Source organism: Fukomys damarensis, unplaced genomic scaffold (assembly GCF_012274545.1).
Source record: "Fukomys damarensis isolate Sample0158 unplaced genomic scaffold, DMR_v1.0_HiC HiC_scaffold_31, whole genome shotgun sequence".
Classification (NCBI taxonomy): Eukaryota; Metazoa; Chordata; class Mammalia; order Rodentia; family Bathyergidae; genus Fukomys; species Fukomys damarensis.
In genome coordinates this window covers 21,310,874-21,382,962 of record NW_022900943.1, presented here as the reverse complement: position 1 = coordinate 21,382,962, position 72,089 = coordinate 21,310,874, and the positions used below count along the sequence as shown (strand labels likewise).

General features: G+C 36.2%; 1 protein-coding gene and 1 long non-coding RNA gene across 2 annotated transcripts; both read right to left on the bottom strand.

The window, feature by feature from the left end:
- Window positions 1-12,235: 12,235 nt before the first annotated feature.
- Anxa1 (annexin A1) lies at window positions 12,236-29,472 on the bottom strand. Its single transcript, XM_033757711.1, has 13 exons — window positions 29,357-29,472; window positions 23,447-23,526; window positions 23,240-23,348; window positions 22,596-22,690; window positions 21,563-21,676; window positions 21,055-21,145; window positions 19,119-19,198; window positions 18,405-18,461; window positions 16,811-16,904; window positions 15,949-16,044; window positions 15,135-15,193; window positions 13,439-13,561; window positions 12,236-12,479 (listed from the first exon to the last, which is right to left on the bottom strand). Exons 2-13 carry the CDS (start codon window positions 23,510-23,512, stop codon window positions 12,423-12,425), a joined length of 1,041 nt encoding a protein of 346 aa, XP_033613602.1. The 5' UTR covers window positions 23,513-23,526; window positions 29,357-29,472; the 3' UTR covers window positions 12,236-12,422.
- Window positions 29,473-41,552: 12,080 nt separating this feature from the next.
- Window positions 41,553-45,355, bottom strand: LOC104863174. Its single transcript, XR_780503.1, has 3 exons — window positions 45,304-45,355; window positions 42,170-42,396; window positions 41,553-41,687 (listed from the first exon to the last, which is right to left on the bottom strand). It is a non-coding gene; the product is annotated as an uncharacterized LOC104863174 (long non-coding RNA).
- Between the last annotated feature and the right edge of the window lie 26,734 nt (window positions 45,356-72,089).

Genomic DNA, 72,089 nt, shown 5'->3' with positions numbered 1-72,089 from the left:
AAAGGAAATCTTTGAGACGTTTTCTAGGTCCACAAAAGGAGTGTGGCACTACAAAGCCAAAAGACTGTGTGCAGGTTTCTGGCTTGTTAGAAAGCTGAAAATAATTAACCCAGATGATTTTTGTGCACCAGAAGTACTTGTTACATTTTGAATCTTGAATCTGAATTCATGGTCAACACAAATATTTTTCTCCTCGGTCAGTAGCACTGAGCACATGCTCAAAATATGAAGCTTTGCCTGTGTAAACGCCTGTGAAGGTGTAACACGCATCTTCATTCAATTAAAAAAATGAGCTTTCGTCCATTTCAGACTATGTGTTTGCAAAAGTCTATTTTATTTCCTGATTAATTTTTCTGCCTCTATTAACAAAGTAAAATAGCATTTCATAAAACTCAGAGGTCTACAACTTAGGCACCAGGCAAGAGGCTTCCTTTGAAATCCCTTTTCTCCTCCCTGCCCCCACTAATGGATTTAAGATGATTAAATTGCAGAAGGCAAGACAGAAAGGTGATGTTTTGACAAAATGAGCTTGGTTGTTTGGAAGCAGCTCTGGAGTCAGGGCCCTGAATTGGGGGCCTTGTGGGCTTCTCTCTAATGCAGATAGAACTTCATGATATATTTAAATCCTTTTCCGCAAACATTTCCCTGATTTGTTGCCAAGCCATCACTGAATTTAGTAATCCAGACAGATTACCAGAGAGGGCCTATTTTTAGGGTCCTTCTGTTGCTGTGGCAGTTGCGGCTGATCGGATTACAGCTCTATTCTACCCATGTAAAATGCATTGATGCTTCAAGAGAAACCTGCACTCCACTCCTGTAATTACAATGTCAGCCTCATAGCTGGATATTTCTCTCTGAATTTATTTTGCAGCTCCGTTGTGGCCAATCCATTATTAACTCATGAGATCGTGCGTTGTCTTTTAGTCTTGCTCTGTGCCTTTCAGACTAGCTCACGTGTGTGTGTGTGTGTGTGTGTGTGTGTGTGCGCGCGCGAGCGCGTGTGTTAGGTGAAGGGTGGGTAGCAAATGCACACCGTGGGTCACAGAGGACAAACATTATTTCTCTGATTCTGAGGGGGGGAAATGTAACCTAGACATTCTCTCGCCTATAAATGACAATATCGCCATCTAGTGGTGAAGAAGGCCTTCAGCATGTCATTACCATCAGGTGAGGAAAAGCAGGATTTATAAATTTGTCTCAGCGGGTATTTTACATTTAGCCTTTACAGGGTCAGTGTTTTCCTAAGAAGAATAGACGTTTACTCAATCACATTGGACCCCACCCTGCCATCTTTGCCAGGAACAAAACATTGCGATTGACTTCAAAGGAAGTTTATCCTCCACTGTTGTCTGATGTCTAGATGCAGTTTGTCTTTCAGAATTATATGTGTATGTATGTGTATATATAGGAACCGGGGATCGAACTCGGGACCTTGCCTTTGCAAAGCAGGCGGTGGAACCACTAGGCTAAATCTCCCCCAACAGAATAATATTTTTAATGATTTTTTTACAAAGCATTAGGAAGGAGGCTCATAGAAAGTGTAGTAAAATCATGAATTAATTTCACATGAAGTTATTTTTTTCTGAGAAGTAAATTACCCAACAAATTATGCGTCTTCCTTAAAATGATCTTCCATCAATTTCATGCCTTTTACAAAGTATTTATTATAAACAGATAAGCAAATAAATAACATTTTCCCTCAAAGAAATAAAGTCTAACGCAGAATGTGGAGAATTTGGTTTTTGTTTTTTTTCTTTTCGTACCTTGTTGCAACCTTAGTTGAACAGCTCTTACAGTATGAAGCCAGTAAGATAAGGCTACTTTTACAAATGTACTTGATTACATTGTTCTTATTTTTAATACAAATGTGAGAACGTTTTAACTAATATTGGACTCATATCCAATTACATAGCTTGTAGTAACAAATTCATTCACTTAAATTAAGTACATAGAAAACCAAGACATGAAGTTGGCCCTAGGCACACAGCACAGCCGCCAGGGGGCAGCACGTGCCGGGCCCTTGCTTTTGTAGTTGGAGCATGGAAATTGTGACAGTCAGGGTGTCAGGAAATGTGTTCTCTGCTGAGGGACTCTGGGATGCCGACTTATCCAGATAAAATTGAAAATATATATGAAGTATTTTCGAAGATTATGGTACCAGAATGTGCTGCCCAGAGAACCCCATGTCAGGGAATCAAAATGTGTCTATAGCCTTGGAAAAATTCTTACCCAGTGCATGACTCAATCCACTGACATTTACCCGTACATTGCTTTTCCCTCCCTCTTTTTCCAGCTCTCCCCCTTTCTCTTTCCTTTCCTTTTCTTCTCTCCCTTTATTCTCCCTCCTCTTCTTTTTCTCTTTTCCTCCCACGCTGCTCTTTCTGTCGTAGGAGGTGGGGTGTGGCAGTCTGGCTGGAGAAATGGGCAAGACTTGGAAACTGCGAGATCCCGGGACAGCCAGGAGGGCACGACTTAGCTCGCTCTTCATCTCCTAGATGCACGGTGCACTTTTAATTTTTGCTCTCACCTTTTTTGTTGTTGTTGTTTTTCTCTTCTACCTTCAGCCCTCATCTTTGAAATAAACCTTTCTGACCTGTCCAGTTCTCTCTTTCAGGCAAGAAGGACCTGCAATACTTGTTTGGCTATTATATGACACTTCTGATTTGCTTCCTTGGCTTCTACCATTTAAAAATAACACTAGTAATATGGTGTTGACACCAACATCAGGAGTGACAGCAAGGAAGGCCAAAGCTTTTGTGTATCTGTGCAGTGCTGAGATGATCTTGTTTAATCATTTTAACCTCACTATTGTTACCTATGTATGCAGAGGTGTGAACTACAGGGAGACACTTACATAAAATCAATTTAGAAAATATTTTCTCCACACGTTATGTAATCAAAATGCAAGAGGGATAAGATTGGATATATGTTCTTGTGGAGTGTGAATTCTAGAACGAAGGGAATGGAATTAATATACAAAACTGAAAACAAAGTATTTGTAGATAGGGAGGCAGGGAAGGAGGGGGTGGAAGGGAGCGCGGGGGGGGGGGGGGAAAAATAGATGGATTACGTAAAGGGGCAAATTTCCAACAATGAATGTCACTATATGGTACACCTTAAATGTACCAATAAAATACATTTTAAAAAAGAAAGAGAACCCGAGCAGGTGAACAAAAGAATCACAAATTGTGAGAAAGGTTTTGCGATGAATGAAATGCACTCTAGTTAGATAAAGATTAGGGTTAGTAGTCAACACAAGTTGGACCCTTGCTACACACAGTGGGGCGTTGCTCAAGGACAGGGACCCTTCTGAGAAGCGCTGTGAGACGGTGATTCTGCTGTTGTCCTCCTACGGAGGAGTGGACGGCGAGGCTTCCCGTGCAGGCGCCACGGTGTGTGGAGTGATGTGTGCTGGCGCTCTCCCCTCCTGCTTCCTGGGCTGCGGTGGAGTCCGCTCTCGCAGACTTCGTGGGCAGCACAGCCCTGGTCACACACTACCTTCTTTGTGTTTGCGCTGCCCTTAGTCTGTCTTCACATTCTGCAGAGAATGGGTTTTGGTCACCTTAAGTAAAACACATGAAATCCCACTCCCCTGAAATAAACCCGACAAGGTCTTCCGTGCCATATTGGAGACGATGCCCTACTCATGAGGTCGAATCTCACCCATAACACATTCGTTCCTATTGTGATTTGAAGTGGTGGGGATTTCTGCTACATCCCTTTAATATCTAATTATCTAATATTTATATCTTGAGCACAGGTTAATAGGTTGATAAAAAAGGTTTGTGTGTTTTGAAAATATATTTCTAGCCATTTTAGAAAATATACAGGGTTCAACATACTCAGTTTGCTAATTTTAAGTAATCTAAAATGTTCATAATATTATTCTTGCATAAAATTTTAACCCCTTGGTGCCCAGGTTCACTATTGATATGATGCAACAAACAATAAACATGACAAATACAGGGATATTTGAAATAATGGTGGAGAAACATATACTGAATCCAAGTTATGAACAACACTTACACTGACTGAAATAATTTCATTTTCTCTCTTGAAGTTAAAGCTGTAAAGATTTTTTTTAAGAGTCACAGCTTTAGAATAATCAGTTTTCATTTATTTTCTGTATCTCTAGTATTTATGAAAGATAGATATTAAAATGCATATTTTAATTTTATATTTTATAAACATTCCTTGGTGAAGTAAACCATGTTTTCCGGCCCGGGGATTTAGCTCAGCGGTTCGGTGACCTGCCTTGCAAGTTCAAGGACCCGAGTTCAATCCCCGGTACCAAAAAAAAAAAAAAAAAAAAGACAAACATATTTTCCAAATCATCGCCCTACTTCCATTGGACAGTCAGGTTGTGTAATGTAGACTTTCCAAACTTGACATGCTCTATAAAAAAATGATACGATGACATTATTTAAGGAATATGTGGATTTTCTCACTCCCAAGACACAGTATGTGGTACATAATTGTTAAATAAATATTCATCGAATGTGTTAATAAACGAGTGAAGATCAATATTTCTTAGGTAGACAAAGCTACAACAGTCCCGGGAGCAGGAATGTTCGTGTTCGGTGCCTTCCATTCAATCATATTTTCAGAGCCCTTTGTACCTTCGAGCAACTACGTCAGATTCTGAAAGTTCAATTTTAAGAAATAGCGCCAGCACTTGAATAGATAAGACATAGTGATAAGCTATCTTTAATTTCAGTTATTGCCAAGATCTGAGAAGAATTTTAAGAAACAGACACGCGCAGGATGCTTCATTGTTGGGAACCAGGGGTCTAAAGTAATGAGAAGCTCATGAGCGACTGCAGGGCTAAAATGCCTTTAACGTGAGTCTAAGAAGAAATTTAAGCCCCAGTAAGGCTCAGCTCTTTCAAATGTGTTCATTCATATCTTACATTGGTACAAAAACAAAACAAAACACTCAAACTGGTAATCTTTATAAAGGTACAGGGAATAAAAGGACACTGACGGTGGCCTCTCACCTGGGCAGTGACAAAATTAAGCACGTAGAAGTCGACCATAAAATAGGTGTATACATTAGATTGCATTGTGTTAGTTTCTTTTTAAATTAATTTTATAGGTACATTTAAGTTTTACAATATAATGACATTCACCTTGGAAATTTGCACCTTTACCTAGTACACCTTGGTTCTGACTTTTTCCCATTCCCTCACCCTCCCTTCGACCCCTCTATCCCTCCCTATGGATAGAGACTTTGTTTCCATTTTTCTATTGCCTCGTATTAATTTCATTCCCTGCTCTCCTTTCCCCAACCCCTCCCACTTCCCCCTCTCCTTTGCCCATTTTCTTCCTATCCCACAGTATCTATTATACCTTTTAGTCCTTATTTACACTTTCAGTTTCTAACACTAGAGAAACTTCAGTATTTACACACGTGTCCTATTTATTTCATGTAAGAAATAAGTGCCCTCAACGTGCATCCATTTAGCTGTACTTAATGGGCAATTGGACTGCTTCAAAGTTTTAGCTATTGCAAATTGTGCTGCTATAAACATGGGTGCACATATATCACTGTGGTAGGATTCCTTTAATTCTTTGGGGAAGATACCCAGCAGGGGAATAGCTGGGTCAGATGGGACCCCCCATCCTAGTTCTTTGAGGTATCTCCGTACTGATTTCCACAGTGGTCGCACCAGTCCACACAACATCAATTATACATTTTGATCCTTATTTATACTTTTAGTTTTTCACACCAGAGAATCTATTCGGTATTTACACGTGTGTGAATTAATAATTTCATTTAAGAGTATGACCTCAATGTGCATCCATTTAGCTATAAATATCTTTAGTTTCTCATTCTTTATGGCTGAGTAGTACTCCATAAAAAAGACCACATCTTCTTTATCTATTCTCCAGTTGATGGGCAATTGGGTTGTTCCCAAATGTAGCTCTTACAATTACATGGTTGAGCATATATCACTGTGGTCTGATTCTTTTAATTTTGGGGGAATTATTCCTCTCTGTAGAGGAATAGCTGGATCAAATGGCCTCACGCAGCTCCTATCCTCATCGGTCCGCTGGTGTCAGGGAGGTGCTCTACCTTCGTTGGGGCGACTCTTTACTCACCCAGTGGTCTTCAGCTCTCGTCCAGTGGCCTTTTCACTGCTACTCTCCTGAACACCAATTCCTAGGTTCTGAATGGTGGCCTTCCGGATCCCAGATCTGACCTGTTGTCTGGGTGGGCTTCCGGCTGGGGTCTATGCACACTTGGGATGGTCTCTAAGTGTGCCTCTCCCAGGGGTCCTTATGTAGCTGTTTTCTTGGAGGGTCTTTGGCTGGGGGCTGTGCACCCCAGTTCCTGCTATCTGAGCAGGTTCTAGCTAGGGTCTCTATGCACTTACCGGTGGTATCGGGGCAAGCCTCTGGCTGTTGTTTGTGTGCCTGTGTAGCTCTTTCCTAGGTAGGCCCTTGGCTCTGGCCTATGCTGCCAAACCATGGGGTTGGGGAGGGGCCCTGGAAGGGATCTGCCTGCAGCTGTGCTGCTCTGGTCCACACCTAATTTCTTCATTTTAATCATTTTACTTAGGCTTTGCAAAAAAATATGCTTGTTTTCAGGAAATACATGCTAAGGTATTTAATAATAAAGGAGCATCGTATTTAAAACTTTTTTAGGGGCTCCAAAAATGGGGGGGTGAGAGAGAGATAAAGGACAGAAAGTAGAGAAATGTTAAAATTGGGGGATCTGAAATGAAGATACATTCTTCTTATGATTTCGTTGTAAGTTTGAAATTCTTTAAAGTAAAAAATAAATTCAGTTTTTTACAAATATACTTTTTGGCACTACAACCTTCAGAAATGTCAAGCTTAGAATTAATTAATGGTTTTTCAAGCAAACCATCTGAACTAATCATTGATATGACAAATTAAATATGTGTTTGTCATTCAAATTTTAATTTATGAGAACCTTTAATTTACAAAGTAAAAAATACAATAGTTGTATATTACGTGTTCTCAGGGACACTTTAAAATAACGCTAATTTAATAAATATGCTCAAAGAGCCATAGGAGGGATGGCCAAGAGATCATAAAGTTGTCTTGGAGCCTTGAGGTTACTAAGCTACTTGGCCAACCCTATACCCAAGGACCGTCAGCCTCTTGTTACCAGTAAATAGATCCTTTCCTATCTAAGCCATAATAATATCTATCAGGCTTTCTCTCAGCTGGAGGCAGAATCATTCCAAAACAAAACATTTAAACATTTAAATGTGTAAATGCAATTATTGGAGAAACTCAAAGTGATGACAAAGTTGAAAATCATTAAGAGTAGATAGCACAAGGGAGATTGAATAAGGTGCTGTTCTTGTTTTCTATACAGGCACATTAACATGTGCTTTCTCATGTTAATAACAGAAGTAGATCTATGTTTTTCAGTAGAAATATTATACGTAGCTACCCGAAGAGGAATGTGGGTGCCTCAGATGCATTTGGCTGTGGGACACTGTACTTTGCCTGGCCATGTAAAAATTAAATTAGAAAAAGTGATCTGGGTGATTTAAATTAATTTCAAATAAAAGCAATACAAAAGGGTACATGCTGACAATATGGAATGAGAGAAGATACCATGTAAGACGATATGTCATTTTCTTAATTTAGTAACATGCCCTCAATTACCTTGCCATGTACTGTTTATTTGTACATAAATACATTAACAAAAAGTACATAAGGACATTAGCACCATTATTCAATGTATTTCTGTGTTTTCTCTAAAGAACTGAAAATAATTCTGCAGAAAGTAAAAATATTTTTATACTTTTTTTTCTTTACACAGTTAAAAAGAATAAATTGTTTTCTGTGTAAAAACCTCAGGCTCAGGTAAAAAAGGTGAACTTGGAAAGCTTTATTTTCCTGGATTTTCAAGGGTTCAACAGGTCAATGAACATGCAAGGTGAGGGCTTTGGCAAGTAAATGTTGGAAAATTTCAAGAGTCCAACAGGAATCAAGAGGACTTATTTCAGGTTCTAAGGGAACACTGGCTCAATGGACTCCTTTCCAAAGGAAGAGTACTGAACAAAGAAAAGTTCCAGATTTTGTACAATTGATCAAGGGAGGCGGTCTTTCTAGTGACATAGCAAGTGAGTTTACCATAACAGGACAAGAGCAGACAGTTTTGTGATTTAGCCTTGAAAGAGTCTTGTAAATCTTATGAGAACAAGATGACATATACTTTATTTATAGAACATAGTTGCCAGTTTTACCTGTATCAGCATAAGGAGTTATAGCTGCAAGAAACAAGGCAGTTATGGGGGGAGCTGCCCAAGGCTGGGATGAACTTGCCCTTCTTTGAGTCCTCCTTCAAGCGCCCACATGTTAGATTTGAAGGGCATAGATATGCAGATGTAAATTTAAAAAATACACACAGAAAATAGCATGTGACAATTAGTAAACCAAGTAGACCGCCTTGGATAATAGAAATAACATCTAGAAAGTACTCAAGTGACTAAGAAACTATTGAGAATAAAAGAAGAAATGTAAGACAACTATAAGCAAACTAGAGGCTTGAAGTTGTGAGAGACAGAGAAATAAAAAAACTGTCCAACACAGGGGGGAAAGGAAGCAACTAATAAAAGTAATTAATTCTTTGTTTTGCTTTTTTATTTTTTGAGACAGGGTCTCACTATGTAGCCGAAACTCACCTGGACCTCACTATGTAGCCCAAGCTGGCCTCGAACTCACAGCAATCCTCCTGCCTCAGCCTCCTGAGTGCTGGGATTACAGGCATGTGCCACCACACCTGGCCAAAAATGGTTGATTCTTACTGATAAGATCACTGATGGTTGTCCAAGTCACTCTATCTTCAGGGCAGTGACAAATCACAACAAATGAAGAAGAGGAAACAATTTGGACTGTGTCAGAAACCATGTAGAAAAGTGACAAGAATGATCTGTGTGATTCCTAAAAGTTTATGCTCCATTAATCTTACTCAGTGAAAAACTGAATTAGGAAAACTGGATAATGGTTTTCTAAAGCTTATTCTACATAGATGTAATGGATACATGAATTCAGTGTTCTGTGTTTCCATGTTGCGTGTAGTTTTTACCCCTTGATGATGACTTTTGTTCTTTTATAGTCTTTAAAATATTTTCATACTTTGTACAGATACACCTTATGTGTCCTGGCCTTAATTGTAAACCCTATATATGCTTTCTAGGTCTATTTCATTTTATACAGTTTTTATGCTCAAGTATACAGTAATAATTATTGTCCTCCTTGTTCATTATTCCTAAAAGTGCCCCTCAGGGTACCTACCTCCTTTGCTTCGTGTGTGTACGCTGAAGAGGTAGTTCTAAATGTTACCACGAGATGGCAGTAAAGATCAATAATTGGAACTAGGAGAAAAATCACCTCTTGGAAATAAAGTATATTCTATGTTCACATCAATATGAAACATACAGTGTCAAATTATTTAGCTCATACATATTTGAAAAAATATGTTCACTGGCTACTAGTGCTTGAAAAAGACTCTTTGGGGGAAAAAGAATGGAAATATTGAAAATAAAGGGTTAAAAATTAAAATCTAACAACAATACGCCTGAGACAATGGTGCTCTCCACAACTCTCTTAAGAGAAACTTACAAGCTTTTTACAATGTACAACAATTGTGCCTAAAAGTCACAGTTCAAGTCTATGCTTTCTGTTAGAAAACATGAAGTTCCCCAAAGTAAAAGTATACAATTTCTTAATTAGAATTTTACCATCCTTTATTTTACAAATGTCCTCATTTTCTGAAGCAAACGGCCAAAGTAAGGACAATATTAAGATGTTATATACAATGATTCTATATATTATCCAGTACATTAAATCTTATATTGACTTATATATTGAATATGTTTAATAGCAGAGTTTTTATATTGAAAAATAACCTCAGAGTTCCTTATGTTTGTGTCAACGCTTTATTTTAGGCAGGCTGCAGTGTTGCTTGCTATCAAATGTGAGTGCTGTGGGGAGACCTTTCGGTTGTCTCTGCGTTCTAAACATCGCCACTAGGGCGTTGTGTCAGAACTCAGGGACCCTGAAACATCCACAAGGACTTGTTCACCTTCCAGGAAGGGCCACAGAAGCAGGATGGTTTAGTGAGCGGCTCAGAGGATCAGGTGTTCCTCTCAGCCTTCTTTTGGCGTTTTCATTAGATAGCCCCGGATGTTTCACCTGTTACTTAATCGAAGCCGGTGAATCTACGGTGGCACCAGAAGCCATGCGTTTATAGTAGGTGTCTCTTATAGTGGGTGTCTCTCTCCCACCGCTCTCTCTCTCTCTCTCTCCCTCATTCTCTCTCCAAAAATTTCTGATTTTGTTTTTTTTTTTTTTTTTTGTACCAGGGATTGAACTCGGGTCCTTGTGCTTGCGAGGCAGGCGGCAGAACCACTGAGCTAAATCCCTGGCCCTTGAATTTTTGAATAAAGAAAGAAAGAACCAGTCAAGTAGAAATGAACAAAAATGGGACTCATGATTATCATTTTCCATTGAATTCCTTACAAAATACAGAAATAAGAAGAAACAATGAGCAAAATGTACTCACTTTTTTAAGAAGTTTCACTGAGTTAAATTCTGCAGAGTTCTTTGACTAGGAAGTCAGGTGATTTTGAAATTTAAGTGGGATCTTTTTGTTTGTTTGCTTTCTGTCAGGTATTCTTACAGAGTTCACCAAGAAGAAGAATCAAGACTGCTGTAAGTTGAATCTGGAATGTTGTCCAAAAGCTCGTGTTGAGCACTAAGCCTTGAGATGCTGCATTGCGCTCTCTCTCTCTCTCTCTCTCTCTCTCTCTGTCTTTCTGCTTCTAGGCCAATTTAAGTCAAGTAGCTTTGGACCACCCACGCCCTTAATGTCTTGATACGCTGCCTCCCCCAGACCCAACATTGGAACACGGAATGGAGCTGTTCAAACCCTGAACCGAAATAAATCTTTCCTCCTTTAAATTTAGTTAGTTTGTTTGTTTGTTTGTTTTTTTGAGACAGGGTCTCCCTATGTAGTTGAGGCTGACCTGGAATTCACTATGTAGCCCAGGCTGGTCTCGAACTCACAGCGATCCTCCTGCCCAGCCTCCCGAGTGCTGGGATTACAGGCATGCGCCACCATGCCCGGCTAAATTGATTTTCTTAGAGACAGAAATCTGACTAACATTTTCATTTCCAAACATTTTGAAAATCATAGAAAAATTATCATGCAGTTTTCTTCTCAACCCATTCAATCTTCTAAAGTCATTTCAGTTCAGAGCTGAGAATTAGCTTAACCAAATTTTAATCACCATCTAGAGCAGCAGAGGTGGATAAAACATAAGAACTGATCAATTATTCTAAGTGGCTTATCACTACCAATTGCAGCAGTGTTTGGAAGAATCCATTTTTCCACTTTCTCTTAGTTTGACATTAGTTATTTCTCTGATTTCTTAAGCACCTACTGTTATTCACTTTAACTCTATTATATACAGTCCTTAGAGAAACTGAGGTAGCAAGGATCTGAGTTCTCTCCCTGGTGCCAAACAAACAAGCAAACAGAAAAATCATACATCCATCATTTTTTTTTAGTGTTTTCTCCGTTGGTATTTTTAATTCTTCATTTATATAAAGCAGATAGCACCTCCTTTCAAGAAGTGAAGACTAAGTATTTTTATTTAATATCTAAGCATAGTTTCTGACTCATGCAAGGCTGTTAAAACAAAATTCATTCACTCATCCAAAAAGAAGAAGCACTGCTGGTCCTTGCGGTTTTCTGCATTTAGAAGATTTTCTATATTTTTACTTTCTTTTTAAACTAAGCTACTTTCAGTGACTTGCACCTATAAGATAAAATGTTAATAAGTCCATTTGAAAACTCTTTTCATATCTTTCAAATCAGTTTGTTCAATCTATTTCACTAAATAATTGTAATTTAAGATTCAGGCTCCAAGGCTGGGGATTTAGCAGCGGCACTGGCCTGCCTTGTAAGTGAAAAAAGTCCTGAGTTTGATCCCTGGTATCAGAGAGAGAGAGAGAGAGAGAGAGAGAGAGAGAGAGAGAGAGAGAGAGAGAGAGTGGGGCTACAGCCGCTCGAAGAGAGAGAGAGAGAGATTCAGGCTCCAGCCTCTTGATACCAAATTAAACCAGTAGATTACACTTAAAGAAGATCAGAATGAAAACGAAGGGCCAATGACATAATTGTCACATCGTTTTTATTTTCAGCTATAGTTTATGGGGTCTTATGGTTCCTGGTAAACATATTTTAAAAAAAAAGCTTATCTCCATTATACAGAGTGGTGATATAAAAAAGATTTATAGGCTATATTGTTTTCAGAAAGCGGGCAGTTGCACTGCAAATCTGTTGAACAAATCTTCCCAGTTAAGCGAATGTTACAGAATGGAAACTGCAGTTAAGAAGTCTTCCAGGCTACTTGAGAGCGTCACAGGAATGTTTAGTTTCCTCCACAAAGAGCCACCAGAATTTTTTCATAATCTCCTTTGGTTTCATCCTGTTCATTCAAAAACAAAGTACAGTTAAAGCTCTAAAACTCATAATCAATATACTCTAATTATAGAAGAATTACTGTCTTTTTAGACTTAGGTATAGATCATATCATACATTTCAGTACATTGCTATCTGACACTGTTGACCAAAACACTGTTTATTTAATTAAATAATATGTAGAGCAGATAACTGATATATCTGCATTGTCAAACAAAAAGCAAAACTTTTCAAGACTCAGATGACAAACTTCTCTGAGCTTATTATGGCAGAGGCACTACGTTTAAAGAATGAAACACAGTATCACACAGAAGTGAAACAAAATATAATGGTATATCATCTCATACCACAGGAGAAATACCTGATTCACTCATCAGCGAGAGACAAAGTCTGTAATTTTCTTACTTATTCTTGGTAGATTTCATGAAACATAAATAGTGTTGTGGATTTAAGTAGTTACCTACTTTTCAATAAGCTCAAAACTCTTGACATTTCTCTTATTTTTCAATGCTCTCATGAGTTAAATTAAACTTTTTTTTTTTTTTTTGGAGATGGGGCTTTGATAATTTGCCAAAGTAGCACTCATCTGCGAATATATATTTTAAACATTTTACACATGACAAATTAAGAAAATATTTTAAATAAGTCCCTCATCCTCCAATATTATTATTATTTGCAAAATAAACCATAAAGTCTATCACACCGTGAGAAACTAAACCATTTTAGAATACTATACATGTAAAACTAAACATTTCTATGACTCTGGTTGAAAAATGTACTTAGTTCTATGGTATAAAACTTACTAGTAAATTTTCGGTGATAGTTTAATTTATTAATGAATTGGTCACATAACATTTTATTAATCTTATATGTGAAATTTATAGACACAGTAAGCCCACTCTTCCCTTTGAAGAAAATGCATGAACTTTCACTTGTGTAAGCAGCCTTGTGAATGTTATAACATACCAGAATGGCTTGGCAAAGAGAGACACCATACATCTTCTGATAGTATATTTTGATATCATTCATGTCGATTTCAGAACGAGAGACCATAATCCTAATTAGTGCCTTATGACGAGTTCCAGCACCCTGTCCAAAACAAATCACAGTGTCTCTCATAGTCACAAAAATACTCCCATTAATGAACTCAAATTTTATTTTATTATTTTTTGGTAGAAAACGCGGGTTCTTGCACTTGTGAGGCAGGAGGTGGCACCAATGAGCTAAATCCCTGGCCCATTACAGATTTTAAATTGAAGTCCATTTACCCTTCCATAAAATCTCCATAAGAGAAGCTGTCTCCATACACAAACACATACCCCCACACACACACGTACACACACACGTACACAAGTAGTAAGGAAATGATAAATACTAACTGCTAAATTATCAGTCAGCACAAAGAGCATTTATAACCTCCTAACTGGCCTTCCAACACCCAAGCTTTTCTATATCTATTCAATAATTACAATTAAAGTAAGACTTTTTCTGAAACTGCTCACTGAATTCATCTTTTCAAAACACTTTGACATTCTCCTATTGCTCTGGTTTTCTGGATAAAAACCGATCATTGTAACAGGGCTTACAATGCCCTGAGTAATTCTACAGCCTCTTCTAGGGTGTGCCATTACTCTAATTAGATTTATGGTCTTAGAAGGGTTGTACTTCCTTCTGTGTTCAATCCTGAGTACGTGTCTCCACTTCTTGGGCCACTGTTACTTTATCTTGTTTTTTCTTCCACCTCTCCTTCATCTGGCTCATTCTTATTCAAACTTAGGTCTTAAATTAACTGACAGCAAGGCTACACAGACTTCTGAAGCCATGGGCATATGGAACTCTGTGCTTTCTCATAGCACCAGGCATTCACCTTATCCAACTGAATATCACATGGGACAATAGCAGGCATAGGGGAAGCCACTGTGCTAACGACTAGGCAGCAGTGTCTGGTGTGCCAATCATTAACGTCAATTTACAGAGGCCCCTTAACATTAATTGATTGGTTTTCTCTCCCTTCCTCCTCTCTCTCTCTCTCTCTCTCTCTCTCTCTCTCTCTCTCGCATTGCTAGGGAATAACAAAGATAACTTCATCATTATTCATTTGAGAGCTCCAAAAATAAATTTCAAAGTGATATCCTACATAATACCATGCATGTTACAGAGTAATGTTAAAGTGAAATAGTTGGAGTATTTCAAATAAACCTTAATATGACCTCCTACTTCTATAAACATGAAATGACAAAATGACATTTTAAAGATTCAATATTAACTCATGATGTGAAAGATGACATAATAAAAAAGGCAAATGAAACTTAGAAAGTGGAAGACTATAAAACTCACAACTCTCTATCTTGCTACGCAAAGTGGGATCAGGGCAAATAGGTTGCTAAAATCATACATTCAGTCATCCCTTCCTGGGTAGCTCAGGTTTTAAGCAAATCGCAAGTCACCCATAAGTTACTTAACAAGCTGACTTTATAATAGCATCTATATATGTTTTTAAATGCACCAAATCTAACAGAAGTTTATTTTAGTAAGGTAGGGTTTTATCTCTTGCATTAATACCACAATGCTCAAGTACCAAATGTGATTTTCAAAGAATATTGGAGTTTCTGTTCTATCTAAAAATTATTTTTCTAAGAAAAGCTTATAAGTAGAATGATACCTTCATAGCCTGATGAAGCTTCTCAGCAAAGAAAGCTGGTTTGCTTGAGGCACATTTCACTGCAAGAAAAGTACATTTTAAGGGGTTAGATGTATTGACCACAAAAGAAAAAAAGATACATACAAAAGAAGAGAAATAGAGAGTTTTGCCAGCAAGATTCTGTGGACCACCATTATTCCTCTTCCTCCTCCCAATATGGGATATTTGGCTAACAGGAAGATGGTATGACCATCTAGATGGTGGTTTTGTGTATTCACTTCCCAGACAATATCATTTTTTTTTTTTTTTGGTACTGGTGATCGAACTCAGGTCCTAGTGCTTGCAAGGCAGGCAGCAGAACCACTGAGCTAAATCCTCAGCCTTCATTTATTTTTAAATCACCTTAAATCCACCCCATTAACTCTGAAGATCTTGTTATCCTGAATAAACTACTCGGGGACATAGAGGTGTTAAAGATCATGAAAGTAAATATGTAACCAGTACTTTAATAAAAACACTAAAACATACATTAATTAGTAAAACCCAGGACAGGACAAGTTTTAAATATAGCTGCCCAAGCAAAATACTACCATAAGTCAATGTGCAGGGTTCTTTTTTTTTTTTTTCTATCTTGCTACACGAAGTGGGATCTACGAATCACTAGCACTGGTATTCAACAGAAGCTTGTTAGAAATGCAGAGTCCAGGGCCCAGCCCAGGTCTTCTAAATTATTATCTGCGTGTTGGCACAATTCCCAGCAGATTCATCTAGTTGCATGGTACGGCTAAGTACACAACTCCTCGTTAATAAACCCTTCCCGTCCAGGGCAACCTACCGATGGCTGTGAGGCATCTCTCGATGTCACCTTTCAGCTCCAGGTCCAGAGCCTTGTTCATGTCGTGCTCACTGTACTTGGTGTATTTCTGAAACACTGAACGTTACATTCACACTACGATTTCTAACGATCCTAGCGCTCTTTAACAAATTTCCACAAAGTCGGGGTTACCGACTCAAGGAATCCTTTGGGATAACTGCATTTCTGCTCCGTTTTGAAAAGCTATTCACACATCTTAGCATAATACGGAGACTTCATCTTCTCCTAGGAAGGTAAATCACATGGAAATTGGGATAGCCCTATATATTTTGGAGGAAATGTTTTCAAGGACTAGCAGTTATTAGAGATGGCATGTCAAGGACAACTATACTTTTTTAAAGGTCCGCACAGTAAATATTTCTGTTTAACATTAGAAGTCATGGTGTTATTATCAGATAATAAATTTTAGGTAGTCAGGATAATTTTGCCCTTACCCTGGTTTCCCAGAGATTCAGGGCTAAAGCTTGTGCACAAAGCCCGTAATTATTTTCAGGTGTTTTTTTTTTTCTTTCGTTCACTGGAATTTCATTTGCTCTGTACTATGTGACTGTTGTTATATAATTAGTCCAATAATTTGGGGAAATTAGGAACAGTGGAAATAAAGAGATGGTAATCGAAAGTCACAAACACGTTGGCAATGCCAGGATGACAGCTGTACAGTTGCACAGACAAACGGTAATAACAGGGCAGGAGCACCATACCCTGTGACACAGGAGCGACACTGACTAGGACTTCTCTCTTTCCTTTCTCTTATGTGTACTCAATAAAAAACAACTTGAATGCCCCATGCACAAGTTCCAGGATTATTGTTACTGTTTTTTACCTCTGCGAAGATGGGAGTAGCTTCGGGTGGTCAGAATGGTGGTGAACACATTCACATCTGTCCCCTTTCTCCTTTCTCCTGCCTCAAATAAGGCCTGTGGGGAGACACAAACACAGGCACTTGACTGTGCTGCACTGATTTTGGCACAAGAACGTTAGATCTCCTCCAAGATTTTATAGGCAATGGTTTTCTGCCCAATACAACTGGAGTTGGCAACACTAAGTGTGTACCTTTATTAAAGACAGGGGCCTTGTTCTGTTTGTCTATCAAGTATCTTGCACGGTATCTTTCAAGGTGCCTGGTGAACATTAGAGAGTGAATATGTTTGCAGAGTGCATATTTGCTGAGTTGAATTGCTTTAAGATTACGCTCTATGAAGACAATTCCAAAGGACCCCTAAAGATTTCTTCTTTACTGTTCACAGTCATTATCAGCAAATGGTACTTGTAAATGGATAATTCAGCCATATGTAGATCTTGCACTTCAGTGGTTATAGTTTCTGGGTTCAGATCCTAGCCCTGACACCTAAAAGTGGACGATCTTAGACAAATAATTATCTAACCTTATTAACCACACATTTTCATCTTTTTAAAAATGAAAAAGATAACCATCCCCTTATTATCACAAGTACACCCTGTTAACTTTGAAATGTTAATTATTATCATCATTCTGGGTCACACTAATCTGTGCAGTGCTCAGAAAGAGACACGCTGGAGCCCCAGAAGTCTTAAAAGAGAAAGCATATTTAGAAATGTCACAACCAAACAAGAAAAAATTTTATTATGGGCAACTGTTCAAATAATAACTTATTTTTGATATGCTTGCACAATTTCTATTAAAATTCTCAAGCTTTCCATGTTTACACAAATTTATTTTGCACATTTCAAGCCAATTGCTCTGCCATGCTTGTACTTAATTTAACAAAAACTTAGCACATACTACGTGTGAATAATGAACTTGTGGAGTGAAGGTGATGCGGATGGACGAGTAAGTTTCTATTCTTACTGGCTCATTGTGGAGGATTTTAGATAAAGAATACTGTTCCATGAGAGAAGCATAATGCAAATATAGTTGCTTCATGTTTTAAAAAAATCGAAATTTTATATTCTAAAATGTCATTTTCTTCTAATGTTTTGGTGTATGAATAACTGGAAACCCCACTGAAATGGTTTGCAACAGTATATTGTAAAATATTATAATAATTACAAAACTGTTTTGTTTATATCTCTGCACTATCCTAATAATCACTGTTAAATGAATGTTTAATTCCACTATTTCCCACTTCACTTAATAGATAATTTATTTTGCCTTACTTACACTCGGTAAAGTAAAAATACAGTCTTCTCTATAAAACCATTTGGGAAAGACAAAAATTTCACTGCTCTCTTTCAATCCTCTCTGGCTTTACGAGATCTGCTGAAAATTTAAAGACAGCATTTTTCAATCCTGGGCTATAAGAACTCAAGTCTCATTCAGGGAATGAGCATTACAGAACCACGGGCTTCTCAGGAGATCTGAGATTTGATTTCAGGCTGAGAGCATGAAGCAGTGAGGTCGTGTAAGCAGGGAGGGTGGTTTCTGAGCCCTTGCTTACCCTGGCATCCGTATCAGCCAAGTCGTCATTCACACTGAGATCCTCACATCGGTCACCCTGGAAAAAAATCCATCGCATTATAAGCTTCTCTTTACCACATGATCATATGATTTACTAAACTTCTCTTAAGCCAGATAAATAATATTCTTTGAAAAACAGCGGGTCAAAAGGAAATCTTATCATTTATGACATCGTGGATGATCCCAAAGGATGGCGTAACAAGTGAAATAAAGTCAGACGAGGAAAGACATATACACCACAAACTCACTTATCTCTGGAATTTACACAGGTTGACTCATAGTAGCAGAGATAGATTGGTGATTACTGGAGAGGTTGAAGAGAGGAAAGGATGGGGAGATATTGGTCCTGGGGTACAAATTTTCTGACAGGTAGGGAAGAAGAATAAATTTGGGGATTAATTGCACAGCAAGGTGACTATAGTCGATATAATGTATTTGTATATTTCTAAGTAACTGAGAGGAAATTTCAAATGTCTATGAAGAATTGGTAAGTAATGAGGATATGTTATTTATCTTTTTATTAATTTCACATAATATTCATGTATGAAAACATCATGCGGTACCCTATAACATATATAATTATGATTCATCATTAAAATTAAAAAGCATTAATTTCACATTTTTAGAGAGAGTTCAGAGCTCAGATTTTATTCTTCATAAGAGCAGAGGCATGTCGGAAGTTTTTGAATTTTACCTTAACAAGAGAAAGCAGAGCCTTCTGAAAATCTCCAGATGTGTCTGAGATGATATCTTTGGCCAAATCTCTTTTCAGTTCTGAGAAGTAAGGAAAAATAGTATTTTGATTAAACTCTTATAAAAGTGTTTCCAATAATACAATCAATATCTGACCTATCTGTATTAGCTTTGAATTTACAGTGCTACAATGTTTGATTCATAGGACATATTTCAAAATATTATCATTTTCTTTTATAAAATAGAGAAATTAGAAACAGTTTAACATTAAATTATCAAATTCATTTCCTATAGGGCAACAAAAATATTTGAATACTACTAGAAATGAAAGCCCATATTGTAAAGCTTTGCCAAGGAGAAAAAAAATTGCTTTTTGTACATTATCAAATTATTAATTCTGATATACAGTATAGCAAAAACATCATCAGTAGGATGAATAGAAACTTAATAAGATAAAATAGAGATAACTGCTTGAACATAAATCCTCTACTTTAAAAATTATATTTTATGTATAATACATTCAATGATATATTTATATATTTAACTACATATACATACTTACATATCTAAAATAACCCTTAACAGAAAAATTAACAATTTATAATTGACAAGAAACAATAATTTCATACAGCCATTGGACTGTATTTTTGATATAGTAGGGGAATATGGAAAATTAATTTTATAAACTGTTTTATCAAATTAAAATTAATAATGCTCATTTTTATTATTGCCACTGATAAATCCAGGATAAACACTGGTAAAGACATAAGATTACAGAAAATGAAATGAAAAGCTTCCTTATTTTGATTTCTCTACTAAATATAGCTCTGAAAACAATATGCAAGAACTGTTGTACCCTCTGTATACAGCCACATATTGGCTTGGGAAAATAAGAAAACCAGCAGCTCAAGGAAACTAGACCAGGCAAAATGGCAGGCAGGTGTGATGACACGTGCATGTAATCCTGTATTCCTAGAACTCTGGGAGGCTGAGGCAGGAGGATCGCAAGTCAAGCCTAGCTTAGGTAATTTAGTGACTTACTGAAACCCTCCCTCAAAATCAAGAAGAGCTGGGGACATAGCTTAGTAGGAAGACCCTAGCACCCAATCACCAGCATAAAAACAAGAAAGAAAGAAGGGAGGAAGGGAGGGAGGGAGGGAGGGAGAGAGAGAGACAGATGGGGGGAACCAGACAGAGAGAAAGAGAGGAATAGCAAAAGACTTGCACCCATCATCTTTCAAGTACTGAGCATGTCACTTAGATGAGCTGCTTCACTGGATATATAAAATGAGCCATATCTGATCTTTCAACTCCATGAATCCAAAAAGATAAAGTAACGCACTCATGTTTGCTATAATGACAACAGAAATGTGTTCAAGAATGAAGACTACCTAATTTTTACCTTTTCGAGGACAAATGGTGAATAATATTTGAGATTTTTTTGGGGGGTTACTGGGGCTCGAACTCAGGACCTTGCACTTAAGAAGTAGGTTAGGTGGCTGCACCACTGAGCTAAATCCCCATCCCTGTATTTGAGATTTTTAAAAAATTATGTAGCTCCTCAGAATAAAAAACAATGGAACATTTTTATGAAATAAGTCTCAGGGTAACAGAAAATCAAGTTCAGTGCTATGAATCAAGTTTCCATGATAACATGGTATCGGTTAATTCTGGAAGGACTTTTTTAATTAAAGTGCAGACTCCATGTAGCGTGGGTCACGGGCTGTCTCCTTGGCATGTTAGCTCGCTGAATGTTGCCTGGTAGATATTTAATAGACAGTGTAGACATTCAACAGACATGTGCCACTGGCAAAGAAACATTTTAATACACAGACTTTCCAAAGTCCCCATAAAGTAACGTACACATTACATTTTAAGAAAGTGCATCAGGTTGCCTTTGCAATTAAGGTACTGCAGTGTGAGACATCAGGACTTACCATCTCTGTAGACTCTATTGATTTCTCTGATTTCTCTGTTGTTTCTCGATGCCAAAATTTCAATGATGGTGTCTTCATCAGTTCCAAGTCCCTAAATCAAAAGAAAAGAAAAAAGGATGTATAGGAAAAAAAAAATCTGTATTCAAAAGGATCAACTAGTTTTTACATCACAAAATTTACTGAATTTGTCATTAGTCATTTTTGCCCACAATGTTTAATAATTATAATAAGCTCTATTATTATATTGCTTTAAAGCAAAGTGGATAAGTAGCCAATTAGGCGTGGATATATTAAATATTTGACTTACACAATGACATTATAAGGAAAGTATTAATGCTAACATGTATTTCCTCGTATACCTATGAATTTATCCTTTGAATTATTAATGCACTCATCTGAATTCCCACTAATGGGCAAGCCCTCTAGTGGACACTGAAGAAAAGACAGGAATATGCAGACTTTATACATTGTGCTAGGGACAGGAGCTTTGGCTAAATCGGTGATTTACCTTCATGGCAGCACGGAGCTCATCCGCATCAAACTGGGCTGGAGTTTTCAGCAGAGCTAAAGCCACTTCTTCTAGATGACCTGTGAGGGCTTTCTTCAGAGCTTCATCCAGTGGCTATAAAACAAAAAAGTTAGACCTAGTGTTTCTAATACCTTAGTTTGTATAGCAACATAGTCATCTTATGACAGATCCCTAAATTCAATAATTTAACACCTATCTTTCATATTGAAAAGTACACTAGATACTAGGAATGTCATCTAAACCTTTCAGATCTAGTAGGATTAGATCAAATTTACTAAATCCATTGGTAACTTCTTGCAGGACAGGATTCTCAGTGTTTTACACAGAGAAGAAGCTATGTGTCAACAGAAACAATAGCAAGAATATTCTTTTTCTTTTTTTTTTTTTTTTTTTTTTGGTACCGGGGGCAAACTTGGGACCTGGAGCTTGTAAGGCAGGTGGTGGAACCACTGAGCTAAAACCCCAGCCCAAGAATAATCTCAAAGGTGTGTGTTAATTTCTAAGCTTTGAGATTTTCATTTCTCAAATAAGCATGATAATCAGTAATTGACATTTTATAATTTTCTAATTGCACACTTAAAAAAAAGAACTACCTACGTTTGCTGTTAAGATATAAAGTTTACTTCTAAAGTAGAATTACATACAAATTTTAGAGTTCAGAATTCAGCTCATTTTGAATTTTAGCAGAAGTTTCAGTTCAATGAAAACATATCCCTTATGATTTATGGTAATTTTGATGCATGCTAGGTTCAAATAGAAGACCTATCTCCAATACAAAATATCACATCTGGAAGGAGTTTACATCAAGATGAGGACTGTATAAATCCAGTAAATGTGTCAGAATTGATTCATTTGCAACAAAGTGGATAAAATACTGCAACTCCAGTTTGTGATGTAATGAGAAATAATGGTTACAAACAAACTGAAACAATTAGATAAATGTGCTTCAGAATCCACGTTTCTGCATAAACTTGAGCCAAAGCAAATATCTACCTTGACCACTCTAACCTACCTTTCCCTTTTCCTGGAGGTAAGCTGCTTTGATCTGCTGACGTTGAGCATTGTTTCTCTTAGTCAGGATGTCAATGATGGTGGCTTCGTCCACACCTGGAAATAAAAGAGTCTCCAGGTTTTAAACTCAATTTGCTTGACATAAAATGATTCATTATCAAGATGTTCCAAATGCAGTTCTTAACACACTAAAATTTTTTTAAATGTAAAACATTAAAAAACTATAAATTTTATCAGTGTAGGAATTAATCATTATACTTCTTATCAAGCTGGAAGTCTTAAAATGACATTTTCTTCATTTGAATGAGAAATAAAGAGCCAATAAGTTGCTCCTGAAACTAGATGTCAAAGTGTTTGATCCTAGTTCAAACTCTAAATGCAATCAGCTATGTTGACCCTGGATTTTTGCTATAGAGTTTCAGAGAGTGAACTGGTAAAGATAATCTGCTATAGCAGGTAGCAGTAGACAGTCCCTGATTTGACCATAATTTTCTAAGTACTGAGAAGGAAATTTGTCTTCATTTGACAGAGATCTTATCATCAAAGTGAAAGCTTCTTTCCCTTGCTCCTGTCTGTTTTCTGATAAGCTTTCAAAGCACACTCTGAAATGTCCAGCATGGGCCTGTTTGAGGGAGACACACTCACCTTTCACTGTTATAGCTTTGTGCAAAGCAGCAACATCAGAGGAGGGGTCAAACCTGGGATAGGGGCTCACAGCTGAGCCGGGACCACCTTTGGATGATTTCACAGTTTTCTGTGGATCAGAGAGACTCATAAATTAATATCCATTCACTTGTGGTAGTTTTAAAATTTAGTATTGTAAATACATCACTTTATTTTCAATCTACTTACAACATAGTTCTGTTCTTCGTTGTCAATAAACCAGGCCTGCTTGAGGAATTCTGATACCATTGCCATTTTTAAAGATGTGTCTAGAACAAAAAAATAGTAGAAGATGCTTTTAAAAAAACGAACCATCCTCAAACATTCCCCCCTTGCATATGTGTGACACGCTGTTGTTGTGCAATCTCGTCCTTCCTTGCTAGAATTATACTTCAGAACGTAACAACATGCGGGGTACAGGCATTTTTAAAGTGATCATGTAGTGAAAAAAGAAGTCTCCGGACTCTGAGCAGAAATGGGGCCCTAATCCCTAGGGATCAAATGACGAGGAAGCATGTTTGCTGAAGAGAAGAGTTGGCGATTGACTTCATGTACTAAGTTCACAAAGCAGCCACTATCAGCCAAGCTCTCAGGGTGCAAAAGCACTGAAATACCATCCTGGGCCTCACAGAAGCCAGAGCTAGTGTGGTCTCTGCCAGGAAAACCACAAAGGCGAAGAAACTTCTTAGAGGAAGTGTTGCCTGGGCAGAGCCTCTCTCGAAATGAGTCAAGATGAAGGTAGCAGAAAGGTAAAGAGAATAAAGCGGACAAGCTTATGGCATTTGGGAGGTGAAGAAAAAAAAAAAAGCATGCTGAAGCAAGAAATGCTAACAGAAGCTGGAACAAAACTGTTTACTTGTATGTCCAAAGCTTTAGGAATGCATTGGTAGGTTTGTATAAAGCAAGCGTAAAGCTACAAGATCCCAATAATGAATGTAACTGTACTGTATACCTAAAATGTACCAAGAAACTCAATGAGAAAAAAAAAAAAGAAAGTAGCATGATTCTAACTATGTTTCAGAAAAATCGTGAAGAATGGCTGAGAGACGGGTAAATTGAAGATTAAAGACTGTTAAATCTATGTGGGATTAAGTACGGCCTGGAGCAAAGCAATGCCAAGAAAACAAACATAATATTTACCTTTATAAAATACAATAAACTGGGACAGTCTAGGAGTGGATTAACCCAAAACGCAATCCTTGTATTTCTTCTCAAATATCCAGCTTCTTCATCCATTTCTTGGTATAAAACTATTTCAGCAAATGGAGTAACTGATGTTTCGTATTTCTTTCCATCTAAACACTAGCCCTCCGTGTTTCTCTCCCAGACACAAAATATCAGGAAGAAGGCTATTTTATACACGTTTTTGTTTCAACAAGAAGTGGGTGAAATTGCAACATACATGACCTTGTGACAAAGTCTACCTATAAGGAAGTTTCTTAAAAGGCTCATGTTTTTGTAATAATTTTGTTTAGTAGAAATGCATATATTTAAAAGTAAGAAATATATTAAAATTTAAAGAGAACGTGTTTTGTCTGCATACACCAAACAGCCAACCATGATCCTTTTTGTCTGGAGCTGTATTTTTCTGTGCCCACGCTCAAGGTGTACACGAAGCTATCTCTCTACACCCTTTTGTCTTATCCCTCCAGAGACTGATATTAGGAATACTTGTGAGGGAAATTAGAAATCTGTCACTACAAATTCACGATGCCAGGCTAAATGACTCATGAGAAGTAAAACTGAGTAAAGCTGAGTCCTGAGCAGCATGTTCAGACAAAGTATGCAATCGATGCTTCCTGACAAAGGCCTGCAGTTCCAAGTAATGAGATTAAACACCCCAGGGGGAATACTTTCCACCGCAGAAACAATCTCTACTTAATGGTCGTGGGGATTGTTCAAATTATTTTGTCATCTGTGTCAAGAAGCAATATGTTTTGCATTCATTTAATGCATTCTCTTCTCTCCAGCAATCGATAAATTTAAAGGTATTTCCTAAGGTAAAGTCACGATGCGCAATTTTGCACAAGATTTTACCTCTCATTACAATGTAATCTGGTGCAATCATTGTTGCCACAAGGAACTGCACATTTCAGCTGCTTAACTGGCACACCTAAAACTTCACAGCAACATTAGAAAGACTCAAATCTTTAAAATTTCTATTTTCAACATCTCAGCCCTTAATAAAGGAGAATCCTCAAAAGGAATGCTACGATTGCTCACTTGGTAAAAAACACTTTTTCATCACTCCTAAAAGCGTGTTCAGCTATTCTATTCTTTTGAATTAAAAAGTATAAACTTCAAAAGAAAGCAACGCAAAGACGAAAGGTATTTTCAAATACAAAGTGAGTCTGACAACTTCAAAATAAAAGTTTGAAAGCTATTATACTTTGTTATTTCTTTCACTTCTAAAAATAATTGCAAAATGAAGTGATTTCTTTGTAAAAAAAAAAAAAAGAAAAGAAAGAAAACCTAGGGAAACAATGATACTACTATATTAATCACGTAACATAAAGTGACAAAAGTGAGGCAACTGAGGAACTGATTTGCTATGAGTGTCCCTAGAGGAGACTATTCTGTACTTTATGTGTTCTGAGTTTCTATATTTTGGCCTAAATCATTTGCAAAAACTAGAAGGATGGTGTCAAAAAGAAAAGCATCTGGGATAGAAGCATCCTCAGGAAAAACAACAGAGGAAAATGGAATTTGAAGTCAGCCAAAGAACATCTCCCAGCTCTTGAAGATACCAGATTCACAGTAGAATCTAAGAAATGACTCTAAAGAACAGATTTTAATATGTCCTGACAGTTATTGCCCAAAGCCAGTTGTGCATTAACAGAAAATTTGCCTGATTTACAAATACCACATCAAAAAATAATCTGGCCAAATTTCATTGCAAAAGCACTCTGCATGAAAATCAGATTCTGTGAATTTTCTTTTCTCTGTCCTTTTCATTATAATACTTAAAACCTATACTACCAGTAGATTTTTAAAAGCCTGTACTATCATCTTGTGTTAGCGCAGTATCTCTTTTAGTTAGCTGCCAATGCACTCTGAAACCAAGTTTATCGCCACGATTAGCATCAGCTCATTTGAAGTTGAAATCGACCATTTCTGTATAGGCTGACATATAAGGAAGTTGAGTGCTCTATTCCGTATTTCTTCTACAGAATCACCTTTTTGTGAACATAAACAATTAATCTTTACCTACAGATAAAATAAGCAGCTTTCTGAAGATTAACAATTTTGTATATGTATGTGTTGTCCCACGAGAACCCTCTCTGATTTTTCCATCTTTCCCAGTCTCATGGAAGACTGCTTCTAGAATGTGTGTCAGAGGAAGCTGAGCTCTGTCTTTTTAACAGACTTTCCTGGGTGCAAGAGTTATACTGCTATATCAATTGCCTAACTCACAAAAAATAAAAATAACCATTGAGTATTTCATGTGAGACAAAAGAAATGTGTCTAGAGGATATACATCTGCCATTTATATCTTGGTTACATGCAAGAACTATCAGTGTTCTAAGACAATAGTAGCAAGTAACCTGCGCTTGGAACAAAAACCTTAGCATCATTATCTGTCTAAGAAAAGGAATGTAACGTCAAAGTAGTTTTCCAGCTCCCAGTGGCAAGAACCATGACGTAAATTCATGCCTTCTGATTCCAAAGAGTTATATATTCCTTTAAATTAATTAACAAAATGACAAGGGAAGGTCAATATTATTTTTAATAACTCACACCTGAGAATCAAGTTCATTAAACTGTGAAACTATGTCAGGCTTCACCCTAGCCCTAGGCAGTTTATTTTTAAATGCTTTGCCTTGTGCATAGTTTCTCCTTGATTATATATTACTCAGATGTCCCCACACCTACCCTCCCAAAGAAACCAGTCAGAGTATACAATGGAGTGACTCTGAACAAACACTTTCTGAAAGGCAGGCTCATAAATGTTTTGCTTCTGGGATCTGGGATCCAGAGTCCCTGCATCTGGAATGTTCTTTCTTCCTGTACAATCACTTCCTTTTGCTCAACTGCTACTTCTAAATGAAGACTCATAGCAAAGCCACCCCATTCTCCAGAAAGCCTTGTTTTGTCCTCAGCACTGTACTGGGTGACCTTCCATGTTCTCTCAAACATTCTCCTTTACACTAACTAATGGCCCTTTGTCCTGTGTGACCCTGTCCCACTGACTTAGTTATATGCCCCGCAGGATTCCATAACAGCAATGCAAACATTATGTATTTCAAGGCCCTGAATTTAGTACTGTATGCTCATAAGTCTTATTAAATTAATATGCATCTTTGCTGGTATTTTATGGAACATCTGCACTAAGTTAACAACATTTCACAACTAGAGAATATAAGCATAATGCTGAGATCTTCTGGACCTTACTCTGCTTTTCTGACAATCTGACCTCAAGAAAACAGTGAACTTTTCCAGATGGCCTTCATTTATAAAATAAGATTAGAATAAGTAGTACAAAAAATCTATCATAGGTCTGAACTGACAATATTAAATTCCACCTCAAGTACACGATGGTAAAGAAAATTAACTGTTGAATAAGGGCATTATGTAAATTGGATTTATTTTGATTTTTCCAGATAAAATCTATCTAATTTTAAAGGAAAAGGAAGTAATTTACTTCAAAAACTGTAGTTTGTCACTCAAAGGTAACAGGCTCATTAGATTTCCCCTGAGTTTAAATACATCTTAAGTTAATGGGCTTAGAGATAATTAAGAACAATCAGCTTAGATAGTTTATATATACAGAAATCAATCTCTGCAGATGTTTTGATTGAAAAAGTACTTAATAAGCATGAAACGCTATCTGGTCCCTTAGTAATGTTATTATTATTTTGTCAACATCAGTCATACGTTGGAGACCTGCCAAATGTGGCTGAGCCTGGGCCTAGGATGGTTCTAACTTCTACAGAAGAGGCCATTTCAGAATTACGAAACCAGCATTTTGCCACATTTGAATGTGTTGCAAAATGCCTTCATTTACAGCTCACAAGCTACACTCCTGTGGACAGAGTGGAACTCACAGTTCAAGCACAATTTCAAGCATAACCAGGTCAAGAAAAAGCAAATCTCTAATTAGCCAGTATCACATATTAGAGATCAAGATATTTAATTAACATTTAAAATAAACTAAGAGAAAAATACTTGAAGTGACATTTGTAAAAAGCAGTAGCCAAGTATATAGCTCTGATTCATAATCTCTCACTTTTGCAAAGAGGTACAAAACCACTCAAACTCTCAGATTTACTTTGTGCTTCCTTAAGAAATGTTATGACCATTCAGTCGTGTAACAATCAAGATGCTGTTGGAATAGGTTTTAGACAGCACCTCTTGCATTCTCATGGGATAGTATAACTGACATCACCCAGGAAATGTTTCCTTCTCCTTAGGTTTTCAAACCAGCACTGGAAAAGCCTGTCCATGACACAGATCACAGGAAACAGAATGTGGCCACACCCTGATTAAATGAAATGAGTAATAAGTGTGCCTTCTTAAAGAATATGAGTAAACATAACATTAATTTCAAAAACGTTAATTACAAAGAGCACAACTGCAACACTGAGATCTGAATCTATTCAGTTTTAATTACTAAAGCAGAAAATAAATTACAAAAGTGCTGCTGTTTTGTAATTCTCTGCAGCACACTTTTGTCACTTTGGTTTTTCTGGACCCCTACAGACACCCACCCGACAGACTGATTTCCTTGTAAGATAAAAACGCACATTCCAAGGCAGAAGAAAGGAAAAACACATTCCTGAAAAGTTAGGAGAGGTTAAGCACATTCTTTCCTTCTTTACCCTGGTAACTTAACAGCCAAACAAAGTTATATTTCCTGTATCTTATAAACTGTATTTCTCAACTAAGCTAAACAAAACATTACAATCTGTAATTCCTAAAATATGATTTTTCAAAGTATATTAAGTGCAAGTGGCCATAAATCCTACAGAAGCAGTAACATTTAATGATCACAAAACTCCTGAGAAAACCACAAAGCAAATCCAGAGACATTTTGTTTCACTAGTGTTGGAAAAGTTTTCAAAGCAACTAAAACTACCTAAAAGGAAAACCAAGGCTTACCTTTTTTTCTGCCTTCTTCCAAAGAACTCAAGAGAGGCTCTTCTCTGAAAGTTTCAGTCTACAAGTGGAGCCTAAGACTCCTGATTTTATAGGGTTTGAATAGAGGCCACGCCTAGCAACCAGAAGTTAGTAATTGGCTGTCTTTTGTTTGAAGTACAAGGCTCAGCTTTCTCCAAAAACAAAGTGAAACAAGTCTTGCTGAACTACTCACCAAACCCATCAGCTGATAGCATAAAGAAAAAAAAATGGGAAAAGCAGGTTGTTTCTCCTCTTTTGCATCTTCCTCCCCCAGGAGTAGAATGCAGCAGTTTCAAGTATGTTACGCTATCAGCCCAACTCTAACACAAATACTGGTGCACTCTTCCTACCAAGTTGTCTATAGAATAAAATGTTTAATGACTTAAAAAATTTAAAAAGGGGAAAAAAAACAGGTTTGCATTCTAGCTCCATGGCTTATTACTATTTTGCGATCTTGAGGAGTTCCCTGAACTTGTTGTTACTTTTGTATATAGGAGTATTATTCCCAAGGTTGCCTATTCACTACAACTCTTCTGACAATTGAAAAATAATGAATGTGGTGTGATTAAAAACATCATCGAGGGCCGGGGATTTAGCTCAGTGGTGCCGCTGCCTGCTCAGCAAGAACAAGGTCCCGAGTTCGACCCGGTACAAAATAAAAAAACACCGTTGAATATTTATTTACATTTTAAAAAATTACATTAAGAGCCACGTTGTCATTAACCTCCCTCACAATACTCTCACTGGCCTCACACAGACGTATCGCATGGTTCTCACCCCTCGCTCTCTGAAGCGGCAGTGGACGTTTTCTCTCTTGTGTGTCCCGAATTTGATTCAAATACTTAACGGCATTTTCTCAAATAAAAACTGTATGGGGTTTTCTCATCCATTTTATTCACTAGGTCTGAGACTGTGTGAGCTCTCGCTCTTTCCCCAAAGTCAAAGTGATCAGGAAAGATAAACAGTTGAATCAGGTCAGCACATGGAGACAGCCCCAGCAATTCCGCTAAAGATCAGTCACAAAAGAGGAGCTCTAGAGCTGCTTCAGGAAGGGGCAAGAGCACCTTCGCATTTGCAAAAATTCGATTTCCCTGTTTCTTCGTCTACCTTTTATTTTGCTTTTGAATTTAATTTGGGTTCCTCATACCAGAAAAACCATGTGATATTGAAGCCTGTGCGTCTGATTTACTTCACTTAGTGGATAGTTGGGTGGGGGAAGAGGACGAAAAAAGAATCAAGATGTGGTATGTATGTGTACCGACTCCCCACAGTGAGTGCAGTCATTACGTATTGTAAACATTTATTAATAAAATCAAAAACACCATTAAAAAATAGTTGCAAAAATAATGGGATGTTTGTCCCAAGCCAGAGGTAATGTTATGAGAGGAAGCAATGTCAATGTGTTTTTTTTCTATAATAAATTTTAAAAATTAGATGCTCTGTAGTTTTCCATCACAATGGGTGTGTGTGTGTGTGTGTGTGTATTTATTTGTATCATTACACAGTGATTAATACTTTTCTGTTTTTATTCTACAAGCATTTTCCTACCTTCAAAATAAGACTTTTTAAAATTGTACTTATATAATAAAAATATAAAACAGATAAACCTCCAGATTGGTTTCAAAATTTTGAATAAAGTTAGATTTGATCATTAAGACACAATAAAAACCTTGTTGTTAGAGAAAGGCTTATCTATATTAATGTTTTAATAAAATAGGTTATATTTAAATTTTGATGCAAATAGATTCTCGACATTTTAAAGTAGTTGAACAATAGAACAAGGAATTAGAACTACAAACTGAAAGGGTTAATAGAGGAACAGGTATTCTAAGAAATTCCCAAGTGATATAAGGAAGTACAGGAAGTGATTCATTTTTTTCTTCATGAAACCTTACAAAATAGTATATGATGTTTTCATTAAACTATGTACACATGTACACGTGTGATTTCTCTTAGAACTATGGCCCTATTTATTCTGCCATAGTGGTTTGTACCATTTCCTCTTTTCCTTATAGGTAATTATGTGTATCAAGTTTCAAAAAACAGTGAAGATACCTTTTATTTCTTTTGTATCAGAAATTGAACTTGGGTCCTTCCTCTTGCAAGGCAGGCTGAGGAAACACTGAGCCAAATCTCCAGCCTGAAAATACCTTTTTAATAGGCAATATTTACAACACATTCTAAGTCCTCAGTGTCCATTTCAATGAAGCTAATGCATCTTGCAGTTAGGATGATCATCTAATCTGTGTATGAGAAAATGTCAGTTTGTATTTTCAGCACTTATCTCATATGTGTGCTAAAAATAAGAACAACTAATTAGCTACTAATTAATTTGATTGACCTCATTGCGAATTGATCTTGACAGATGTACACTCGGATTCTAATATCATATTTATGTTGTCACCTGAGAAGGGAAAAAGTAATTATACTAAATCTGGTTTTCTATTCTTATTCATATCCCTAATTGGCTATGGAATGGTGGATGGAAAGTACTTACCCAGTGATACTTTTTTGAAATGAAAAGTAGTCTATGTTTTTCGAAATAAAATACCGCTACCCACAAGAAATATACAGTCTCATTTTGTTTTGTCTTTGTTGATCCCAGTAACATAAGCCAAGTGGAACTGCTTTATGTATGTGAATTTTAATGCTTCAGTAATCCTATAACAATGACGATAAACATACAACTTGTGGTATGATTAAGAAAAAAAGTTTAAAGTACAGCTTTCCAAAATTAACTTCCAGATGTAATTGTGCAGGCAAGGGAAAGTCCCAACCATATAAAGATAAGAAAGTCAGTCACATGGGACTATTCCTGTGAATTGTACATTGGGCTCTTTTTTCCCATATGATTAAAATGCCCACTGGGTTTGTGGAAATTCAAGGATGTCTGCATATGTTCTCATTGACAGCCCAGCCGGAGGAGAGGCAGGGGTTAAATGCAGTTTGTGAGCGGAATGGCGCATACCTCCCCTCCAAGGAAGTGACTCACCACTCCCCGCTTCTCCAGGAGGGTGACTCATCAGCTCCACAAATTTTACACGCGGGGAGAGCACACCGAGTAAAGGAACAGAAGAAAAGAAAAACGGTTATAAGCAATCATCCCATGTCAGATTTTTACAGGATACTTATTTTACTCCTTTAGTGTAAAATCTGATGAAACAGAATATGGCGCTTATCACACATGCCACACCATAACGTGGTCAAGAATTTGTGTAAGACTTTAGCAGAACACCCAATTTCAGTGAAATATGCCTTTGTCCTCTAATTGTTAAGCTCTCTCTGAGGATTTTTGCCTTTTCGGAAGACAGGTATATCCAGAATCCTGAAGAGCAACGGCACACTGAAAATTCAAAATCTCTCCACAGTTTCCTTACACACTCACACCCACTACCGAGAGCCAGGGAGAATCCTGCTTTTCATTTCTAATGAGAACTGGTGTTATAAATGGCACACAGTCTTAGTTTGCAGGGTTATTATCGTTATTATTATTCTTGGTCATTATTGACATCGTATAAAGTACAGAAATAATTTTTTTTTTTGTCAAATTTCAACCTATCTCTGAAGCAGCTTACCACAGAGGTACAACTTTGCTGGATCTCAATTCAGAAAAACCGAAAAGACAAAATGAGATGTGTATGAATAATTCAGGAAAGAAATTCATTTTCTTAAATATATCTGATGTAGAGATAGAGATAAGTCATTTCTACGTATATCTGATGCAGATTGCCTATCTGATGATTGCTTTAAAATGCAACAGATTATCTCATCAGTTGTCTTTCCTTCCCTAACTGTGTTAGTAGTTGTGGTTTGCTGAAGTAGTTATACACTATAGTTTATTTTTGTTTTTTAACTTCATTTTCAATTAAGTTTATTGGTACTTTGGGTATACAGTACAGTTACATTCATCATTGGGATCTCGTACCTTTACATGACAGGTCTTGGTTCTCATTTTTTCCCCATTTCCCTGTCCTCCCTTCACCCCTCCTCCCTTTCCTATTTACAAAGACTTTGTTTCCATTTTTTTACTTTTCTCATATTTTTTCCTGTCCTTCCTTTCCCCTACCCTTCCCACTTTCCCTCCTCCGTTAGCCTTTTTCTTCCTATTTCACATTATCAGTTACACAATTTGAACCTTATTTACACTTTTAGTTTATCACACCAGAGAAACTATTTGGTATTTACACAAATTTATTTATTTCACTTCAGAATGTGGCCTCGATATGCATCTATTTAGCTCTGAGTGTCTCTAGTTTCTCATTCTTGATGATTGAGTAGTACTCCGTTTTACAGAAAAAACGTTCATATCTTCCTTATCCAGTCTCCAGTTGATGGGTAATTGGGCTGTTTCTAAGTTTTTGTTTGTTTGTTTTGTTTTGTACCGGGGATCAAACTTGAGCTTGTGAGGCAGGTGGCGGAACCACAGAGCTAAATCCCCAGCCCTATTTCCAAGTTGTAACTATTACAAACTGTGCTGCTATAAACACTATAGTCTTAATTTGCCTTTTCCCAGTGATCAATGAACCTCGCTACTTCTTGGTTATTGGATATGCTCTTTCTTGAACTGCCAGCTCAAGTGTTTAGCCCATTTTCTTATGGATTATCTATCTTATTAGTTTATTGGAGTCATTTATATGTACTACTTCCTTTGTACAAATTTAATGAACAGCCAAAACTTATTTATAGGTTTAAAGTTAAAAATTACTATTGTGGGCAGGAAGGAAATGTGGTGCTGGCAGTGTTCTGGCTTCTAACATAGGTGCTGTTTAAATGAGCATAATCATTTTGTGAAAATCTTCTGCCTGTAGAATTACGGTTTTTGCATTTTACTTTCTGTATTCCACCCTTCAACATTGTTGATATTAAAATAAAAGGGAAAAAGCAGACATACCTCAAAGTAGATATTATCTAAGAGAAATTTGATTCTCCTATATTTATTTTACACACACACATACCACACACCACAGGCATAACTGGGCGGATCTGAAGTTGCTTGCAATCATGAGCCCAGGGTAAGAACAAACACAGTAAGTACAGTGGATATGAATCTGATCTGCTCACGTTTTCCTGTCAGCATAGCACTGCAGAAGTTGACACCATTCCTAGGTTCCAGTTCTTAAAGCAGGTCCCATGACTGAGGTAATCAGCAATAGTTGAGATCACCCTACACCCAAAAACCAGATCTTTTTCTTTCCCATTTCATTGTATTTTCTGAAACATTGTATAGTTATGTTACTCAAAATGAGGGGAATAGCTGAATATTCATTTATATTAAACTTATTGCTCTTCTCAGTGTGAGTTTTTTAGGTGAATTTTAATTTGATGTATCACTTAAATAAATTTCTTTAAAAAAAAAAACTTACTGTCATTATTGAAGCCCCCAGATAGAAGCTAGGATTTTATCTGTTTGCCTCTGTACATTTTCTTTAGTGGGTGGGTAAAAATATCTTAGGGAAAATAAATCAAATTTGATGATAGCTTTTTATTTAAAACTGAGTGACTTAGAAAATATCAGTAAATGATTTGATAGCTTGATTATCGTGTATCTGTGGACAAAATCATACAAGGGTTCATAATGTTGTCTTTCTCATAAGACTTTTTTATATCTGATCTGATACCTCCATTCTTTCCTGTACTGTCACAAAGAAAGAAAATGAGAAATGTTACATTTGCTATTACAAATTTTATTCCAATAGATTTGCAGAACATTGTGGAGGAGGAAAATAAATGTGTGTTAAGGTCAAGAAGTCAGACAGTTGTTTATTTCAACTATAGCTGAGTTGCTTAAACCCACACTTGTGAAATTTTGAGTTTCTTAATGACAGTTTAAGTGCCACATATTTGGTACACAAATTCTTTTATAACCTTTAGTAATATCAGCTTTTGGAGTGAATTTATCCTTCCAGAACCTCAACCTAAAACCTTTGGATGATGAAAAAATAAAGAAATATTTAATTCATAGCAGAATTTTCGCATTATATTTATTTTATCAAATGATACCATCTATTAAGTTTTGCATGTTTATCAATAGGAAACTTGTTTACTATGAGTTGGAAAAGCTAAATTAAATAAAATATATTTGAAAGGCAATAGGAAATAAGAAACGAAAGATTAAAAAACAGGTATTATTTGTTCAAAAGCCCAGTAGTCATGCTTTACTAGGGCGAATGTAAAGGGACACAGACCTTTGGAAGATAATCTGGCAATTTTTACAAAGTTAAAAATAATCTTATCAGCAATTTGGGTTCTAGATTTTACCTAAATTAGTTGGAAAACTTATGTCCACACAAAAACACACGGGAATGTTTATAGCAATTTATACATAAGTACCAAAAATTACAAGCAACCATCATGTGTTTACAAGGTGAAAGAAGAAAAAATATATGATGCCATCAGAGAATGGAATTATTTAATCTTATTTTAAAATAAAAAGAAATACTATCAGACCAGGAAGAAGACAATTAGGTACACATTGCTAAGTGAGGAAAGTCAGTACAAAAATGCTTTATAGGTCTGGAATATATGACCCTAAACCGTGCCTCCTGAAAAAGGCAACTCTAAAATAAAATTTAAAAAAAAGATGCTTAGCAAAGGGCAGGAGTGGGGGACAGGAAAACAGGTGGAGCACAGGGAATGTTTAGGAATAGCATTTTTCCATTGGTGCTACGATGGTATATACATGCATTACACACGTGGCAAAACTCAAAGAACTTTACGACATGAAGAGTGAGCACCCATGTCATCTGGAATCATGGGTTAATAATAATTTACAAATATTGTTTCCCAAATATAATTAATGTACAACATCATTGCAGGATATTAAAGAGGAGAGGCAACAGAAACAAATGCAGTGTTTCAGCACTCTGAACTTTCTGCTCAATTTTTCTGTAATCCTAAAGTTTCTTTAAAAGCTAAAGTTATTAATAAAAAAAGTTCACTTAACTAAAATTCCTAAGAAATGTTAGAGCTATGCAGTTCCTGATATAATCATTCAAAATCACTATAGAATGCCAGGGATGGTGGCACATGCCTGTAATCCCAGCACTCAGGAGGCTGAGGCAGGAGGATCACTGTGAGTTCGAGACCAGCCTGGGCTATGTAGTGAGTTCCAGGTCAGTCTCAACTACATAGTGAGACCCCGTCTCAAAAAACAAAAACAAAACAAAAATCACTATAGGACCCAACCCCTCAAAACAGATCACATGTGTTATCCAGTGTAGCAAGTCTTAAAATAATTTTAGCTATAATAATTTTTAAAATACTGGGTTCCCATATTACACAATATGAATAATAAAGAGCTAAGTTTAAAAATACAGTGTGTGTGTGTGTGTGTGTGTGTGTGTGCTTATAAATAACATAATGTGTATATGTTATATATTTCATGGAAATATTTTATGGAAATAATGTAAAACCTCTGAGTTCAGAGACTATTATCTATTTCTGAGATCCTGATATTAAAAAAAACTGAGATATTAACATGGAATAATAAAAATTCTCATATAGAAAAATATAACTAAAATCAGAAGCTCTGTGGAACATCAACACTTCCTCTTGTGGATTAACAAAGGGTTATTAACAAAATATACTTGGAGCTCTTAGGAACTGTTGACAGAAAGAAAAGCAAATGGTTTAAGTAACAACGAACATAGTGAAAATATAAATATTCAGAGATGGAACCCAAATGATCAAACTGGAAAGCTATTCAAATTCGCCATCCGGAAGGAAACCCTGTTTGCAGGAACAGTGTTCTACTGATAAACACCCAGCACATTGCTGGTAACCAAAGCTTTCTACACCACCTTTCCAGGCAAAGCTAATAAGAGCGCTCTTAGGCTGGAGGAAGTGGCAGGTGAACAGTGGAGCGCTGGCCTAGGTTGCACAAGGTCCTAGGTTTGATCATCCACGTTCTCAGTGCTTCCTTATATGAAAATGACTACTAGCATAAAACACACACCAAAAAGGAGAGTTCTGAGGGGCAGGTAGGAAGCCAGGGGAAAGTAATTCCATACAAGCAAGCACAATAGAAAGTGTGAAGATTCTGAAAGGTTATTTGGAAAGAGGCTTTAGAATAGGCCTTGGATTAGGAAATTAAAACGAAAATGATGACCTTAATGTCAAAAGCATAGCTGAGAGAGATAGGTCTGAGAAAAGCACAGTATGTGGAATTAAGTACAGATCACTTTAGATACATTTAAGTTTTCATAAGCACCAAGTAAGCAAAGCAGAGCAGCAATTGGAAATAGGATTAGGAAATTGGGATTGCTTTGTGGTGCAGTTTAAGAGCTATTAAAGTGAGAAAAAACAACAGCATAATGAATGCAACAGGTTTCCAGAAGTTTTAGGAGCACAAAAAAACCAAACAGAGAGTTTCTTCCCTTTGCTCTCCAGAAAAGGGGGTATCTGTTCCACTGAGAATCCTCTCATACCCTCTTTCCCTGATGGAAGACGTGCTGAGAAGGAGAACAACACTTAATCCTCTAATCCGACACATGTAGCAGCACTAAAGGGATCAGGCTGAGATGTAGAGCTAACAAGAATTTCCAAACAAAATATGATGGGAAGAAACAGGAAGAAGACAACCATATACAAACCCAGAGGAGAGACCTGGAACAGATCCCTTCCTCACAGCCTCCCCTAGGAACCAGCCCATCTGACTCTTTAAAAGGAACTTCCACCCTCCGGAACTGTGAGACAGTGCATTTGTGTTGGTTAACCACCCAGTCTGCGCAGAATCAAGGCTAGATGCTCCTAGACCTAAGGGAGGAGATGAATATATCAGAATGTCTCCCCACGAAGCAGTTGTCTTTCTCAACCTGCAGAAGCACAGCCAAAGACACATCCCTAGGAGTGCATCCTCGGGTACATGCAGGTCGTGAACTGCTTGCACTTGAAAAAGAAAATTTTTCTCACTCATGGTGAGAAAGACACATTTTTTATATGGCTTTGGATAAAGAATAAGTGAACAGCAGAATAACCCTTTGGCTAATCTTTGTTTCTTGATGTCTTGAGAAATTGATTTTTATAGAGAGTTTTTCAGAGACTTTGCCCAGGGTATTCAGTTATCCTTGACTGTGACAAGCCCCTAAAGCAGCTGATTTCATTTTTTTGTTGCAAGACAGATAACAGAAATTTAAGGGAAAGCTGGGAGGCTTGAGTTTCACAATACATCACAGCTTTCTGAGCAAGTATAATGCAGGCAATAGACATAAGACCAGTGTTAACAGCCAAATAATTCAAAATGCCTTGTAAGATCATGAGAATCACACACATATTGGAAGCGCCTGCTGTGTAGTATATAAAATGCATTCTCTTAACTCTTTTTGGTATTTATTTTTTTATATATCCATATAAATATGGAGGATCACAAAACTGTCATAAAATGAGCATCAAAATATAACATAAGCTGGGGGCTGCACACTTTTATAACTATGATCAGCTTTAAGCTCAAAGCCAAACATGCAAATTCTAACATTTTCCCTAAATCTGATACATAACCAGAAGTCTTTTGGAGAGACTAAAAATAAGCAAAATACGAAAAAAAAAAAGAACTCTAAATTCCATGTATGATAGCCAGTTTCAGAAGAACCTTGAGAAATTCCTATTTAACTAATAGGTTTAAGTTAGGCAATCCAAGGAATTAAAGATCCCTAGGCTTCATCTGAAGCCCCTCTTCCCACTCAAAACAGTGTCCTGGTGCCTGGTTAAGGTTTTGCATTTTTAAAAGGCTATAGCAGGTGCTTGCAATATGCACACTGACGTTTAATTTCCATCTGGATGAACAAGAAGTCAGCTGCCTAGAGCTGAGGGCTATTTGCTGTAGAAAAGGTAAATTTGCTCAAAATACTCTAAGAGTAAAGAGAATAAAGGCTTACTTGAGTAAAGAGGGAACACAAAATAAAAACTCACTTGGATTAGAAATGATGGGTTAGGCAAATATTTTTATGGCATTTGATATTTGCAATATGGAAATGAATGCAGATCAGAGGAAGTGTTCATGCACTCCTTAAATCGCAGTGTCTCCTAAACTTCCTTTAAACTGAAACATCTAAGTTACATTTCTCTGTAGTTTACGTGCACTAAGTTCAATATAACTATGAGATACTGTTAAAATTCTATACATGGGGTTTTCTTGAAAACCAATACTTCTTTTAAGAGAATTATTAAATAGTAAATGTCACTTCCGTTAAAAAAACTTTTTGAAAAAAGTATTAATGTTGAAATTGTTTTGTGAACAAACTTGCTTTGCACAAGTAGTTACCAAACTTCTGAATGTCTAACTGTGGTTTCAGGACTTCAAAATTGCCCTGAGGCAGGGGAGTTGGGAAGGCAGATTTGGGAGGCGCTGTAGAGTTCCATCAGATCCTAAGGGGAAAATAGTACCATTCCTTCTCCAGAAATACACACACATTTACTTAATAGGCAGTTATGGTTATAGCATGACAGATTCTTAAAACTGAAATATGAAATCTTGGGGGAAAAACTATTTTAACTACGTTAACTATTTTTTTCCAAATTACTCATTCCACTGTAAGGAGAAGTAGTGGAAAAGTCACATTTTCCCCTAAAAGAGGCCAAGAGCAGAATTCCTTAAACTACTTGTGTCTCGAAGAAGCTGTAGTGTTTAATAATTACAGTAAAGTTATTTCACCTATTGAGACATGGTATTCTTTATTTGTGCAAGTCTTAAAGAGGCTTAGAAAAGACTTTAAACCTGACTTCTAGGTGAGGACCTTCTCTGAGTTGGAGATGTGTTTGTTGAAATCTTTACAAATTTTAAGACCCAGCTCAAAATCCAGTTTTGTGTACTATAATTTCAGATAATTTTAGAGAAAAGTGCCACTTCTCTAAAAAGAAAACGGGACATTAGTTGGCTCTTGAATATACAATAATTTCACTGGAATTTGTAGTTTCTCTGTTTTATCTTATCTCTCTTCCTTATTAGACTAAGTTGCTTTACGATTCGTTCTTGTTTGTGCCCAAACTATTCATAAGGCTTTGTGAATTGTAGATGCACACACAAAAGAAGCGACATTATTCACTGATTTACCAAAGTGATTCAACTATACTTCATAACTTTATTTTGAATCTCCAGAAATTATTAGCTATCACATACACTGTGTGCAATTCCAGGCATTAAGGACTCTATGATAAACAAAACAAAAATATCTATTGTTTCTCAACAACTTACATTTTAATGACATGAGATATCGCAGTATGTCAGAAAAATAAATTTAATCTCTTTTTCTTCCTATGGGATTTCCATAGTCTGCTGATTGACAGTGTATACTTTGAAATTGTGCTTTTGCTTTGGCACGTGTTTGATTGCAACCAACGAATCATAAATGGAAGATTGTCTCATGGCTTAGTTCATCTACTTATCAATGATGCATGATCCATATTTTCAATTTTAGAAAAAAACAAACCACCATAGGTGGACAACAAAAAGGCAATAATAATCAGAACTTGGAAGGCATTCAGATTTAGTTATCTGCCTCTTACGCTCATGCTGCGGAGATACCACATCCATCCATCCATCCATCATGTGGGCCAGAAAAGAGCTGTAAAAGGGGAGATCTGAAAAAAGCAGTGTCAGTTTTGCATCTAGGAGTGAAGGTCGAATGGAGAAGAAAAGGCATATTCATTCTGTGGGGAAGACAGACGCAGGGGCATGGACGGGACACATACGAAGTCAGTGTAACAGGAATAGCTGTTAACAGAGTAAGGCTGCAGCCCTGGCTCTTCACATTCTACATGAAGACCTAAGATGAGATGAGCGGCAATAAGCAACCATCACTATTTACTGAGTTATCACAAGAGGCTGGGCAGTGGCAGGTGGGTTTGATTATGGAGAAAGGTAGGAGTGATAGAGTCCAGAGGGAGGTGGATGATCTTACTAGTTAGAAAACATGGCGTCTTCACGGAAGGCAACGAGATGTATTTAGCAAAGGCAAATTTAAAACTAGCTTGTCAGAATTGTAATCCAGTGTTCACTTCCCTGTGCGATACAGAGTGTCTGATTTCTATTTTTAAATGTAAGACTCCTTTGGGTAGTCAGGATTGCTAGTACAGAATCTGTATTACAAAAGCTTAGGGGAAATGTTTTAGAAAGTTACTGAGGTATGTTTTATAACTCAAGATACGAACCTGGCCCTCAGGCTGTTTTGGAACCAGACATTTAAATGCTATTTCTGTTACTTATCTTTACATCTACCAAACTAGGTTTGGGGCTCATAGTCATGATCCCGGCAGGCAACATTTTTACTTTTGAATCTCACAGCTCCACTAACAGAGAAGAATTTTTGTCTTCTTCAGTCTGAAAAGATAAAAGTAAAAATCCTGTTGTAGTGTTTTGATTGGCTTCGCTTTGGTCAGTGGCTTATATTATATCTAAAACAATCCATTTTGGACAGAGTTCAACTATGATGATTAGAAGACCTCTCACTAGAGTCATTTGGTTGGTTTTTTACTCAAAAGAAAAGAGTGTTATTCACAATATCAGGCAAGAATTCTGCCTGAAAAGAATTCTTGTATAATTTTTGCAGTAATTTATGCTTACTATAGAATGTTAATTAGGTATAAATGTAGTATGCTACACTCATAAATAAGAGCAGAAAAAATAAATTCTTCCACAGGTTCTAAGTTAATCAGAGTAAATATCATCTCATAATTATTTTAGTATTAAAGTCAATTGGTTTAGTATATTATGTATTTGACATTTTTGCAAAACTAACAAATATGTGACCATTTGTGATGAACAGATATATGACATTTAAATATTATGTGAGTAAAGCCTACCTTATTTTGTTTTAAAAATTATCAGAGGTCTTCCTTTTGTTTCATTTATTCTTTGTCTTGGTGAAATATCTCAAGGATGGGGAAACAGTGTACCCCGTACTAATGTGTCATCATCTCTGTGAACTTTCTATGATTCCTTCATTTGTTCAAATCTGATCAGAATCCTTTCCACTTGTAGATATCATGCTTTGTGTTTTCTCTGCTGAATTCAGTAACAGCACTTTGGCCTAGATTGGTTGATTTGGTAGAAGGTGTGATTAGTTATGGAAGAATCAGTTATAGAAAGGAGAAGTTATAGGAATTAGTTATAGAAAAAATCAGAGGTGAAGATCACAAACTTCTACGATCTTCCACATCATGGACATTCAAATGGATAGTGCCTGAAAGGAACTGAATTGATATTATAAGAATTATTAAGGGGCCAGAGATTTAGCTCAGTGGTTCTGCCGCCTGCCTTGCAAGGACAAGGACCAGAGTTCAATCCCCAGTACCATAAAAAAAAAAAAAAGAATTATTAAAGCATCATTTTTTTCTGAATTTCATGGCTAGTTTAAGGAGTTTCCTTATTGCTTAAAAATCGGTTTATATTCAGAAGAACAAGAAGTTATAGTTAAAGTTTATAATCTTTGATCCTTAGCACTAAAAAAACATTGATCATCTACCCAAATTTCTAGAAGGCTCATGCGAATGATAAAGACCTCAAGTAGTGAGGATTTTCCATCATCTTACACTATGGAAAAGAATCACTTCACATTGGAATCTGAGAATACGTTTACTTGAATTCTTTGTATCAACACTTAAATCAATGACATATTCACTAAATCATTTGTGGTTATAACTTTAAAGAAATATGTATTATTAATGACTCCAAAAGAAAGCTTGAACCAGGTCCTAGAGAATAGAAAGTGACTGCCCAAAGCCGTGGAAGATTTATATACCTATTGCATTTAGATATCCTTTTAAAGGAAAGTAAAATATAAACCAAGTACATGTACTTGGTTTTAAGAAATAAAGAAAACATCATTCTATTAAAAACAATGTATTCTTTTTATGAAGTATCCTACCTTGTTTTTTATGTTCATATTTCAGTTCTCTTTTTTTCCTTTGGCAACAATACTCAGGTGGGTCTTCCACGCCCAGACCAGGCTGATTGAGTTCGGCTGGGCAGGCCAAGCTGACCATAAGTTAGGTCATCACAACTGTTTTTCCCTTTTCCTCTCTCAGTCTGAAGTTAAGACCTACTGACATGGCTTCCTCTCCTCCCACTGCGTGCCCTGACCTCTACATGCATTGTTAGTCTAGTGAGATCCAGTTCTCTACAATTTCCCAAATACTTCAGATTCCAACTTATACAGTTTGTTCATCTGATTCCCAGCAAAAACAGTCCCTGGTTTCTTTTCTTTCCAGTAGTCTTTGCTTTTTTGAAATCCCAACAGTAACCCACACTATGTGCTCCCCAATATTCTGATTCTGTCCTTAAGTGATCGCTTTCGGGGGGGATTTATGTTTATGCTTTCGTGGCCTTACGAGTTCCTTCAGAACATCCACTGTTTCTGATTCCTTTTTCGTTTAAACCTCAGAACTTTCATTATCAAAGGTGCCATTTTTGTTTCTCTGATGAAAAGACTGAGATGAAATTCACAGAATGTCAGGCTCGTTTTCCCTAAAGGAAAAGTGAATCAAGTGACAATATTTGAATGCAGGCCAGCTCATTGGCGAATGATTTCAATGTATAATAGTTATTTGAAGTTATGGTTACTTATGCATTCCAAGCCAGAATTAGAAAACTAAAATTTAAACACATAATTACAATTTAGGAGGAAGACTATGCTGAAGTTCTATGTAGTGACTTTGGTATGAATATATAGTTACTTGTGTGCTTAGCTCTATGTGTGTTTGATATTATCTTTTCCAACATAATGTATATTGCTTCAGTCATAGTTTGTTAATTCCATGTCTAATGCAGTGCCTGGCATATAGTAGGCACTTCATAAATATTTTCCAGTAAATAATGAATTATGATGTATCCCATAGTAGAGTGAGCTCATTTGTACAAGGAATATTTTGAGTCTAAGTTATCAGACAGGACACTCTGGTATACCCTAATAATTAGGAAGCTGATTATATTTCCTGGAAGGTATTCTAGGACTGCTTGTACAAGTAATTCAACACAAGTCTCATGATTGGGCAACAGAGGTAGAAAATTTATATCTGGGAAATCAATTCTAGTTTCAGTTTCTGCATTCTGATATTCCTCTTCCCCACTTTCTTCAACTGAAAACAAGACTCTTCACTGATAATGATACGATGACAATAACTATGAATGGATTTCTTGTTTAATAAGCTGTTATATGCATGCTATTGAACATTTGGAGTGGAACAGAATGGACTTGGCATTGATCTCATTGTGAGGAAAAATAAGTATTATGTGAGTATAATTTAAAAACCTAACTAGAAGGTGGTGGTTTGCAGTAAGGAGCATATTCAACATGAAGCCAAGTTAGGACATCAAAAATAAAAGATGCCCTGCTAAACCAAGCATGGTGGCACATGCCTGTAATCCCAGCACTCAGAAGGCTGAGGCAGGAGGAGCTCCACGAGTTCAAGGACACCCTGGAAGACCCTGTCTCAAAATAAATGAAAGAAGCCCCGGTGTGGACATGTTACAAAGTAACTTATATGTGGACTTTCTGGAGTTATTTGAAATCAGATTAGTGAGGAGGGAATTTTGTCTTCCTGGTAAACCTGAATTAACTGTCTTTGTTTCTCTAATTCTTTGGCTACTGCCAATATAAAAATACATCCCCAGTCAATCAGCAACCTTTCTGAACCCATGACACTGAAACTCTGAAACATAAAACTGCAGGGCATTGTATCCAGGTAGGTGAGTAGTGCAGGGGTGATGTAATGCTGCTTATGTATGGGTGACTAGTTACTCTCTGTGGCTTAAGACTGAAACCCAACAGACCCCACCCTCCAGTATATACGCACACACATTCTGAAACCCCAGACAGGCTTGGACTTCTCTGAAAGGGGCAAATAGAAACATCCAGGTAGACAGATGCTTGGCAGCCTCAAGACCATTCCTGGGAACTTTCAGGGTGCAAGCAGGTTTCACTCTGTGAGGTTCTTACCCAAGTGATCCTCTCTGCTAGAGAAGACATGTTGCCCTTTCTAGGACAGGTCTGATCGTGCACGTTATACAACTGAACTTGTTCTGTCATAGAACAGATACATGCATGTGTGTGTGCCTCTGTGACATCATCCACTCAATATGGAGGTCCCTAGATAGCCATACCTTAAATCTCTCAGTATTTTGACTCTGTAATAATTGGTAGCATTTAATTATAAAATGTTTAAAGGCAGCGAAGCAGTTGCCTCTGTCATCAGGTTGGGATTAAAGGCAGCACAATTATGGCATTGTGTTCCTGCTACTTAGGGTTCTTGACCTGAAGCTTCCTTGGTACTTCGCTGAGCAACGTTACAGAGACACTTCCAGGAAAATAAAGCCAGTATAAACCGAGGCAAGTTCTTCTACGCATGGCCTCTGTCCAACAGAAAGCCACATAATTTGGAAAATACAATATTAAAACTACATTTAATAGAACAATTGGTATTAACATGTTATAGTTATAACATCTCAAAAAGTGCTTGCAGATACTTTTCCTATTAATGAATTTTGTGTATTTATAAATGTGTGCTTATTTTTTAGCTTAGAAAAGCTTCCTTGGCACTACTGTGCCAATAAAGTCTATCATTAATCACCTGGAACTTGTTCTTCTGATTACCTCACTCATGAATTGCCACATAATCATACTGAGAATAGAAAGACTAAGCGGTTGCTTTCTTCTCAAACACGTAACTACAAAGGCTTTTTGCTTTTCTCAGGGTTTGGTATCAAACTCAGGGGTAAACTGCCACTGCTATACATCCCCAGCCCTTTTTATTTTTTTATTTTAAAACAGTGCTTCAGTACATGGCCCAGGCTGGCCTTGAACTTGTGATCCTGTTGCCTCAGACTCACAAATAGCTGTTACTCTGGGCATGTGCCACAGCCTTTGGCAACTTCAGAGCCTTTGAAATCAAAGGTAAAGCAGTGAGATTCTATCTTCTACATCAGTCAAAGGTGAAACTTTCAGTTGGTTTCATATGCTGTTAGTTAAAAAAAAAAAAATGTACTGTAATTCCAACTACTCAGAAGGTTAGGCAGAACCTAACTCAGAAGCCGGAATGTAATGGTACAGCACTTGTTAAATACATATGAGACCCTGGGTTCCAAGTGCAGTATTGTGAGATGGTGAGAAGGAAAAAAAAACTCTGCTTCACAAATATTTATTCCATCCTCACCACCTCACAACTGGGAAAGCTGATACAATCATTACACATGTTTCAAAACTGAAGTCCAGTGAGTTGAAATTAGCTAAAATTAAGAATTAGTACTTATGGGAGTTGAGACTTGAATACAGTTTTTTCCTTTGACTGCGGAGCTCTCTACGTTATTAGTTCACAGTGACAATTTGTTTAGTTATTTGAAGTTATCTAAAGTTTTACCTAGAAAATAAATTTATAAGCTGACAATAAAACCAAATAGTGAAGCTTTTGTGACAAAGAGCCTATATATAGCTACTTTTTAATTCAGTATAGTAGCCTGGTGAACTCCTACACCTACAGTTCCATTGCCATGGGAGATAAAACCACAGATATCCACTTTGACCTCCTCTCTAGGTGGGTGTGAGAACTTCAGAAATATACTTTTCCTTCTTACTTTATCATTACTCAATGTCCTGTATATTTCCTGATAAACCAGCTATTCTGGAATTAACACTCATCCTCCGTTCATGCTTTTGAAAAGTTTCTTTCGTTCTGAAATCTTTTGTTCCTGGTAGTTTTTCATACCTGGCAGTTGAAACAAAGCTAGCTGATGAAATAATGAGACAGTTTGATTTATTCACTGGCCTTAAAAAGAAAAGGAATGAAAAAAACAAAAGCATCAACTTGCCTGGTTTTTGACCACTTCTCTCATCTTTCCGCTGGTTAATTGTTCTTGAACTTTGCTAACACTTTGTGGCTTTCTTTGGTTTCATCTCTGAAATTCATTCATTGAATTAGCTTTTGCCCATTAGTTCTCATGTCAAAAAAATCTGTTGTGACTTCGATTATATTCACTGAAATCATTAACTATAAATAAATGATTTGATTTCAGTTTTTTCCATAAGAAAAAGAAATAAGCTGACTCTCCAGATGAATTTCTTTGTATTTTTTGTTTCAAGTAACTTATAAGTCCTTTAAAACGTGTAAGTCCTTTAAATTTTTAGATCTAAATTATATTGATTATAGCAAGTACAAAATATCATTATTCCATCTTTGAAAGAAACTAATAAAAAAAGCATGAATTTGTCAGCTACATAATAATAAACATGTTTTTTATTAACTCACATATTTTAGAGAGTAATCAAATTCACCAAGCTTCTAAGTGCTTTGCCACTTTGTATCTAAAATGTATTTAAATAATTGATGACTTTATTGTTTGGAGTGAATACATGCTTTATCTTTTGAGAATTTAAAAAGTTTGTGATGTAATATTCTACTTACATCAATTAGGAGAAAGATAATAATTTTGAAAAAAATATTAATAATTTCATCTTAAAAACTATTGAAGAGCAAAAAATAAATCCTCCTCTTTCTCAAGCTAATTATGATGTTTACCTTAGATGTTTATAAAAACTCATAAAGATGATTTCTCTGTAAGAAAAAAACCTTTACAATTTTTATAGGTTCTGGCTAAAAATTCTCATAATTGTTTTAAAAAGAAAGAAATGGGCAAAAATCTAATAATCACTGTATTTCTTTTAAAGGTAATAAATTTGAGAAAGAATACAACAACAACAACAACAACAAAATCTCCCAAGAGTTCCATGTTTCCAGGTGAGGTGAGATTAGAAAATTTTTGAGGAACCATTAAAAGATCTTTTGTCTCTTCCTTGAGAGGGATTACTGGTTCCTGTTTCAGCACAGTTTCAAAAAGAGGAGAAGTGTAGTTACATGTTTTTGGAAATATCCTGTGCCGTTTGACAGAACCGTGGTTCCTGTCAGGATGACAAGACTCCTTCCTGAGTGTGTAGCAAAACTGGTGTGGAAACACAGTGAGTGTCAGCCTGAAGGTGCTTTCCGGTCGTAGCTGGATTGTGGACAGTTACCTCAGCTGTCATGAACTCTGCAGGTGAAACATATTCTAGGCACAGACGCTGGGACTTGTTACAACTGGCTCATCAGGGTGAGGACATATAATAGTCAATCGAAGGAAAACTACAGCACACACAAAATGCAAACATCAAGTCATCTGTTGGCCAGCATCTTGGATATTTTATTAAGGAAAGAATATCTTGGCTCTCTGTGGTATTTAGTGTGAATAAAAAATGCTCATGAGTAGCTCATTTTTATCAATAACGTGTCAGTTTTATACATTGTCTACAAAGTTTTAAATATAAAGATTTGTCCACTCCTTCATTATTTTGTTTATGGAAAGATACAGAAGAACTTATTCATCCAGAAAATAATTTTACCTGAACTTCAGTGTAAAGAAACTTTGAACTGTGACTATTTTTAATTAGGTCATTACTTAAACATCAGATAAAAGTTAGGAGTGGCAAGTTATTTAACCAAATTAATATTATAACCTAATTTTGCAGAACCAGTCATTATAAAATAAATCTACAATTTACAAAATAAACCAATGACATTGGATGAAGATTTAAAGCTAGAATTAAGTTGCTACCAATCAATCTGTATATTTCTCTCCCTATTTGTTGCATGTCTTATGGGTAACACCTGAACATTTTCCACAAAGAAATCCTTTGTCTAAAATCAGCTTTGATAGTGTTTCTGGTTTTTCTTTATTCCTTCTTAAGTAATAAAGGTAAAAGACAACCTTTATAGATCAAACATTGTAGGACATTAGGGAAAGGTTCGTCACATGCATTTCCAAAGATAATTCTTGTAACAGCTTTGTAAACGCATCACCCCTATTATCCTACTTTACACTGGGCTCGTGTGGGTTATGTAATTTTGAACACTTCATGTTGCTGAGTGAGGGAGCAAAGGCTTAAATTCAGAGAAATTATTCTCCATAGACTAGACTTGAAAAAATACGTCTTATGTAATCTCAGTATAGGCTTTCTTACAAAACTTTATTTCAAATTACATATCTATTTCACTTTTTTTCAGTTTATTATTAGGCAGGCTTCAAATTTTACTACTTTGACAAAATAAAAAAAAACATAGAAATAAAACTATTCACTAAACACACATATTCAGCCATACATGGTTTGTTGGTTGGTGATTTTTAAAAACATAATTTATTGCAGAAATCCTTCAGCAAGTGGCTTGATGTTTGATTCCTCATCAATCATTGAGATAGTGTCACTTAAATTTCTTAAACCTATGGAAAGACATGAAAAATTATGGTATATATATTTTTAATTGAGTTTATTGGTACATTTTAGGTATACAGTACAGTTACATTCACTACTGGGATCTTGCACCTTTACATGACAGGTCTTGGTTCTCATATTTCCCCTTGTCCCTGCCCTCCCTTCACCCCCTCCTCCCCACCCCGTTTACAAACACTTTATTTCCATTTTTTCATTTTCTCATATTTTTTTCTTTTCCCTTATTCCCTTTCCCCTACCCTTCCCACTTTCCCTACACCTTTAGCCCTTTTCTTCCTATTTCACATTGTCAATTATCTCATTAGGATCTTATGTACTATTATAGTTTTTCACACCAGAGAAACTATTCAGTATTTGCAGATTTGTGACTTATTTATTTCACTTAGGAGTATATCCTCAATAGGTATCCATTTTTCTATGAAAGAATAATTTCAGTGATATATGTGCACCTATGTTTATAGAGGCACAGTTGGTAATAGCTAAAACTTGGAAACAGCCCATTTGCCCATCAGTTGGAAACTGGATAAAGAAGATGTGATTTTTCTATAAAATGGAATATTACTCAGCCATAAAGAATGAGAAATTAGATTCATTCATTGGTATATATATTTTAAGGATAATAAAAGGATATAAAATAATATATAAACTAATAGCAGAATTTCTACAATTAAGTACTAAAGATCTTAGCAGTTTCTCTGTGCCTGAATTTCCTGTGTGAAAAATATGCAAAACAAAAGTCTGTGTACAAATTTAGCATGATACATGGTATATATATTTTTCTCAGTAAAGATTTGGGCATTTTGTTTCTGTTTTTATGGATTTATTTGGTCACAACAGATGTAGACTGTACTCTAAAACAAGAAAGAAACCAGTTTCTAATTTAAATGTCACTAATCAGACCATAGCAAAGAAAATATTTCTCAAAGATAATGGTGAATTTTAAAAGTAGATATCTGGTTATTCTTTTTTAAAAGATTACTTGGCAATTTTGCATTTTTCATAATGAAACAGGACTTACATTGGGGAAGAGGTTCTTTCTTCACTTCACTGATGTTCTCTGCAATTGTTGCTGTTTTTAAAGATGCATAATTCAATATCCCTACTAAGAGTTGGCCCTTAAGGAAAATAGACTAGAAGACACTTTAAAAAGGTGAAAAGAAACAAATGAGTTATTTATTGTTCCATTTTTTATTGTGTTTACAAGTAACCTTTCAGGAAAAGCAAGATGTTTATCATTTTATCATCAGAATGCTACAGTTATTCCTTATTTTGGTTTCTACGAGGGACAGATTCCAGAACATTTCAGAGGTACCCCAATCTGCAGAAGCTGTACCCCCTTGTATAAATTGGTGCAATATTGACATAGAACCCACCCTCATTCTCTCAGACACTTTAAATCATCTCTAGAATACTTATACTATTGAATAAAATATAAGTGGTAGGTAAATCATTGTTATATGCTCATTGTCTACAGAAAAAAATCACTTGCATGTCCAGGACAGACACATTTTTTTCAAATATCTAGGATCCACAGTTCTTTGGATCCCTGGATATGGAGACTGTAGATTCAGAAGGCCAGTTGTATATATTATAAAAACGGACTGACAGAACAGTTACAAAACAATATTGGACAGTAAACGGAAAGCAGCCTGTAAAAACAAAATCACCGAATTTGATGCAAGATGCAAAATAGTATTAATGCTAGAAAGCAAGGAGGCTGGACAGGCAATAGCATGCATGGACTTCCATGGCTGTACCGTGTGACACTGGGGCTGAGGGACTAAGAAGCCTTGTGGCTCAGCTTTGAGCCGGGAGAGTGTGTAGGTGCTAGAGAAATCATTATACTACACAACTCTGAAAATCAGAAACAGATGCACGCTAAAGCAGAAAGGCTGTTACCTTTGTGTGCTTGCTCTAATAGTCTTAGAATTTTTTGTTTTAAAAAAGGTGATAAAATTTAAAACAAAAAGCATCATTGTTTGAGTAGGAAACTTAGTAGTAAGGATTTTATAATTGAATGGAAAATTACGTTTTGGTACAGTAAAAGAGTTGAATGAGTGTTCTTTATTGTAGGCCTCAAAGTAATCAGCTTAAGTTTCAAAAACTAAAACACAGGAAATAATGCCCCTGTCAAGGGGAAGAGTGACCAATTTTAATAAAAAAACCTGAAGATAAGTATATCTTTGAAGGGGTGATGACACTGTATAAATGTTTTGAGTATTCCCTGGGGATCACCAACATGAAAACACGAACACCATCTTCACTTTGATTTCTTTTTTCTTTTTTGTGATTTATATGTATGTTTATTAACATGGTAGTAGATATACATAAACATATTTCTATTCTCTTTATTTTATTCCATCCATCTTTTCTCTCTCTGCTTATCAATAATTTGGCAAGTGACATTTTCATTTCTAAACTGTGATGATAAATTTGTTATCTGGTAGGGAAATCTCAATAGCCTTTTCTTCAAGTCTGTCTGGGTCATGACGGTCTCACAAATTTTGTACAAAGCAGCCAGTCACATTCCTTATTTTGGCATGATGATCTACAGAAAAGTCCTGTGATAACAGCTGTGGCTTTTTAGTCTTTCCAAAACAATATATAACAATGAAAGGGCCTAAATTGCAAAACAGCCCCATAATAGATATTGATTTTCCTTTCACTTATTTAATATTAAAGAATTATGATTCCAGTATTTTTAAAAATTGACTTTTATATATTTATGCATTTTGATAACCAGTAACAAGCAGGTGTGTTCCAAGTTCAATAAAAGGCAGGAATGAAAAGTGCTAAAGGGGAAAATCTAATTAATAATTTGGTAATCATAAAACATTATTCTACATTCTAAGGTATAAAACATCAATAAATGTGACATAGCAATGTTTTTAAAATTAGAAATAGGTTGTGTAAATATACACAAATCTCATGTGATAGTATTTTGTCAGACATGATAATGAATATGAAATTATTTAGTACTATTGTCAGCAACAGAAGTTGAAATTTTTCCATGAGACTGTAAATGGTATTTTAAAAATAATGTAAAAATGGTTGTGGGTTACTTGCAGGGAAGAATAATTTGAAAGCAGTATTTATATCCATAGGATGCAAAATGCTCCAAATACAAATGAAAAGCTTATTCTTGTTCAGAGCTCTAATAAATACCTAAGTATTTCCTGGAAAACTATACTCTATTTGGAAAATTACTTTGATGTTATCTTCACAAATGTTCTAGTGTTACAACATTATAGCCTGTATATTAATTGGGCACTCTTCCCCTTGACAGGGGCATTATTTCCTGTGTTTTAGTTTTTAAAACTTAAGCTGATTACTTTGAGGCCTACGATAAAGAATATTCATTCAACTCTTTTACTGTACCAAAACGTAATTTTCCGTTCAATCATAAAATCCTTACTACTAAGTTTCCTACTCAAACAATGATGCTTTTTGTTTTAAATTTTATCACCTTTTTTAAAACAAAAAATTCTAAGACTATTAGAGCAAGCACACAAAGGTAACAGCCTTTCTGCTTTAGCGTGCATCTGCTTCTGATTTTCAGAGTTGTGTAGTATAATGATTTCTCTAGCACCTACACACTCTCCCGGCTCAAAGCTGAGCCACAAGGCTTCTTAGTCCCTCAGCCCCAGTGTCACACGGTACAGCCATGGAAGTCCATGCATGCTATTGCCTGTCCAGCCTCCTTGCTTTCTAGCATTAATACTATTTTGCATCTTGCATCAAATTCGGTGATTTTGTTTTTACAGGCTGCTTTCCGTTTACTGTCCAATATTGTTTTGTAACTGTTCTGTCAGTCCGTTTTTATAATATATACAACTGGCCTTCTGAATCTACAGTCTCCATATCCAGGGATCCAAAGAACTGTGGATCCTAGATATTTGAAAAAAATGTGTCTGTCCTGGACATGCACGCGATTTTTTTCTGTAGACAATAAGCATATAACAATGATTTACATACCACTTATATTTTATTCAATAGTATAAGTATTCTAGAGATGATTTAAAGTGTCTGAGAGAATGAGGGTGGGTTCTATGTCAATATTGCACCAATTTATATAAGGGGGTACAGCTTCTGCAGATTGGGGTACCTCTGAAATGTCCTGGAATCTGTCCCCCGTAGAAACCAAAATAAGAAATAACTGTAGCATTCTGATGATAAAATGATAAACATCTTGCTTTTCCTGAAAGGTTACTTGTAAACAAAAAAATGGAACATAATCTGAAACCATTTACAGGCGAGAAATTAGTACCTCTGGTAGTAGTAGCTCATTACATGCTGGTGTTAAAGGAAGAAGTTTCTGGACTCCAAACAGTACAAGGCTTTCTTCCTTACATTACTTTATAAGTAGTTAGTGACATTAAAATGAGATGATCCACTCAGGTATGTTAGTAGTACAATCTTGCAATCCCAGCACTCGGAAGGCTTGGAAGGCTGAGGCAGGAGGACCATGATAAGTTTGAGACCAACGTCACCTAAGTAGTGAATTCAAGATCATAGAACTTGCATAGATCATGAACTGCATAGAGAGACCCTGTCTCAAAAAACCAAAATAATATTAATAATAAAAAATAAAAGAAAGAAAAATCATCCATTAGCCATGCAGAACTCTTTGCAGTGTGTACACACAGCAAATGCTCAGTAAATGTTAATTACCATGATTATCTAATGCTTTTTTCCATTCTCCCTGCTTACCACAGTCTAGAATCATATTTCTTTTGTTTTACTCTATTTGAGCCAGACATCAATAGGCTTTCCCCTCCTTAACATAGCCTTTGCCCCTTTCCCATATGCCCTTATGTATTATGTGTTGCCACCTATTAACTGTCCTGATGAATGACTCTAGATTATGTGGGGTTTTGATCAAATACCTTTAATAAGGTTACACCTTAATTATCCAAGTTCAAACACCACCCCTCTTTAATATTAGTTCTTACTGTTATCCTTCATGATAAACCATATATTCTGGTTACTATGGCTTACCCTTGGTTCTTTTAAGTATCTCAACTTGCCTTTCCACCTGACGGGCCTCACACACTACCTCATCCCTAATGGAGACACAGCCACACTCCCATCCCCAGAGGGCTCTGTCTCATACTCCTCCAGATGAGAAGAAATGTCCTCCCTTCTCTTTTCTTTGAGTCCTTTTTTTGTATAGTCCTCATCTTCTTCCCTCTTCCAGCTTCTACCATTATTATGTGTGTACCTGCTTTGTCTCATATTAGTAGAGCTTCTGTTCTCCAGGGAGGAATCCATATCTGGCTCATATTTTATTCTACAGAACCTACACTGATTGAATATTTAATGACTAAATCGATGAATTAACTTTTCTAATCTTGTAGAGCAGAAAAGTGAGATGATTAAGCATCAAATATAAATAATATTTTATGAAGAGACTTTCTGACTTTATTTATGATATAATTTCTAGGGAATAGAGGAGATTAAGTCTGTTCAAATATCCCCTAATCGTCAATATTCTACCAATAGAAAGTGTTAGAAATCAATACCCCCAGTCTTCCTGATGATGACTTTGTCATGTTACTTTCAAGAGATATGCATTTACTAGAACTTTTGCTACATTAAAAAACATGGAAGAAACAAGAAATGGTAAAATGACACTGGAGACGGATGCAGGGTTATGTAGAAGACATAGTTTGTCTGTATTGCACTTCTGAAATAGTGGTTCATATTTGGCAACAGTTAATTTTTCAATGAAATGTGTGTCATCATTTATCTAACAATGAGTGACTACAGGTGAGTTCCAAGAACCTGGCATGGAGCAAAGTCAGAGGGTGTAGCACAGCCTGAGGATAATTTCTCGGGCATGAAAGAAGGTATGAGTGTATTTCGAGTCGGGAAGGAAGGCCAATCCAGGAAACAGAAGATGTAGCTCAGGCTACTCAGATGACTTCACCTGTGCAGATTCGGAAGTGACTGCTGAGTCACACCAGGCTTGGATTCAGGGAAAATCCAGAGAAGCTGAAGAGACGGTTACGCTCAATCCAGAGTCACTGAACCAGGATCACAAAAGGAAGCATCCAAGTCATGAGAAATATTAGTAATTGCAAAGTGGTAAAGGAAGTGAACGAGTGGGAAACATGGACCTGTGTTAGGCACGGCATCACCCCAACCTACCAGTTTTCCTTTTTATCCCACACATTAGGCCATCAGCATGTCATCAATTCATATATTTATGATTTATCATTTGTGTTTCCGAGATAACTCATACCTTTCTGGCCTAAGAACATCAGGAAAGGAAGACATGTTTCATTTTTATTCTTAAATCATGACGGCAGTAACATTTGTTACCATTTGATTGGTATAAAGTAATGCCTATGCAAGGGTAAGATCACTGAAGGACTGTGCCTCATGTACTCTAGGAGAGCAATAGCTATAAAGGAAGTATAGATCTTTTGCTTTTGCTTGCAGAGCTGATTGTAAATATTACCAGCAAAATAACAGGTCTTCCCTGCTCTTCCTTTCCATCCATTTTTAATCTGTGGTTCCATTCGACCGAAGCCATCTCTAGCAGCCTCACCTTTCCACTCGTGATCGTGAGTTCACTGACTGTGATATCCAGGTACTCTGAAAGTTTTAGGTCTTGGAGTTGCCAGGGCCTGCCTGGATCTCATGCAGACAGGGAGAATACCTAAGCTAACGCTTCATTTTGTCACTTGCGCTTCAAAACCTCCTCCCACTGCCATGATTTCTCAGATGAGTTTCTTTAGAATGTCTCAAAATGAATCCAACAAAACCTGTAGGAGGTGAACGTTACTCCAGCCCTTCTCTGATTGGTTACATTCCTTAAGATCTTCTCACCAATCGCCCTCAGGAAAAGAAAGCATCCGTATGCACCCACACATACACATCCACAATTTAGGGGTATGTGACTATGGGGAAACAAGAGAAGCAATATTTTATAATATCAAAGATATATATGAAATCCAGCTCAGCCAAAGATCAACTATGTCATCCACATTTATATTTTTATTTATGCAGTAATTGTGTCAGGCATTTCTTTTACCTCCTGTCTCAGGTTAACTCTATACATTTTCACCTTGCTGTGTTCTGGGAAATTGTTTCCTTACTGCTGGCCTTCTGTTGAGTTTGACCAAGAGAGATAGGAGCAGTTTTTAATTGTCGTTTCTTATTTAATAGCGCTCTCCACATATCTGCTTGCTCTCTAATCCTATTAACTACACTTTCTCCTGTCTCTCTAGCACAGGGGTAGTAAGAGCTCTTTGCCATTGCTCTTCCTCACACATATCACCATCTTTCCACTGTTTTTCTAAAACCCAACCCTCTACCTGAAAATCATCTCTATCAAAATCTAATCAAGTATTTATTCTGAGCATGCCTCCCCTTGTTTTGTTAGGATTCTGGCTGATTCTCTGGTTAACCTATGTCGCTGAACTTAGTCTTCTCATTCTATTCTCATTCTTACTTGTATTTGGTATATTTCTGAATCATGCATGTTTTTTATGTCATCTATGGAAGAAAGCTAAAAAGTATTGCTCCAAAGACTTTTATTTAACTTTAATTTTATTGTGCACCTGTTCTACCATTGTATGAGATCTTTTCAGTTTATTAAATGAATATATTCTCTTGTTATCGAGCAGCACTTGAAAAGAAAAGATAATAAAAAGACATTACAGATACTGGATATTGTTATATGTCTACTAAAAGTATTAGCTTGATATATATTGGTATGGTGCAGAAATCGAATCATTTTATCAGAATATTAAATATGGACTGGTGAGCTGGAAGAATGGTTTCTGCCCTCCAACATTGTCACTGAGTTCTGTTATCTTAAATTGAAAAGTTGGTGGTGTAATTTGGGTTTAATATTTTAACAAGTCCACTCTGATATTACTGCGATCTTGAGGTTCACATTATTAGGATAGAATGTTTCCCAAAAAATATTTCTTAACCATTTATTCTCAGGGAAGCAAGTATTGAAATAAATTCCATTAAGAAAGAATTAACTAGGATATGCTTTGGACAAACCCTCTATTCTCCATCTTGAGTTAGTCATTGAAGAACTGAGGTGCTGTTTCACCAGCAGAGTGAGAAAGAGCTGCTATATCCTGACAGGACACTTAGAAAATTAGGAAAATGTTACGTGACTAATAATGTGATAATCTAAGAAGGGAATATTGCATCATTTTATCATATTCCAGTGACTACATAGTTTGTAAAATTTATACTTTGTGCTGAAGTATGCTTAAAATTTCCTCTTCTAATGGCATAATTTCTATAATATTATTGAAGCTTAAGCTTGTGATCTTGTAACTGCATCCATGCAGTTGAACATATTTTTAAAATGTGTAAATGAATGGGAATACCAAAATTATTACTCTAACCCTTTCAATTTCCAAAGGATCTAATATGATTTGAAGATGTTAGGACTTCTGTATTTATTGAATTGAATGCAAAATTCTAAACAAGGTTAAAATCATACTGACAAATTCTTAGATCAATTCAAAATTTAAGCATTTCTTTTCAGATAATGAAAATGTAATATGTTACAGAATCTTGAGTTCTTCAATAAATACTATGAATTTATCGATGGCTGACTATGACCTAAAAAGGCTTGTGATCAGGGCCATGACATAGGAAGCTGTTGTCACGGATGCTGCCTTGCCTAGAACTGCTCCTAAGGAAACACAAAGTCATTCATTTAGGTGACTAAAAGTATTTAATTGGATGAAGCATACGGGCAGGGTAAGCCATGATTAATTGCTTAGTGAAATGAAACTAGAATACAAAATGTGCTTGAACAATGGTATTTAATGATCTTCATAAAAACAATGCTCTTTTGACGTTTTACAATTGCAGCACCATTAATTCAAGTTTTGTGTGTTCTTTACCCTCCTAAGATTTTTCCATTCATGAGCTCTTAAATCATTAACAGCAATACTCATTGAAGAGAAATTCAATAATCTAAATTAATCAGGTGTAAATTTTACTCTATTGTCATATTTATGTAGAATGAAAATTTCTGACAATATATAATTATATCCCTGCTTAGTGAGAGTTGCCTAGATATGGATATTTTTCCTGTTTCTCTTCAATGATCAGACAATATATTTCTATAAATGTATTAAAACACTGGAAAACATTGAACCCAGAAATGCCAGGACAAAACAGAGAATCAGTACAGAATCAAAATCATATCAAACATTTACGACAAATCAGAGGGATAGTTTGAGGATACAGTGTTAGAATGTATTGTTAAAATTGGATGGGCTATCTTGTGTCAGTGAAATGTCACCAGATTAACAAATGAAACCTTTATATCTTGGCTGTAATTTTCTAATTCTGATGATCTCTTCCCGGTGATGCACATCCAGGGTGCTTCTGTTTTCATTCTCCATCATTGGCAACTCTTGGTTTGAAGTTGCTGTGTTAAAAGAAGGGGCATCCGGAACTGGTGTCTGGACTCTTCATTAAAGAGGCTCAAATGTAGCAGGTGGAAAGTCTAGAACTCATCAAACAGTCCATGTGTTTTCCTCCATTTCCCAGCTGCCATTCACTTAGTTTGGTAGGATAACATTACTCTGGTTGAAGGGCTGTAAAGAGCAAGTGTGTTTCCTCTGAGATGAGATATTTAGGAGCCAATGTGAGTTCCTCAAGCTTTGTCTCCAAAGCTATGATAGCTACAGTTCCAAATGAGAGAGGTACAAGATGAAGCAACAACAATAATGATAATGATAAGAATAATAATAATAATAAAGGTGGCTTGGATCTGAAAGTGGCTGTTTGCAAGGGAGCTGTCTAGAGAGACAGAGGACCACAAATGATTTTGTGCAGGAAGAAGACTGAATCTGTATGCACTAACTCTTGAAATGTAGAGTTGGTTTCTACAGAATAACCCTGTCTATTTTCACAGATACCCTATAGAGGATGAGAACTTCTGCTCTACATTTCCCTACAGAGAAGGTTCTGGAAATCTAAATTCCCCAGAATCCTACTGTTGACAAATGGGCATGACAACTACAGTAAGAATTCGATATGATCAGAGATAAGACAATGCTGTTGGAAATGTGTTTGCCCAGTTTAGAAGTTGTGATATATTTCAAACTTACCCTCAAATTCTCCCAAGAATAGACTTGATAATATCCCTACTCACTTTCTGTACTTTTCTGTAGGATCTATGAAAACTCTGCTGAGGAACTTTTTCCCTCATCATCAACAGACAATTTTATAATAAACCTGATTGGCCACTTTTCCACAGTTATCTTAGTTACTTTTCTCATTGCTGAAGCAAAACACTTGACGCTCTAGATAAAGGAGGAAAGGTTTATTTGAGCTCACATTTGGTACAGGTTTCAGTCCGCAGTCGTCTGACACCAAGGCAGGGTGGCATGGCAGAGGGACATCACAGAGGAGAAACAGTTCATGGCAGGCAGAAGGCAGGAGGTAGAAAGTATTAAGTTACAATAGCAGCTTCTTTCTGACCTTTTAATATTCTACCTAGGCTACCTGGGTTAGAGTGGTGCCAACCAATTATTGGACTATTTTATTAAACACATACCCTTAATCTCAGCATCACACATTCTAGACTGAGCCAATTCTGTAAAAGCCTCACCTGTAACTCACAAGGATTGGGGGGATATCTAGACATGAGCCATAACAATGGTGAAGGTTATACTACTGCCCTGCTAGTTCTCTTATTAATAGAGATAGACATTCCTAATCATTTATTCTTCCATACACAAAAGAATTTCAGCTAATTCATAAATTGGCATGATGTACATCATACCAATTGTTCATTTTAAATATCAGGCTATATGTGAGAAATTATTGAAATTTTTAGTATATTTACTCCTGATGAGTTTTCAAATATTCATAAGTAAAAAGGATTTTTCTTTCTTTAAAATTGGAAACAATTCATATTAGCTCTCCCTAGCAGAGTTGAGACTCTAAAACTATCTTTAATATCCTTGTAGATTTTAGTTTAAATATAGTTGTGCTTAGTTTTAAATTACTTTAGTGGGGAAGGTATCTTTGCCTTTTAAATGCATGATTGGGAAAAGTGTAGACAGAGAAACCATGAATGTATATTTATAATTTTTCTTTGAGTTTTGAATCCTTTGATTTCAGTCAAATGTATGAAGTCAGATATATGACTAAAAAGTCACTTTTCTCTCTCAGGTAATGAGCAACAGGAAATGGGAAGTCAGCTGGAGCTAAGCCTAGATTAGCAGAGAAATGTTGAGCTTGCAGATTTTTTTTTTAAGCTAAGAGCAGGAAACAAAATTTCTAAGTGGAACTTTAAATTTATGGGACTGTTTAAAAACCAGGACATTTCAACACCCAAATCGACCTATCTTTTTGTTAGCATCAGATTTATTTCTTTATTTTATATCTTTACCAAGTTAAATCCTTAAACATAGATTAACAGTCAGACTAGCCAACCAACCAACATTAAAATATATACAATTCTTATTCTAAATCAAGGCATATTTTTAGACATTGGCCATGCTGGATTGTAATAACTTTTTTCTATTGTCTCTCTTTTATTTTGCACATTATTTATATATTGGGTTTATTACATAAGAGAAAGTGTGACATTCAAGCTTGTTTGCCTGATTTACTTCACTTAACATTATGGTCTCAAGCTCAAAAGGTACATCCACTTTACTACAAATGACTCAAGATTATCCTTCTTTATGGCAGAGTAGTACTTCATTGCAGAACTCTAGTACAGTACTCCATTGCTTCATTCACTCACCTAACAATGGACATATAGACTGCTTCTAACATATAGTTATAAATAATTGTGTTGCTATAAACATGAGTATGCATGCTATCAATGTAATATTATGTCTTTCACTCGTTCAGGAAGATACCAAGTAGGGGAGGGAATAGCTGGGTCAAATAAAATTTCTGTTTTCTTGAGGCATCTCCATACTGATTTCCATAGTGGTTATAGAAATTTACAACCCCACCAATAATGAATAAGGGTTTCTTTTCCCCATAGCCTCTCCAGAATTTGTTATTGTTTGATTTCTTTAAGATAGCCACTCTTTCTGGGGTGAGATGGAATCTCATTGTTCTTTTAATTTGCATATCTCAAATGGCCAGCTATATTAAACATGTATTGATAAGTCATATGTAATTTTTCTTCTAAAAACTGTCTATTCATTTCAGATGACCACAGTTTTAATTGGGTCTTTAAATTTAGGAAGTCTAATGTTGTGAATTCTTTCTACTTTCTAGATGTTAATTTTTTCATTGAAGAGTAGTTGAGAAAAATTTTTCTGTGAGTTACTGCTTCACTGTGCTGGTAGCTTTTTTTGCTGCACAAAAGCTTTTTAATTTGATGTGATAGCTGTTTACTCTGAATTGTCCTTTGCCATTTGTGCTCTAATTTCTCAAAGCTTATCTTTAGCTCCTCTAGATCCTGCCCTTTAGTTTACTCATTTTACTCAGTTGTCTCTGTCCTTCTTACCCTAATCTTCCTGTTGGTCTTCTATCTCTTGGTCTTGGAACCAAGAGTTGGATTAGGTGATTCTTTGTATTGTGTTTTTAGACTCAAATTCATTAATTTCTGCCTTGTTCATTATAATTTCATTCCTCGATCTAGCTTCTGATTTGTATTTTTCTCATCTATCAAGGATGTTTAGATGGATCATTAGGTCAGTTGAGCTCATTCTACTTTTCTAATGTGGATATTCACCACTATAAACTTCCCTCTTAGAACTACTTTCATTTGGATACTTCTTTGTGAAATTTTAGTTTAGTTGATCGGTCCATTTGTGACAGTGAGATACTGAGATTCCCCCAATACAATTGTATTGATGTTTGCCTGATCTTTCACACCCATTAGTGTTTGTTTTATGAAGTGTGGCACACTGGTATTTGGGGTTTATAAGGTCAAAATTGTTATCTATTCCTATTAAATTGTTCCCTCAACCAATGTGTACTGATATTCTTTGACTTTCCCAATTCTGGCTTAAAACCCAACTTATCTGAAATTAGGACAGCTACTCCTAATTTTTACTGAGTTTCTGTTGCATGAAGTATTATTTTCCATCCTTCAATTTTTAGTCTGTGAACTTCATTTTGAATTAAATGTGTTTCTTCTATCTCAATATTGTGGAGTTTGGTTTCTTGATCCTATTCTACCAATCTGTGTATTGAGGAGACCATCACATTGAGAATTTTACCGAAAGCTATAACTTATTCCTGTCATTGCATTTTTTTTCCTGTTGCTGATTTCCTTGTATTTTCCTTTTACTTAGCTGTTTGTACCACTTTTCTATTCATTCTCTTTGACTTATTGACTTCAGTGGCTGTATTTTGTCTTTTTAGGTTATCTTCGAGTTTTTGTAATACTGATTTGGTGATCATAGATTTCTTGATTTGGTCCTTACTTATTTCTCTAACAATTTGAAGTAACATTTTGCAGTGTCAATGAATTAGAATTAGAAGATATTATCTTTTTCAGAGCTTGAAACACTTAAATTCAAGACCTTCTGACCTTAAAAGTGTGTGTTGAGAAGTCTGCTATGATTCTTATGGGTTGACCTTTGTATGTGATTATTTATCTTTCTCTAATGGCTTTAAAGATTTTATCCCTGTGATGGTCTTCTGGTTCTTTGATATAATGTGGTACAGGGAGATTTTTTTTTGGTCATGGTTATTTGGGTTTCTATGTGCCTCACTTATCTTATGTTTATTTCTTTTATTATATTTGGGAAGTTTTCTGCCATTGTTTCTGTGAAAAGTTTTTTATGGCATTTGATTTTTCACTTATTCCAATTACTCTTAGATTACTCTTCTCTGCATCATCTAGTAGATGTTGGATCTATTTTTCATGTTCTCTTGTTGCCTTTAAGGTGATTTTGAGTAGCTGTTCTTTGAAGGCATCATTTTCTTCTAGCTCTGAAATCATTTCCTTGCATTGGTTCTTCAGCTGCCCGTACATCCAATATCATTTTCAATCTTTGGATTTTTGACTGAAACCTTTTCATGGAATCTAACTTTGCTAATCTGTTTCTTTATGTTGCATAGTTCTGTTTAGCTAAACCTGCTTTTATTAGTGTCTTCTGAATGCTTCTGGGTCATTTTGATTATCATCTCCATTATCTGTTTAGTTATATCTTCTATGATCTCACTATCTCTTTGATCTGTTTTCTAACCTCCTCTGTTATTGTTTGGAATTTTTTGGGGTGTAGCTCATGCTATTCTCCCCCTCCAAGGAAGTTGAAGTTTTGGGAGGCATTTTGTTGCCTTGTCTTCTGTTGTTTCTATTGCCTTATGTTTCTTTGTTTTGTTTTGTGCAGAAGTTTGTTGATGCTTATATTGTAAAGACTTTGCAGCCAATATAGAGATCTCTTTAGTTAGTTGTTTTTCAGTGATTTATTTTGAGTGTGACTGACTAAAGAACTTTGCCTCAGGACCAATATCTGACCACTTTGATTAATTTGGGAGGGGAGGATTCAGTATAATTGGCCTGATACCGAGTGCTCTAGGAATGTACTCTGTTATTGTTAATGTCACAAAAGTAACCTGGGTGTTGGCTTATGCAGAAATAGCAACAACTATGTAGCCCTGGTAATATGAAGCAAATCAACTATGTCGTGTCATCCAAGAATAACTGGATGTTAGCATACCATAGGAACCATTATGTACAACCCTTAGCCCTAGGAAAGAAGTCCAAATTTACAGACTTAGAGTGTGAAGACAACCCAGGTATTGACTTGCAGAGAGTATGTACTAAAGGTGAAAGCTCTATCTCTGCTCACATGGAAAAGAATTCAAGAGTAATTTTATAGATTTAACTGTCTACAGATTAATAAAGTTTTATGATTATAGTATCAAAGATATGTAGAGGGTTATGAATAGAGGAATGCAAGAGAAAAATTTGAGGAAAGAAGTAGTACAAAGGATCCTATTGGGGAGTAGGATATTTATAAGACTAAAAGTAACAGAATAAAAACAGATATGAACCAAGACCTGGCATGTAAAGGTATAAGATCCCTGTAATGAATGTAACTGTACTGTCTACCTAGAATGTAGCAATAAATTCAATTTAAAATTTAAAAAAACTGATATGAAATGAAAGCTAAAAGAAAAAGAGGTAGAAAAAAACTATCTGAGGAATAAAAACAGGAGAAAAATTAAAAGAAGTGGAAAAATAAAGAAAGACAAAAGAAAAAAAAATGAAAAAGAGATAAGTAACAAGAAAAACAAAGGAAAATTCCCCAAAACCAAAGACATGATAAAGAAGGAGGAAATGAAAGAAGAGGAAAGAAAAAGAAATAAAATACAAACTTCACAAACAAGCAAACAAAACAACATACACACTTATACAAAAATAACTTCTCTGTGATTTCGAATGTATGATTTTCTTCTAGGATCTACAACTTGTGGCAGTGTCCAAGTCAAGACATGTCCCTGCTCATGCTGGTAGATAAAGAAAGCAGTCAGACCTCAAGTCTGTGCTAAACGCATGCACCAGCAGGCAGAAGGATTGGGATGGGAGCACCAGTTCTGTGACTCACAGATCCAGAGCAGCTCAGGAAAAGCCTCTGGTTCTGGGGGCAGAAACTGTGTCCTTTACTTCATATCCCTCCGGGGATCTCTTTTCAGCCTGCTCCCTACCTGTGTCTATCTCTCCTAGTGCTCTCTCTCCCAGTCACTGTGGGAACCTAGCAAGAAGCCCTGACATGAAGCTGCTTTGATTGCATGGTTCAAATAAATAGTCACCCTTCCCCAAATGGAATCCGACCAAGCACTCTCTTTAGGGATTTGGCCAGCTCTTAGACTGGAATCACTCATCAGCTTTTGTCTCTAAAAGCACTCCCGTGGAGGCCGAATACTGCACTCTCCCTGCAGATTACAGCTCATTCTGGTCCATTTCATGGCCGTGTTTTTCCCTGAGGCCAGTTAGAGCCTCCCACTTTCACTTTATCTCTGGAGATTTGGTTTCTCTTTCCCATGAGCCAAAAGCCAGAAGGAGATAGGCAGAAAGTACAGGCCATCCCTTCCCATCTCTGCTTTGTGTTCTGTCTCTTCAATTTCTCTGTAGACTTCTCCCTGTTTATATTCTGTGATAAGGTCTCACTAAGATACCCAGGCTGACCTCAAACTCCTAGTCCTCCAGCCTCAGCCTCCCCAGCAGCTGGGAACACAGGTATGTGCCACTACACCCTCCATAAGACTTGAAGACATCCCTTAATAGGAGAACAGGAAAAACCAAAGTCAGTTATAAAGTGACTGACAATGTGGTTATTTTTCTCTTGTTTATACTACTTCTCTAATTCTTGCTTTTATATATATCCATTTTTTAAAACATATTACTGTCTGATATTGTACAAAAAAATGACATGAAAACATTCTGAATCTCTTACATTTTGCACATACAAAACCCATTTGCCTTGTGCCCTGGAGTATTGAATGAAGACGGAAATGGTAAGGTCTGTAAGGTGAAACACAGCTGATGGATTTTTCACTTGAGAGGAAATTAATTATAGGAAAAAAAGTTTGAAAGGACAGAAACACAAAAGGCAAGAGAGAGAATATCTAAAGTTTATTTGTCATGAATGGAGGGTCTCCACAAAATTCAGTAAAGAATCTTTCTCTTTCCCCATAAGACACACTTCTCCTCCAATTAAGCAGACACTTAAATGTACTGAAAAGTAAAAAGTTTTGTTGACTGTTCTGATTTTTCATAAAGTATTTTAATTTTCTAGAAACATAGCCAATTAGCCTCCAGGTACTTTCCCAAGCCAGGAGGAAAAGATCAAATAATGATAGATTAACACAGTCATTTTTAATGGAAATTTTCAGTGCCAAAGCTTGAGTCAAGGTATGCTAACAATTACAAGTAACAACAACAACAACAAAAAACATATCTGACAGGAGTTGCACAAGTGTGGGATGGTTCTCTTGTATAACAGTAAGTCTGAAAGCAAATCTCATTAGCATTTGTTCAAGAGATTAATGTAAGGTCTAGCATCTCTGTCAAGCTCTTTGCTTTTAGGATTTAAAATTGTCTCCTGCTTTACAGTGGCAGATCTTTGATATATCTTAAAACATACCCTGTCTCTCACAAGTCATAGCAAAGGAAGAGGATGACACTGGAGCAAGGTCATCCTGAGAAGGAAGCTTGAAGAAGACAGTGGAAAAATGTGATTCAGTATTTAAATTGGTTATGTTCCAGTTGTCCTAGCCACTTTCTCATCGCTGAGACATAACACTTGACATTACAAAAAGGAGATGTCGACTTTGGTTCCCAGCTTGAATGGTCCCAGTGCATGCATGGCTCACCAGCTCCAAGGGGAAAAGCAGCAGGAGAGAAGCTGCTCACATCATGGCAGCCAGGAAGCAGAAAGCCAGACAAGGAAGCTGGCACAAGACGTACCCTTCAAGGTCACGTCCCCAGTGGTCTACTTTCAACCAGGCCCCATCTCCTAACAGGAAGTCATCCATCATGCCCCCAGGATCCAGTCACCTTCCACATATATGAAAATTTGGCAGGACATTTAAATCTAACCATAACATCGGTGTTCCATAATGTGCTTTATGATGGGGTTTTTATGATTTTCCTATAACGGTCTTCAGAGTTCAAATGTAGACAATTAACATGGTTAATACCAGGTTGAAACTAGAGTTAGGGGATCAGGATGTGTCTGGGCTCTGAGGCAATTTTACCCATTCTTTCCACAAATATACAATAATACAAATACAAATACAAATATGCAATAATACAAATACAAACAATACAATGTATTATAATATATATATTTATATAATAATATAAATATATGTATTTTTTGCAGTAGAGTATTGATAGAAGCCAAACGGCATATGATTATATCAGTGAAAAATAAAAATATTTAATTTTTACAATGGACTGCTCTTGGATAGAAACAGAGGAGCAAATTATATCATCAAAGAATTTATTAGTAATCTGTAGTAGCCAGTGAGCTTTATAAACTCATTATCTTTAACTACATCAATAAATGGAAGTTCTGCACAGGTTAGGAGTGGTTGTGGTCAGTTTGCAAGGCTTTTTTTTTTCTTTTTTTTTCTTTTATTCTACCTGGAGATCTGAAAACTTGATAGCCTTTCATCAAAACAGAGACATACACAGACAAGAAGCATGGAGTTGCCTACCACCAAAATTCACCTTCAGGCATGTTTTGAAATAATTCCACAGATTATAGCTTCCAGCCTCCCTCATTTTGTGCAGCGTGGCATTTTGTCTGTGGGCTGTGCACATAGGTCTGCTCTGGTTTTGCCCCTGTTCAAGGTATGTGGGCATCTTTCATTGAGGACGTTAATAAACTGAGGCAGTATTAATTAGAAGAGGATTTCCATGTTCTCTGCTGTGTGGGATTTACTGCCACATCTCACTTAGGGTCAGTTTCAGGTTAAATCTTTATTCCTTCCGGATACACTCCTCTGCATGTTTTTCACCTGAGTTTACCTGTCTCTTTTGAAATTGAGGAGCGAGGAGTGCCCTGAATGGATAGATTTGGCATCAAGAGAAAACCAAGTTTTCTTAGGTAGCTCATTGGGTGGAAAGAAAACTTTACAACTGCAGAGAAGATATTTGATTACATAACATGCAAATATTTTTTTAACTTGTAGAACAAGTTTTGTAAAACACAAGATCACTAATGCACAAAAGGCCTATTCTTAGTCATTTCAGCACAAAATTCAATTTCCTCATAAGAGAATATTCAACAGACAGATATTATTTGTGCCATACCGATATATTTTAGAAGTGGATAGAATTTATAAAATCCAAAGATGGTTAAAAAAAGGAATAAATCTAATAGAAAGATTTTTCTAACTCATAAATAACAAAATAAACTCTTTTTTTTCAAAAAAGTACACACTCTGTTACGAGAGATAACAATGGTGAAGATAATAATAGCAACCTTCTATTCAATGGCTTAGTAAATATCTGGTGTCGCACATAAATTTTAATGTTTATACTAACCCATTAAGTCTGCACAGCAAGCCTAAACAGCAGATAGTAAATCACCAATTTACAAATGGGAACAATGTGTCCTGAAGTAATCATTTGCCTACGATCAAACCAATGTATTACTTTATGCCAGGAATGGAACTCAGTTTTTCAGTACTTCAAAAAGACTATTATTTAACCTTTTTTTTTTCCTCAATCTTTAGAATAAATACTCTCTATGCAAATAGTGGAAAAGTACAAAAATAAGTACATATATCTATTGAAACACTATTAAGAGTAGAAAATTTGAGGACTTCCCTGCAAAGCAGCCCTATGTTCCCCATGCTTTAGCTATGTTTGACACCGCCAAGGGAAATACAATTTTCATGGAAGAAATAAACTAAGGAAATTTATTTTATCTTAATTTATTTTTTTGCTAACTTGCATACAAAAATGCACAGAGATATATAGAGAGTTTTTAGGAATAAGCAATTTTTAAAAATTTAATATTGAATTAAGTGGGACCTACCTAAACCTTATTAGATTCATCCCAGCAACCCATGCAAATAAATAAAAGTATGCTTTTACCAGCATTAATAAAAATGAAAAAACAAGCTCGATAACAAAGATATGTTGTAGTATTTCTTCGAGCAATGTAATTACGACTAAAGAGACCTTAAATACCCGCCAAAACAAGAGGGGAGTGGCACTTGGAGGAAACATATACCTTTTAGCAGCCTGAGAAAGCTCTCTTCTACATGTAATGATAATTTTCATTCCTCCCAGATTTTGAGTATATCTTAACATAGTGCCTCTTGTAACAGTTTTTAAATTTTGGAACTGCTAGGTAAGAATTTATCTGAAAATCACTGAATAAGTGGGATGGCAGTATTTTCTTATTCATCTTTTAAATCGTATTTATGATTTGTTTTTCATATTCTTTAATGAGTCCTTGCTTTTCCGTCTTAATAAGAGAATAATTACTGAACTACATACACTGCAATATTAGCACTTTATTCAAATTTGCACAACAAAGCTCTAGATCCAGCTACACAGCAGTATTTGGCCAAGCCAGCTTTGGGTAGCAGTTAAAAGATTCTCTACTGCTTCACTCCTATTCTAGGAGTGTTGCCACACATAACTTGGTGTTCTTCACAAAAACAATTATCATGCATAAGTCTTTCAATAGTTGCTGAGGGGCGGCTTTCTTATGAAAAGTAGTACCAGTTTCATGAGTCAGGTTGGGATCCTGTCACCGTTTTTATACAGTAGATCGTAGAGTATTGGAGCAAGGATGTCCACAAGAATTTGTGACTCCAAAACCCAAGAACATCTTCCAGGATTTTCTAAAATGGTTGTGCATAAATTTGATTTGGGAGGAAAAGCTGAGGAAAACAGCAAGAACAATTCTGGGAAGTCAGTTAATCTGGTTAGATACTCCCAAATTTTATTACATACACCTAATTTGTAACCAGCCCACAATTACAGGTTACAGACATTTGTACGAATTGGGGAAAAAAAAAATAGCCACTATGAGCACTGAGTTGAGTGGTGCATCCCTGAATTCTAGCACTCTGGAAGGCTGGGGCAGGAGAACTGCAAGTTTGAGCCCAACCAGGAAACTTCATCACTGAGGGAGAGACTGTTTCAAATTTTAAAATTAAAAAAGCTGGGATGTAACTCAGTGTGAAGCCTGGGTTCAACCACCATTACTGGGGTGGGGGGAATAACTAGAATGCAGAAGTATCTCATTAGATTGAAGTATATCAATAAGTGCAACCAAAAGGTATAGGGAAAGTGGGAAGGGTAGGGAAAGGGTAATAAGGGAAAAGAAAAAAATGTGAGATACTGAAAAGAAGGAAATAAAGTGTTTGTAGGAGGCAGGGACAAGGGGAAAAAAAGGAGAACCAAGACCTGTCATGTAAAGGTACAAGATCCCAATGATGAATGTAACTGTATTGTATGCCTAAAATGTACCAATAAACTCAATTTAAAAAATAAGTGCAACCAAACATTTCTTTTCTAATTTAATTTAAAATGTTTTCGTTCAGTACATATTCGTTATGGAAGGAATTGGCAAGTGACACACAGAGAGGCAGAGGAATGGAAATAAAATAAAAAGATTTACTCCATCGATGAGGACCGATGACACCTAATGGTGGTGCCCTGATCGACCCCCCACTGGGTTACAACTCCTGCTTTTATAAGTTTTTACAGCCTTGATCTTATTCAGTTGTTTACACTGCATTTTCACAGTTCAAATTGTTGATACCCAAAACATGGTGGCCAGGCAGTTGAATTTCAACTGGATGCACCTGGATGTGGGATGCCATTCTTGGTTAGGGGAGGTTACCTTTAAGGTCTATTGGAAGGGAGTGTGTTTGCTCAACAAAGCTAACAATGGTTCTTTTCACTTAGGAAACTTTTGAGGGAGACTATGTGCCTCCAGTGCGGTTTCTGAACTAAACAGAGCAAAGGGCAGAACTTATCTTACATTGTGACAATTTCCTAGGTTTTTGCTATTAAAGTTTTCCCTATCATATCAAGAAACAGCTAAAACAAATCTTGAAACATGGTGTTGAAGAACGCTGACTACAGATAGCAATTTGCTTTATGCTACACTGTGACAGATATTTAGGCCATCTTGATCATGTAATTTTTCATAATAAAATAATAGCATATTTTCTCAGTACTAATATGTTTTTATGTCACATTTAAACTTTTTTGAAACTGGGGTGCAGATTGCAACTGATATAAATATTTAGTGTAAATAATGAGGCTATTTTTAGCATAAGAAATGTGGCTTTTAACTAAGCATGTAGCATGCTATAGACACCATATTTAATGTGATAATAACATGAAACAATATAAAGGGAATTAGAGATATAAATAAACCAGTTTCTATTACTGCATACATAGTAAGTAATCTTAAAAAGCAGAACCCTTGGAATAGGACTCTTTTCCACCATAAGTTAGAGTTTTAAGGAGGCTACAGTTAGAACACTTGCATATGAGGAAATATTCAAGGCAAGAATTTTTGTGTCTTGCTCATGGACATAGCTCTAGAATCAAGTATAACATCTGGAGCATAATTGAGACTGAAGGAACGGATGTTGAATCAATATCTCAACTGCTCTCAGTTTTACAACTATATACGTATCAGATTCAATCCAAATAATAATAGTAGCACTCATGCAGCTCTGTTTTTGCTAGAAGAAATTTCTATTTCTATTAATATATTTGCACCATAAATTCTATGGAATGGGTGCTGCTTTTATTCCTATTTCATAAATAAGCAAACAGAGGATTTCAGCAACCAAAGCAGAGACAGTAAGTATAGGAAATTAAACTCACACCTAAACCATCTGACTGAGTTCTGTACTCTTAGGCAATGTGCTATGTTGCTTCTGTGGGATTTTAGGAATTATTGCTTCAAACCACACCTTGGCACCCAAAGCATAATGGATAGGCTTTGTTAGATTACATCCTCATTCTTTGAATTCTGTCTCACTATCCTGTTCAACTC

What these genes read in the sequence shown, in the direction of transcription:
- Anxa1 (XM_033757711.1), bottom strand. Translation starts at nt 23,512, where the DNA reads ATGGCAATGGTATCAGAATTCCTCAAGCAGGCCTGGTTTATTGACAAC. An exon ending in CAAAGCTATAACAGTGAAAG is followed by an intron (nt 22,691 to 23,239) that starts GTGAGTGTGTCT and finishes TTTTATTTCCAG; the next exon opens with GTGTGGACGAAGCCACCATC. An exon ending in GAGATGCCTCACAGCCATCG is followed by an intron (nt 15,194 to 15,948) that starts GTAGGTTGCCCT and finishes CTTTTCTTGCAG; the next exon opens with TGAAATGTGCCTCAAGCAAA.